The 58,412-nt window shown below is 42.7% G+C and overlaps 2 protein-coding genes across 2 annotated transcripts; one reads left to right on the top strand and one right to left on the bottom strand.

Annotated features, from left to right (window-relative positions):
- Positions 1–9,391: 9,391 nt before the first annotated feature.
- Positions 9,392–14,802, top strand: LOC309978853 (testis-specific Y-encoded protein 1-like; the record flags this gene model as incomplete). Its single annotated transcript, XM_082865499.1, has 5 exons — positions 9,392–9,994; positions 11,324–11,435; positions 11,544–11,689; positions 11,805–11,874; positions 14,636–14,802. 5 exons carry the CDS (start codon positions 9,392–9,394, stop codon positions 14,800–14,802), a joined length of 1,098 nt encoding a protein of 365 aa, XP_082721625.1.
- A 1,155-nt stretch (positions 14,803–15,957) lies between these two features.
- LOC309978852 (uncharacterized protein) lies at positions 15,958–28,453 on the bottom strand (the record flags this gene model as incomplete). The annotated part of the gene is made up of 7 exons (XM_082865498.1): positions 15,958–16,017; positions 20,254–20,342; positions 21,509–21,620; positions 22,781–22,902; positions 25,138–25,198; positions 27,530–27,636; positions 28,345–28,453. 7 exons carry the CDS (start codon positions 28,451–28,453, stop codon positions 15,958–15,960), a joined length of 660 nt encoding a protein of 219 aa, XP_082721624.1.
- Between the last annotated feature and the right edge of the window lie 29,959 nt (positions 28,454–58,412).

Below are 58,412 nucleotides of genomic sequence, written 5' to 3'. Positions count from 1 at the left end.
CTTTCATCTCTGTCCACTCCACCATCACTTTTGCTATCCATATAACTGATCCTATTACAACTGTAGCTCTCCATAATAAGCCTCACGTTGTATTACCTAGTTTTAAATTAATTTTTCATAGGAGTAGAGTTGATTTACAATGTTGTGTTAGTTTCTACTGCACAGCAAAGTGAATCACTTATATGTACATACGTCTCCCCTCTTTTTTAGATTCTTTTCCCACATAGGTCATTACAGAGCACTGAGTAGAGTTCCCTGTGCTATACAGTATGTCCTTAGTCTCTGTTTTCTATATAGTAGTGTGTATATGTCAATCCCAATCTCCCAATTTATCCCTCTCCCTCCCTTCCCCCCTTGGTGTATTACCCCTCTTTATCTTCTTCCTTACATGAGCTGTTTCCCCCATAAGAATTACTCTGTCCCTCCAAGGAGCCCCAGATGTGTAGTATTCCTTCACAGGATTCAGAGCTAAACCTCACAGTCCTACTTGTGATTGATTTTATCTACCCACTTTCCTTTGGAAACCTGCAGTTTTCCCCAAATTGCTATACTGTCTCAGGTTTAAGGGCATCCTTTGTGTTGACACTTAGTGGGGGGAACTTTAGATTTTCTCTGTAGACTTCAATACGTTTTAGAAAAAGCAATGCATATTTCCACTGTAACATAACCAACAGCTGTTTCAAAGATCTAGGTATTTTAAATTATACTACTTTGCCACCAATACAAATATTTACACTATTATTACGGGAGGTCAAAGTACATATTCCTTACCTTGTTCTTTTAATACAGTATACTTGAGAAGGTCCTAAATACAATTTAACCTTTACTTGGAACTGTGTCCTGCCATCAAAAACTTGGGAACTTTCCTCTTCCAAAATGGATGGGACAGTACTTTCATCAAAAGGGTCATATGAACTCTGAAGTATAAACCCATCTGACAACCATTTTCATGAACTCTAGGTAACTCCTAATGAGACATATTTATGACTACTTTGCATATTAGTATCTTTCTGCCAGATGAGCTGGTATCTGTTATCTAGCTAATTAGTCCCTATCAAATCTTTAACTAGATTATCTTCTTTTCTCACGTTAACTACATTTTTACCTCTGATTTAAGTTTTCTAGGAACCTGATGAATCTACAAAGACATGTGACAACTACAACTTAGGTGCAGAATTCCACCTAACCATGCATGTGACCTTTCTTGGTCACGAGGTTCTCAAGAAGCCTTAAAAAAAGAGTAAGAGATTGAGAGTTCAATTAAAAAATTGACTATTGCAGCAGAAGACAAACAAGCAACCTTTATTCTTGGAGCTTGTGCTGTGTAGGCCATTCAGAAAGGTCACCAAAACTCCTGCATCTTCCATGTTCTCCTTTAGTAAATAACTATGACTGTGGGCAATCTTATCGAAACTACCAACATCATCACCAGAGAACTCCAAAACTCCACTGAGTATTCCTTCATAATTGACTGGCATTGAACATGATTCTGGCTTCCTGCCTGTGGCCATTCTGTTGTAGCTGGAAGTACCTTCTCTGCATGTTTGCTGAAACCTCTCTGTTGTCTATGCCATCACCAAAACATTCAGACATCTCCTGAGCTTAGTCTTCTATGGTATTGTCCCTTGTTCCTTGAACTGAGTCTGCTTACCCTCAGGAATGTGTAGATCTCCTGAGCTGAGTCTGGACCTCTGAGGAGGCTCTGTGTCACCTAGGGTGGACCTAGGTTTCCTTGTGTTGAGTGTGAACACGTTCAGGTATTGTTTGGAGATAACTGAGCTGAGCTGATTGGGTCCCTGTGCTGAGTCTAAATGTCTTATGTGGATTTGTCATCTTCTGTGTTAGTTTTTCGTGCATCTTTATGTGGATGGAAGATCCATAATTTGAGCTGGGAGCCACCTACCATGAAATTTGAGGTCCTCGATCTAAGTGTGGGTATCCTGAGAATATCTGGTTTACCTGCGGTTTTTAATGGGCCCAATAGGTTTTGGTTCCCTGTTGTGGGTATGGGTATACTGTGGTGGGACTGGGTCTTCATAGAAGGGTCTAAGACCCCTGTGATGTGGCCTGGGCATGCCTTAACTGAATTGGGGTCTCAAAAGGTGGGTGTGGGATCTGTTAACATAGATCACTGGCCCCCAAACTGACTCTGGGTCACCTGACTTGCATCTGCAGTAACTACAGGTGCATTTGTGTTCTCTGATTGTGGCTTGGGATCTCTTGAGCTTACCTGGGGTATCTGAAGCTGTCTGTAGTCCCCTGAGGAGGGTATGTGATCCCTGAACTGAGTATGCACCCCCTGGTGTGGGTCTGGGGATTTTGTGAGTATCTGAGTCTCTGTGGTGTTTTTTTTGAGGATGTCTGATAGACTTCTGGAGACAGTGTATATTCAGACATATGTCTACAAACACAACTTACTCGGCTCTTAAATCTTACAGAGAAAGCCTGAGAGAAAAATCAAAATCTGAATTACCATGCTTTCTCTGGGAACAGGAGAAGATACAGGTATCAACTCTTTCTCCTGAGGTATAAATTATTCTCTCCTCCCTAAAACGCCGAATTCCTTACCTTACTTTGTCCTCTTCTTCAGAAGTCTTCCTCCCGCGTCTCTTCAGACGACCGCTAAAGAAACTAACGGTCAAGAGCAAGTGCTCTACCTATAGAAGGAGGATAAGGAACAGGACGTAGCGCTGGGTGGACGAACGGATGAGCCGCACTGGAGTTAGGGAAGATGAAAGACGTAGAGGTGGGGGAGAGGCGAAGAGAGAAACTCGCGAGAGCAACTGGCGAGAGATTCTCGCGAGAGCAACTGGCGAGAGCAACTCGCGGGAGAAACTGAAGAAAACTGCGACGACGGAATGTGTTCTCTACTTTTTTACTGCATACTTTTCCCAGTTGCTTTAATCAATATAAAGGAGAAGGGCTTTCTTGTTGGCGCAGTGGTTGAGAGTCTGCCTGCTGATGCAGGGCGCATGGGTTCGTGACCGGATCCGGGAAGATCCCACATGCTGCAGAGTGGCTGGGCCCGTGAGCCATGGCCGCTGAGCCTGCGCATCCAGAGCCAGTGCTGCGCAACGGGAGAGGCCACAACGCTGAGAGGCCCGCGTACCGCAAAAAAAAAAAAAGAAAAAAAGGTAAAGGCAATTTGGGGGTATAATGTGAATTTCCATATAATCTAGGGAGAGTTCAGAGATTTTTTGATACATGAGAAATGGGGAGGACCAGATCATGAAGCATTTTGCTTGTTATGCAAATATGCTACTTACTTTATTTTTAGTGGAACTGCTCAAATAATTTTAAACAGAAACATGAATGTCTACAAGATAAAATGCATATGGTACTTCAATATGATACAAAGGAAGGCAGACAAAAAGTAATCTAAGCTTCAAAATTTAGTAGTTATATGAAACTGGGGAAACTACCTAAACTCTTAAATTTACCCAGTCTACAGAAACAAGATGATAAAGAATGATCAGATAGGGTTATTGTGAGGTTAAATGATGTGCTGAGCACATTGAGCACAACGTCTAAAAACATAATTCAGGGTTCAAAGCAAAAGTGTGGAACTATTGTAATTACTTTTATATTAAGTGAGAGCCTGAGCTTAATTTGTAATCCTGCCTATTTTCGAGACTGGTCAAACTCATGATACTGCTTTTTTTTGGGGGTTTTTTGCTGTACGCCGGCCTGTCACCTTTGCGGCCCCTCCCATTGCGGAGCACAGGCTCCGGACGCGCAGGCTCAGCGGCCATGGCTCACGGGCCCAGCCGCTCCGCGGCATGTGGGATCCTCCCAGACCGGGGCACGACCCCGTGTCCCCTGCATCGACAGACGGACTCTCAACAACTGCGCCACCAGGCAAGCCCCGAAACTGTTTGTTTTCAATTATGTTCCTTTGCATATTTTGTATAAAGTAAATAATCATTGTATATTTTCACTAATAATAAGCCTAAAAGAGCATAGGAAGACATGACAGAACACACACACGATTGGAGTGAAGAATAATTATTAACAAAAAGATATGAAAAATAATTAGTAGAAATCTTTGGTGGATAACAAATGATTCAACAGAAGACAGTTTACCAATAATTATTCAAGAAGTTGAAACCCCATACGTAATTTATAGTCAATTCTAGGGGATAGCTGAAATTTTGCTAAAAAAGCTAGTATACTGATGATAAATATAAATAAATGCTATTACTCAGATGACAAAGGTTGTGTGTCAATACTGTTTACAGATATAACCTCTAAAGATAGCATGCACAAAATGTATGACAATACAAATGGTAATGAATTAGAAACAGGGCCACTTCCTTTCTGGGAATAACTACTGCAGACTAACTGGTCAAATAAAAATATCTAATAAATATTTTGGGCTGGCTACTATAGAAAGTGCTTCATTTACTTATGAATTTAACTATCTCATTTGATTATTGCCACAGTCCTATTGACTGCTATTCTTATCCTCATTATACAGATTAAAAACTTTTTTTCTCAGGTATGTGCAAGACTTTTTTGAAGAAGAAAACAGTAAAATTCTTTGAAATACTGGAAGAATGACTTGAGCAATTGGAGATGGATGTTCTAATATGACTTCCATATGACCTTAAATAATATGTAAATAATATAAATAATGTGAATGAAAATTATAAGGTTATCTCATATATATATGTATATATGTATTAAGGTATTTATGTTTATATATGTATATATCTGTGTATGTATATTACATATTTACTTACATATCACATGTATATACATATTACACCTATTGCATTCTCAATTAGATTTTTAGAGTTTATTTAGAAGAATTAACATTCAGAAATCATTTAGAGAATATTCTAACAAAGGGCCTCCTCTCTGGATATTAAAGAGAATTATAAAGCCATGATAAATGGAATGATTTAGTGAACACACAGAAAAGTAATAATCAGAAAGCATGTCCAAAATAATAAAGGAACAACTGGTCATTTTAAAGTGTTCTCGATAAAACAGAAGCCAAAGCATAATCAATACATTTTGCTATTGAGTTTTTAGGAAATATTGTGGGTAGAGGAACATGTTGAATGAGACTGCATGGATAGATTCAGAAGCAAAATTCAAACTATAGGAGACTATATGGGATAATCAATCTGGTTTTACAATAAATTGTAAAAAAAATAAAGAATTGAAGGGGGAAACTGTTTTAGAAAACAATTAAAAACATTTGAACCAATTGCAAAGTTCAAACCTTATTTGCATTTTATTTCAGTGAAACTGAAAACATTTTTAGTTTGCCATTTATGAGAAAAATGGAAATTTGAACATACTTGATATTTAATGATTTTTTAGAAATTATTAATATCCTTGTGGGTCTTTTTCTAGTAATGTGATGGCCTACAATTGTCCATTACATATCTACTGACTTGGCTTGACCAAACTGTAATCAGCCTTCTCTCCTCCTCACAGTGTGCTAAACTTTGACCTGCCCCTCAACTTCGGGGAATCACTAATATACTAAGGTCAGAACATATTCCATAACAGCTTATTCTGAGAATCAGCTGGCAGGGGAAACATTTTCTAATAAAATACCCCTACTTTACCTCCTGCTCACCCCTCTGCTTCTGTCCCACTAGGTTTCTGCTGGCCTTGCTCATCCTTTCCTCTTAAAAAGTACTTTTTCTACTTGATTTTGAAATACTTGAAGATTCTGAAATCAAAGTGTTCTTCTATTCAATCGTCTTTGTGAATAAACTCTTTCCTTACCTAGGTCTTAATTTGGTTTTCAGTTTTCTGGTGCTATGACGCAGATAAAGTGTTGAGAGCCTTTTGATCTTTATCGTCCTGACTAACAGTGCTGCCCAAACCAGAGGGGTTCCAGCCCAGGATTTGTGTCTCAAATGAAAAAGTGTAAATGTTACCCTTGAGTAGAACTCCACCCTAACTGAGGCCTTAAACGGAGGTGTTCTGTCTTTGTTGCCCAGGAGTGGATAGCATCATGAGACAGATAGTTCTTGACAGATAGTTCTTGTTCCCCAAGAACATGGCACCAAGCAGGTGACATCAGGAGTTAGTCAGCTTCTACCCAAGACACTGGAACAAGGTCCCCAGCTTCCAGGAATTCCTTATCTTTCTACCCTCACCGTTTTAACTGTCTTTCTTTGCTGATCTTTCATCTCTGTCCACTCCACCATCACTTTTGCTATGCGTATAACTGATCCTATTACAACTGTAGCTCTCCATAATAAGCCTCACGTTGTATTACCTAGTTTTAAATTAATTTTTCATAGGAGTAGAGTTGATTTACAATGTTGTGTTAGTTTCTACTGCACAGCAAAGTGAATCAGTTATATATACATATGTCTCCCCTCTTTTTTAGATTCTTTTCCCACATAGGTCATTACAGAGCACTGAGTAGAGTTCCCTGTGCTATACAGTATGTCCTTAGTCTCTGTTTTCTATATAGTAGTGTGTATATGTCAATCCCAATCTCCCAATTTATCCCTCTCCCTCCCTTCCCCCCTTGGTGTATTACCCCTCTTTATCTTCTTCCTTACATGAGCTGTTTCCCCCGTAAGAATTACTCTGTCCCTTCAAGGAGCCCCAGATGTATAGTATTCCTTCCCATGATTCAGAGCTAAACCTCACAGTCCTAGTTCTGATTGATTTTATCTACCCACTTTCCTTTGGAAACCTGCAGTTTTCCCCAAATTGCTGTACTGTCTCAGGTTTAAGGGCATCCTTTGTGTTCACACTTAGTGGGGGCTCTGTGCATGTTTAGCAGTAAACATTAGGGCAGACGGGAAGGGCGCCCACTTCCTCTTTTCAGCCTCTCCTTCAGAGACTAATTTCTTCACCCAAGTGCTGCATCCACCTTCAGGACATTGTAGCACACACGTAGCCACGACCTGGTTCCCCGTGGCCTCCCACAGCTGCCTGAGGGGGAAAGAGAAACCAGCTGAGGGCAAACACCTACAGAGCAAAGGGAGCCCTGGAGCACCTCTCTAAGCAGGCGACCCGGGGACACGCGAACCAACCTGACAGCTGAGGGAAGAGGAAAGCGTGTCCCAAGTCGGCTGGGCCCCCAGCACCTTGTCTTCCTGTATGGTGCCACAGACAGGGGCACGGGGAATGGAATCGAGCCTGCGTGCTCCCCACGGTCACCCTGTCGAAGGCAACCGGGAGGAAACAGAACACAGGTGCACGTGACTCAGCTCCCACTGCGCCCACTTTCAACCACACCGTCCCATAGGCAGGCAATCGTTCCAAGAACAACCCGTGGAGCTAAATGTGCACGTGGGCTAGATCCACAGAGGGGAGGCGGGGACAGAAAAAAACTGGGACAGTAAACAAGGGGCGCTGACCAAAATCCTTTCTCGTGGAAACACGTACGTGTAGAGTTCTGCTCAGGTACCTGCCCGTGTGTGGTGTGTGTGGGGGGGGCCTGGGGGGGCACGTATTGCACGTGCGTGCTCAGGAATAGGCACGACTACTGTCATGCATGCGTGGACGTTGGGATGGACGCGGGGACGTGGAAAAGCTTAAAGAGCTCATAGAACGTACGTAAACTGTGGGCCAGTTGAAGCCCCCAGGCCAGGGAATCCAGCCCAGAGATACCACCCGTGGAGCAAAGTGTAAGTGGCATCACACGCCAGCACCCTCGACCAGGGGCTGAGACTAGAGGGAGGAAGAAAGCACCTGTGGAAGGACAGGGAAGATGCAAAGTAAATGAGAATCATAAAGGGCCCGATGCCCAGGCCCAAAGAGGAAAGACCCACCCTCCACCCCTCCAGCCCCACTCCCATCTCAGCTACAGCCACCTTTATCTCCTTCTCCAGTGCACGAGCAACCTTTCCCCCACCCCTGTGTAGGCCCTTGAGAAACACCTGGCCTTTGTTTCATAAGGTTTGGCACACCGACCCACACCGAGGCATAACCGACTGCCTCACACTGATTTTGCTGCTTTAAGACATCACTCTAATGTTCTGACAAGCCTTGTGGCTCAGGAGTATGGCCGTGATGGCTTAGCTGGATTCTACCCCTGCTCCCCTGTCCCACAAGACTGGGGCGAAGGGCTGGGCTGGGATGTGATCTCATTTGGAAGGTGGACGAGAGCAGAACCACTTTCACAGGGCATCCTTAGGGTCGGCAAAATTCACATCCTCGGGTTGGCAGTGGAAGGCATGCATGCGTGCGTGGTGGCCCTTGACTGGGTGCAGTCCTCAGCACCTCAGTGTGTGCGCACGTGTCCAAATAAAGTTTCTGGCGTTCTCCAGTGCCACCAAAGCGTGTCGTCCCTCTCTCGGTCTCTCAAAAGACAGGATGGCCGAGTCAACTTCGTCTCGTGCCATGTGTCAATGTCCGTTCCCGGAGGGACGCTTGTCACCTTATATTGGCTAGCAGAAAGGCAATTACTGCCTGCCACTCAAGCGTTTGAAAGGCACTATGCAAACGTGTGGTCACACAAAGTCCGAGAACCCGTGGGTGCCAATGACAGACGAGGAGAGCTCTTTTGGTGCCAGGCAAGGTAGAATTTCTCGGAGAGTTTAAGTATCCAGAGGGGATCCCAGGAGAGTGGGCCACAGAGGGAGGGAGCAGATACATACAGAAACAAGAACGCGCACGCACACACCACACACACACACACACACACACACACACACACAAAGACAGAGGGGAGACAGACAGACACTCAGAGGGAGCTCTTCACTGCATGGCTTTTCTGCTCTTGAGCAAAGGATTTCAAGTCTAGCAAAGAGCTGGGTTTGCCGGACACTCCCCTCTCATGCCACAGAGCTTCGGGCTCTCTGTCCCCTGGAAGAAAAGTATCCAGCAACTTCGGCCACCATGCATTTCCTTGTACATTTTCTGAGAGTTCCCAGTGGTTAAAGGTCCCGAGGGAAACCAGATTCCGATTTTCTGAGTTTGGAGCAGGAACTCCTGGCTCCAACTGGCATAGGCCACATAGGTATCACAGGGCACCCGGGCACCCCAGACGCAAGGCCGGAGGCCTCCCTGGAGGCCAGCTCCTTGTGGAACCTGGGCTGCTAAGCCGGGCAGAGGGAAGTGGTGTTTGGGGGGACCCGGCAATCCCAGAGGCCGGCCTGTTTCCACAGGGCGAGGGGCGAGGCAGCCGAGGGTGACGCCCACTGTCCTCGCCCTGATTGGTCGTGATGGGGCCGAGCGGCCTGGGCGTGGCTTGGAACTCCTTCCTGCCACCTGGACACGCATGCCTGGTGGCCAATGCTCCTGCGCATGCGTTTCAGCTCTCTTCACCGCAGAGGCTCCAGGGAACGGTTCGGTCCGCAGCGAAGCGTGATTCTAGTCGCTAGGCCTGCGTGCTGTGCGGCCCACGTACTGAGCTTCCAGCTGCCGCACCTTCGCCGCTGCCCCAGCTCAGAGCCAGGTCCGCATGGGCAGTGAGGCGGGACCCGGGGTCATTCGAGGTGTGGGAGGGGGTCCTCAGGAAGCAGGGGCCCGCGGGTCCCCAGGTGTGGTGCTGGCACTAGTTGATGGTGGGGGCGAGGAGGCCGCCATCTTTAGCGGGGAGGTGGTGCAGCAATGCCCGGCCCTGTTGGAGGGAGAGGTGGCGCGGATCGGGGAGGTGTTTTGGCTGCCTGTGGAGGACATGATGGATGAGGTTGAGGTGGTGGCGGAGGAGCAGCAGCAGGAAGAGCAGGAAGAGCGGAAGCAGGTGGTGGCGGAAGAGCCGGAGGAGGAGCCCCAGGAGCAGGGGCAGGACGAGCCAGGGCCTCGACCCACGATCACCGGGTCCCCGCTGGAGGTGCTGCAGGCGCTGCAGGCCCTGCAGTTAGAGCTAAGCACTCTGAATACCCAAGCCAGCAGGACCTACACTCGGCTCAAGCGCAGGATTTGTCAGCGGCGGGAGTCTCACTTGGATGGCAGAAGCGCCATCATTCAGGGCATCCCTGGCTTCTGGACCAGAGCCGTATCCTTACAGAGGCCCCTTGGGGTTGGCTGTGGTGAAGGAGGAGCAGGAGTAGGAGCGGCGGGGGTGAGGGTGGGGTGGGGGAGGGGGAGCGGTGGGTGCAGGTGCAGGCCAAGAGCACTGAGGAATGTGGGTACAGGAGGGCATGAGTGGCTCCAAAGAGGCAGCAGGAACAGAGGGAGGCCACAGCTGTAGGTGTCTGAGTGACAACTTTGGGTGAATGGTCTTGGCCTGCAGCGTGCACAGCAGTACTTCCCCAGGGTGGAGGGAAGAGCCCGTGGCAAGGTCACAATTGGGAATAGCCCCGAGCACCCCTCACACAGAGCAGTTACTGGAAGTGTGCATTATCCCGGGGAACTGGCAGGAGACAAGCGGAAGTCCCAATACCCGTCCTGGTCAGTCAGAGCCCGTGTAGTTGTTCCAGCTGCCTCAGTGCGAAAGCACAAGGTCCTGCCTGCACACGGGGTGAAGTTGTAAGGGGCAGCTGTCCTTGGCCGGACACCAGGACCCCGGACACGCTCTTGGGCCGGCAAGAATCCTTACCTCCACAGGCCTTTTACCAGCACACTCGAGTCTGTGGAAGACACACAGGCGCAGGCACGCCCCTGACCTCCCCGTGGACCCTGTGAGTCCTGCAGAGCTCCAGACACACCCACGCAGGCCCTTCTGAAGACAGGAAACAGGGCAAAGGCCCAAGGCTTCGTCTTTGAACACACACACACGCGCACGTACTCACACACACACACACAGGCACTCACACAAACACCCACAAGCCCATGCACACACGGCGTAAGAGAAGGCATGAGGCAGCGACAGCACATCTAGACTGCTTAAGGAGTGACATGCCGGCACCCAGCACACACAGGTCAGGTAGAGATCAGGTTCGTTCAGGAAACAGGCCCTCCCCGGGTGGGTGCACTGGACCCCAAGGCAGCCACAGGCAAGAGCACGTCTGATGGCAGGGCAGGGGCCGAGGATGTCTTTGAGGGCCGGATGGGCGTTAGCGCTCACGGATCTGGCAGATCTGCTGCTGCAGTCTCTTCCTCTGGCGGGTCTGGGGACTGGCTCTGCGGCTTGTAGCTCTTCCTTCCCTGAGGTGTGGCATGTGAAGCCTCCTTGACCTAAAGCAGATTATGAACCACCCCCAGATTTCGGCCGTGATCAGTGACCAAGATGAAGACCTGCTTAGCTACATGATCAATTTGGAGGTCCGTCTGGAGAGACTGGGGCGTCGTGGGTGGAGGCAGGTGGCCGGTAGGGAGGGGGCGGGGTTGTCCTTAAAGGTTGGGTGTAAGCAGCAGGAGAGGGAAGGGGAAATGGTTCGTGGCTGCCAAGCAGGCAAGCTCAGGACCCCTAGAAGAGCTCCTGCCCTTCTCCTCCTCTTGGGCGTGGCAGGTGAAGGAACTGGGCCATCCGAGGCACCACTGCAAGTTGAAGTTTTTCTTTCGACCCAACCCCTACTTCTGGAATGACGTGATCCTTAAGGAGTATCACCTTAGCATCGCTGGTAGGAGGGGCTCCCGCGGGGCTGCGGGGTGAGGGCAGGCTGGGGAAGGGCGTGGATGCTGGGCCACCGTGACTGTGATCCTTTCCTGTCTCCCCTGTCTTCCTCCAGGGTACAGGGCGTCTCGTTCCACTAGCATCTATTGGTTCTGGGATTATGAACGGGGAGCTCCCAGCCACAGGCAGGACCCCACCGGCCTTCACTTCCTCAACTGGTTGTCTGACCACAACTGCCCAGGGTCTAACAAGATTGCTGAGGTGGGGTGCCTCTGGTCCCCCTCAGCGGTGGTGACGCTGGAGTCCCCCGGCTGCTTGGGGGGAGGGACGTGGGCCTGGCCTGCCCTGTCCCGACCTGGCCCCTTTCCCCTACCAGATCATCGGCGAGGACCTGTGGCCCAATCCTCTGCGCTACTACCCGAGGGAGGAAGGCCCCACGGGGACAGGTAACTGAGACGAGGACAGGTGGTTAAGGAGCCCAGGGGCTGGGCGCTGAAATGAGTGTGGTCCGGGTACACTGGGGCTCTCCCTTTTCCCAAATGGGAAAGCTCAGGCTGAGAGCACACTGTGGGCGGAGCTGGGTTTCAGGTCATCCCGGCCTTGGCGGCGGGTGAGAGGGTGAGAATGGAGCCGGGAGGACTGTAGGGCACACGGGGTAGCAGGACTCTAACCAGCTAAACTTTCAGGGTGAGTGCCCCAGGTGTCTATGAAAGAGGCAAGCACCTCCTTAAGCAGGCACCTGTGTGTGAATCAGCAGTCCCTGGCTTCAGCCTGCCCTCAGCTGGGGATCACCTGGGCCCCTCCCTCTGGCCCCTCCCTCCTGGCAAAGGCCTACAGATGCCGAGGAGCTTCATTCCGAGTCTCCTCCCGCCTCTTTGCTGACTTTCCGAGTCTTCTTTGAATTTTCACGTCCATCCCTGAGCCTCCCAGCACCACCACACAGACAGTCCCGGAAACGGCACAAGGCTAGCTGGGGGCAATATTGAGGACCTGGGGCAGGAAATGGCAAGGGACCACAAAAGGGCCGGGCCTACCGCCCACCAACGCCATGTCTCATATTGCTGGACACAGCCAGTGTCCCCTGCTGAGACGCCTTGTGCCCCGTTTGTGTTCCCGTCCCTGTGCTCCTGTGTGTGTGTACGTGTCTGTGTGTCGGGCGCACTCCAGACCCAGAGATGAAGGCGCCGGGGGAGCCTCAGAGGTTGGCCAAAGAGCACCAGAGTCAGGAGGCGTCTACAGATGTGGGAGACGGGTGGAGGTGTCTACCTACGCGGTTCGGGTGCCCACGGGAGAAACGAGGAAAGGATGGCCAATGAAGGTTCCAGAGAGCGGGGCCCCACGTGCCGGGAATGACGCCCAGAGAGACATAAACACGCTCACAAGTGCTCCTGTCTTGGTGTGTGTGTATAGGTACGGGGGTTCGTGGAGTATTCACGAGTGAATCAAGTGGTGTGGGGCTTCTTAGCCCGTGCCTGCGGACCTCCCTGTCTGTGGGCGAGATGGCGGGCCTGGGGAAGTGGAGGACGTGGGGAGGGCAGGACGATGTGGGATTCCGGAGAGGCCCAGGGCCTTCCTCACAGGGCAGGGACTGGAAGGAGGAGGAGGCAAAGAAAGAGAGCCTGCTGAACTGGAGACTTGCTCCGCAGGCAGGGCAAGGAGACAGGGAAGGGCCCTGGCCTGCAGGGGCCTAATGGCCTGGTGCCGCCTAGGGCCCGTGCCTGAGCCAGCAGCCTCTGTCCAGGACGTCTGGCGCACACTGGCACGACGCGAGGCAGGTGACTCCTTAAGCTCAGGCTGACCGTTGAGCACACAGGGTGGGAGCGTGGGATCCTTGCGGGCACTAGCAGCCCGCCCCGCGGGGCAGCGTTCCAAGGACGCGTGAGGCAGACGCCGGTGTGACATGTCGCTGTGTGCCCCGGTGGCGGCGTGGGTGAGTGTGTGCGTGCGGGCGAGTGAGCGAGCAGACAAGGAAGGCGGCCGGGCTGTTTGCATGCAGGGACCCTGGGACGGTGACAGAGAGCAATGCCTGCGGGCGCAGCAGACGGCTTGCTGGCTTCCCGGCTCTGCTGACTGGGGAAGAGAGGAACTGCCAGAGAGAAGCCCCGTTCCCTCGTGAGCGAAAGGCCGCCCGTGAATCCCTTCCTTTTCCTGGGCTCTCATCCCTGCATGCAACAGGCAGAGGGGCAAAGGTGAGGGCTGAGGGCTGAGGGGAAGCGGCTGAAGGGCACCCACCTGCCTTCCCAAACCACAGGTGTGCCACCTGCCTTGCTTCCCGCCCTGGCGATCCGAGGGGCAGCACGTAACTGTTACTCAGTCTGCTACGCAGAGGCTAAAATCCTCTATCCGAGCCTGCCCTAGGGAGCGGAGGGGGCGGGACGCTTAGCGGAACTAATGCCCAAGAGGAGCACGCTTCTCCTCAAGAAACTGTCCGGTGAGCAGTTCTCGTCCTCTGGGAGCCTCCATCCGCACATCCCTTCGGCAGGCCTGGACCCCGCTACGTGGCAGGCTCCTCTCAGCTTACTGTGCGCCAGGCCTCGTGAAAGAGAAAGCCCTGGAGCAGACAGACCTCGGGCCGGGAGGCCCAGGGATCCGTTTTGGGGTGGGGCATGGGGGGTGGCCCGGGGCAGGTGAGGGGAAGGGATGGCGGGCACCGGGAGTGCTCCTTCCTGAGCGGACAGCTGCTTTCCAGGCACACCTCTGGCCCAATGCACGAGGTCCGGGACCGACTCTGCGGCAGCTGGGCTTGGGAGAGTGGAGCGCGGTCCCCCGCGCTCCCTCCCCGTTGCCTGCACTTTGGTTCCAAGGGGAGCACCTCTGTCCCTGTGGTACCGGCCACGCTGACCTTCCTTTGCTTGTTTGGACTCCTGAGACCACGTGGGTGCCCACTGCCCCCGCAGCTGTTTCAAGACCAAGGAGGGTTGCAGCACCAGGGCAGCTTCAGGAATCCTCGTCCTCGCCTCCCAGCTGCACTGGCTGCGCCCTGCCGTGCATCAGCCTTGGGGATCTGAAGCCCTGAGGGCCGTGGTGTACACTTCTAGGGTGGCACACAGCCGTGGCCTAGAGAGGAAGGCCTGCCCCGCTCCGGCTGCTGTCCCCGCAGGCAGAGAGACAGACACACAGACAGACAGGGACTCTGTCCCTCCTCAGCTCCGTGATCCTTAAGCTGGAAGGGAGCCTCCCTCGTGGCTCCCACACTCCGGTGCCTAGGGTTCCCTACCGTGGAGGCAAAGGGAAACTACGTGCAGTGGCCCTGCGGCTACACGTGGGACACAGGGCAGCGGGGGACCTCCGACCCTCAGCCGGGCCCAAGTCCCTGGAGCCCTCTTGCCCTGGTCAGCGCTGCTGGGAGGGGCCTGGCAAGGATGAAAGGCTAGAGGGAAGGTTGGACAGCGTCCTCCCACAGCTTGACCTGGGCCACCCACGCGTAAGGCGCCATGGCTGGGTTCAGGTGCGGCCCGCCTGCCCAGGCACGATGTGGCAGAAATGGTCAGGCCACCCCCCGGTGGGGAAGGAAGGCTTACACTGCCCGCTGTGGCCCCGGGTGCCCACCGCCGGGGCCTCGTGGTCCAACCCAGTGGATGCGCCTCACTGAGATTCACCCTGGGGAACAAAGCTTCGACTTTGAGGGTGGAAACCTGTCAGCCCCGCTGGGGCACGGCACGCGGGGCTTCCCCTGTAGCTGTTGTTCAAGGTGGAGGGCCCACATCCTCCATGCTGTCCCTCACCGCGTCGTCCCTTGGCATATCGGGTTATCGGGGCCCTGAGACGTATGACTTCTTGTCCAGCGGGGATCTCCCTCATCCACTCAGGAGGGAGCACGCAGGCTCCATCTCTGTGAAGACGGTTTCTGTGTTGAAGTCGGCCAGGGTCTTGGTGTCCTTGTCCCTTGCGAGGCAGCGTCTAAGCTCGGCCCTGCCCGTGTTGGGGGCCCTGCCATTTCCGCGCATGAGCTCGTGTCTCTTTCTCTGACTGCGGCCAGGAGCCCCTCTGTCAGATATCCCGCCTCGCTGCCTGTCTAAAGCGATCACATCCTCCGGTCCCTATGCCCTTCTCTCCTGGCACGTCTCTGCCCGGTGCCGCTGGGGGCACATTCTCTCTGTGTATCACACAGAACCTGAAGGAGGTCTGCCCCAGGTGACACTGGCAGGGCCCCTGGTTCCTAGGTCAGGCTCTTCGGTGTCACCTGGCCAACCCGTTACCAGGGGGTCAGCGGACCTACAGCCGAGCGGTAGGCTCGGCCAACACAGAGCTACCGAGAGGAATGGAAAGGTAGCCTTGTCCTTGACCAAGTCAGTGAGACCCCGAGTGGGCAGAGGGCCTCCCGGCGAATGAAGAGGGTGCTGCTTTCTGCACCAGGGACGGGTTGACGCTGGCCCCCGGGGCAGGCAAGATTCCCAGGGTGGCCATCAGGGTGGGGGCCCTGTGCGTGTTTAGCAGTAAACAGCAGGGCAGACGGGAAGGGAGCCCACCTCCTCTTTTCAGCCTCACCTTCAGAGACTAATTTCTTCACCCAAGTGCTGCATCCACCTTCAGGACATTGTAGCACACACGTAGCCACGACCTGGTTCCCCGTGGCCTCCCACAGCTGCCTGAGGGGGAAAGAGAAACCAGCTGAGGGCAAACACCTACAGAGCAAAGGGAGCCCTGGAGCACCTCTCTAAGCAGGCGACCCGGGGACACGCGAACCAACCTGACAGCTGAGGGAAGAGGAAAGCGTGTCCCAAGTCGGCTGGGCCCCCAGCACCTTGTCTTCCTGTATGGTGCCACAGACAGGGGCACGGGGAATGGAATCGAGCCTGCGTGCGCCCCACGGTCACCCTGTCGAAGGCAACCGGGAGGAAACAGAACACAGGTGCACGTGACTCAGCCTCCCACTGCACTCACTTTGAACCACACTGTCCCACAGGCAGGGCAATCGTTCCAAGAACAACCCGTGGAGCTCAATGTGCACATGGGCTAGATCCACAGAGGGGAGGCGGGGGACAGAAAACAACTGGAACAGTAAACAAGGGGGCGCTGACCAAAATCCTTTCTCGTGGAAACAGGTACGTGTAGAGTTCTGCATAGGTACCTGCCCGTGTGTAGTGTGTGTGTGGGGGGAGTGGGGGGGCACGTGATGCACGTGCGTGCTCAGGAACAGGCACGACTACTGTCATGCATGCGTGGACGTTGGGATGGACGCGGGGATGTGGAAAAGCTTAAAGAGCTTATAGAACGTACGTAAACTGTGGGCCAGTTGAAGCCCCCAAGCCAGGGACTCCAGCCCAGAGGTACCACCCGTGGAGCTAAGTGTAAGTGGCATCACACGCCAGCACCCTCGACCAGGGGCTGAGACTAGAGGGAGGAAGAAAGCACCTGTGGAAGGACAGGGAGGATGTAAAGTACATGAGAATCATAAAGGGCCCGATGCCCAGGCCCAAAGAGGAAAGACCCACCCTCCACCCCTCCAGCCCCACTCCCATCTCAGCTACAGCCACCATTATCTCCTTCTCCAGTGCATGAGCAACCTTTCCCCCACCCCTGTGTAGGCCCTTGAGAAACACCTGGCCTTTGTTTCATAAGGTTTGGCACACCGACCCACACCGAGGCATAACCGACTGCCTCACACTGATTTTGCTGCTTTAAGACATCACTCTAATGTTCTGACAAGCCTTGTGGCTCAGGAGTATGGCCGTGATGGCTTAGCTGGATTCTACCCCTGCTCCCCTGTCCCACAAGACTGGGGCGAAGGGCTGGGCTGGGATGTGATCTCATTTGGAAGGTGGACGAGAGCAGAACCACTTTCACAGGGCATCCTTAGGGTCGGCAAAATTCACATCCTCGGGTTGGCAGTGGTGAAGGCATGCATGCGTGCGTGGTGGCCCTTGACTGGGTGCAGTCCTCAGCACCTCAGTGTGTGCGCACGTGTCCAAATAAAGTTTCTGGCGTTCCCCAGTGCCACCAAAGAGTGTCTCCCTCTCTCGGTCTCTCAAAAGACAGGATGGCCAAGTCAACTTCGTCTTGTGCCATGTGTCAATGTCCGTTCCCGGAGGGACGCTTGTCACCTTGTGTTGGCTAGCAGAAAGGCAATTTCTGCCTGCCACTCAAGCGTTTGAAAGGCACTATGCAAACGTGTGGTCACACAAAGTCCGAGAACCCGTGGGTGCCAATCACAGACGAGGAGAGGTCTTTTGGTGCCAGGCAAGGTAGAATTTCTCGGAGAGTTTAAGTATCCAGAGGGGATCCCAGGAGAGTGGGCCACAGAGGGAGGGAGCAGATACGTACAGAAACAAGAACGCACGCACACACCACACACACACACACACACACACACACACACACACACAAAGACAGAAGGGAGACAGACAGACACTCAGACGGAGCTCTTCACTGCATGGCTTTTCTGCTCTTGAGCAAAGGAATTCCAAGTCGAGCAAAGAGCTGGGTTTGCTGGACACTCCCTTCTCATGCCACAGAGCTTCGGGCTCTCTGTCCCCTGGAAGAAAAGTATCCAGCAACTTCGGCCACCATGCATTTCCTTGTACATTTTCTGAGAGCTCCCAGTGGTTAAAGGTCCCGAGGCAAACCGGATTCTGATTTTCTGATTTTGGAGCAGGAACTCCTGGCTCCAATGGCACAGGCACGCCAAAATAAAGTTAAAAACAGTAGTACTTAAAACGTTTCCCAATGTTTTACAGTCCAGGGGTACTAACTTTCACTAAGATATATACTCAGAAAAGTTAACTGGTTCCATTTACATTTAGTGGAAAATTGGTTTTATTATCATTATTCCCACGTTGGTCATCTGCCACTTGAATATGGATCAGAAAATAGATACTTAACCTCAAGATTTCTTAAACTCATTACATTCACATGTGTAAATTTTCCTTTCATTTATACTATTGCTTTTTTTTTTTAAAGGAGATGTTGGGGGTAGGAGTTTATTAATTAATTAATTTATTTTTGCTGTGCTGGGTCTTCGTTTCTGTGCGAGGGCTTTCTCTAGCTGTGACAAGCAGGGGCTACTCTTCATCGCGGTGTGCGGGGCTCTCACTATCGCGGCCTCTTTTGGTTGCGGAGCACAGGCTCCAGACGCGCAGGCTCCGTAGTTGTGGCTCACGGGCCCAGCTGCCCCGCGGCACGTGGGATCCTCCCAGACCAGGGCTCGAACCCGTGTTCCCTGCTTTAGCAGGCAGAATCTCAACCACTGCGCCACCAGGGAAGCCCTATACTATTGCTTTAAAAGGATAAAGGCACATAGAATGTCAGTAATAATGCAAACATTGTTTTTCAGCCTTTTTGGAGACTTCTCAAACCTTTTGTATGTTTAAGCTTTCAAAAAGGAACATGTAATTTGCTTAGCCTAACTGGAAAACAGTCACAGCTTGTGATGGAGAAATAACACATTGCTTAATTTTGAATACATTCATGTTCAAAGACACAAAGGAAAAGTTTAGGCAAACAGCACAATTCATCCTCCAAACAAAAGTTTTATGCTTGTTTAACTCAGCAGTATAATTAACAAGAAATATTTCATGAAATTGTTTTACTCTGAAAATTCTGAGCATTACATTTTAAACACAACTTCTACTTTTCAACTAACATTAACAACTATGAAAGTACTTTGAATAATTCCATGTTGTCATTTTCTCTGAAAAGTCATAAAGGGAAAGTTAATATATGCCTGTTCCCCCCAAACCAACATTTTTCTTTTAGTAGTATTCAAGCATCAATTAAAGAAACCAACTTAAACTTTTCCTTTGTAAAGAACATTTGGTACATAACTGAGTGTTATTTTTAATATCTGCTTTGGCCCTCTCATTCATATTGGCTTCCCGCATAACCTCCCCTGGAAGCCCCACAACCTGAGCTACTGTATGAGTCACGAGGAGCAAGGTAGCCCCCATTCACAGAGGGTGGAAACCCTGGTTGTTCTTGTCTTCCACGCTCACGACCACTTGAATAAGTATTACTTTGGCTGCTTGAGTAACCTTCCGGACCTCCTCCATATCCATCTGTTGTATTGCTATCATAGCGACTGCTTCCACCGTAAGTCACAGGGGCCCTTTGTGCTGCTGGTGCACCACGGGAGTCACCTGTGAAGTTAATGATTCATAAACTAAATTTAAACATTACAAATTTTTCTGGTATCATATAACATGACTTAAAGTGCTAAATATTTGAAAAGATAAGCTTTATCTGTCTCTGCTATGAAAATATAAACTATGTAGCAACAGTGAAGGGCTTTCACATTTATTTAAAAGAGCGAGCAATATTTTTCAGCCTAAGTAGTTTATTTTAAAGTAAATGTTATTTTCTGAAAATGGACTGAAATTCTCACCTTCATAATGTTCCTATGCTTCATACTTTTAATAGCACTCTACTGATTATTTGAAAATGTTAAAATAGGGGCTTCCCTGGTGGTGCAGTGGTTGAGAGTCCGCCTGCCGATGCAGGGGACGCGGGTTCGTGCCCCGGCCTGGGAGGATCCCACATGCCGCGGAGCGGCTGGGACCGTGGGCCACGGCCACTGGGCCTGCACGTCCGGAGCCTGTGCTCCGCAGCGGGAGAGGCCACAACGGTGAGAGAGAGGCCCGTGTACCGCAAAAAAAAAAAGAAAAATGTTAAAATAGTTTTTCTGTAATGAGAAATAAAGATGAGACTGTCAATTTACCCTTCATTGCATTTTAAGTGAGCTATTAAGAAAATAATTCAAAGGTCTTTAATTTATCAAAAAGGCCATGCTAAACATAGTTTTACCTTTGAGGAACTGAAGTAAAATTAGAGTAAACAACGATCTGGTTAAGTCTAATTCTATGATTTACAGGTTGTAACTGGACTCTTACCGTAACTCCCACATGAATCCCTGTAAGACCTTCCACTTCGATATTCAGAATAATCTCTATCACGACTTCCACCACAGCCATCACGATCACTAAATTTAAAAGAATGTCATAGATTTAAATTACGTGTCACGATCACATAATTTAAAAGAATGTTTTTATTTGATAAAAACACAAAACTTTATATTACCTATGTTCCCCAGAGGGATGATCATTCCAAGAACTTGAATGTCCATAATAACGGTATGCATTGACTCTACGTGGTGGAGTATAATCCTTGCTGTCTCGGGAGCTTGGATAAGCTCTGCTTGAATAAGTTAAATAAAGCAGATAAAATTTTAAATGCAACTTATAATATCCAGAATATATAAAGAATTCAGACAACAGAAAGACAAAAAATTTTAAACGGGCAAAGGACTTGAATATACTTTTGTTCAAGGAAGATACACAATAACCAACAAGGACATGAAAAGCTGCTCAACGTATTTATTATGGAAATGCAATTCAAAACCAAAATGAAATATCTACTTTGCACCTATCAGACTGGCTATAATTTAAAAAAAACAAACAGAATATATCAAGTGCTGGTGCAGATGCAGAGAAACAAATCATGTATGTGCGTGGCAGAAATGTAAAATAGTACAGGCTCTGTGGAAAAGATTAGCAGTTCCTTAAAAAATTAAAGAATTACTATATGTCCCAGGAATTCCACTCCTAAGTATATATACACTCAAAAAGAATTGAATACAGGTACCCAAATGCTTGTACAGGAGTATTCATGACAGCACTATGATGGGAATAACCCACACAGATGGATAAACAAACCATGTTAACCACACATAAAATGGAATATTTAGTCAGCCAAAAAAAAAAAAAGATCAGAAGTAGTGATTCATGCTACAGCATGAATGATCCTTGAAAACATTTATGCTAAGGGAAAGCTGGGTAATAAAGGTCACATAGTGTTTGATTCCATTAGTATGATATATTCAGGATTAGATAAATTCATAGATAAGGACACAGATGGGCACCTACCAGGGACAAGGCGGGAGAAAATGGGAGTGACTGCTTATTAATTTTATTTTGGGGTAATGAAATGTTTTGGAACTGAACAGAGCTGGTGGTTGCATAACACTGTTAAGTGTACTAAATGTTACTGAATTGTTCACTTTTAAATGTTCAATTTTGTGTTAGGTAAATTTCAGCAAGAACAACAAAATTAACCATGGCTTAATTCATATACTGTGTTTTTTCTTACCTATCTTTAGTAGCATAACCACCATCTCTTCGTGACATATAGCCAACTCTCCGAAAAGAGACTGGCTCTCTGTGAGGAGAAGCTCCATAATGTCTTCCACGTGATACTGAGCCTTTAATTTAAAAATGCTTGTGTTTAAGTATCTCAAAATTGACAGTAATGTTTCCAGGAAAAATTCAAAAGTCTGATATCCTTCCTCTCTCCAAAATCATTTTAAAAAACTACTCCTTCTAAAATTCCATTTATGCACATTTTTGTTTCCCTTTAAATGATACCACTGAACATTTTATTTTCGGTACACCTCCCGTTCCCTATACATTTCACATACCCTTTAAATTACCAGCAGTAGGGAAAACTTCTCAAAATTTGAGCAAATAATTAATTTTTGGTAACTACTGTCACATATTCAATCACCAAGTGGTTGGCTCTCTCCTTTATGTGTACAACCTTAATTATTGACCTTTTATGATGATAGCAATAGTGACTTCTATTGTTTATTAGCAATAAAGGGCTCATTTGAAAAACACTGTACCACTTCCAAAATATGAAACTATCTCCCATAAATAATGTTCTCTTCATGTGTTAATTCTTATTCCTAATTCCTAGAGGTCACTAGGACGTTGTTTGTTCTCTTCTCTTGTTTGTTCACTAGGCTAACCATCTAATAATGGAAAGGGTAGGCTTCTTAGCTTCTGTTGTATTTTGAAGTCAATACCGTGCTACATTTGGCTTCATTAATATTCTACACATAAAATGGCAATTTGAAAATGACTGTTTCAAGTCCGTACCATATTAAGGATCAGAAAACAGTGCTAAAAAAGTTAAGAGCACAAACTACAGTTCATATGGCAAGTTTCAGTTATTGTTTATAATAATTAAATTAAAAACCAGGTGGCCAATATACATAGCTAAACTACTCTACAGACCAGAACATTCTCTCACAGGACATAGTTTTCATGAAAATTCTGATATTGAAACTATGTGATAAAGAAGCCTACTAACCAAAAAGTGTTAGCAACAACTTAAATTAAGAGGAATTCTATAGCAAACATGGACATACAAGCAATGTTTTCCCCACTGCACTGCTAATCACCTACTACATGTATAATTAGAAACTAAAAGATTATTTCCCAACCACAAATCAATCAATAAATTAGTGATTGGTAAACATGTTCATATACTTCTCACTTTCCATTTTGCTTAAACATTCTGTTTAAAATAGCTCACTTTCATTAATAAGAATCAACTGCCTCTGCATTACATAGCATTTACCTTGTCTTCCCATCCCACTACTGCTTGGTCTTTGAGCAGATCTTTTAGGAGGAGGACCTCCACTTCTCGAAGATGGTCCTCTTTTAACTGGAAAGGGTCCCCTGGAAGAACTCGCATTGAGACTAGGAGTATATCCACCACAACCTGTGTTTAAATGAAATCTTTTTAGTTAACTAGAATCAACATTTTTTCATTGGTCAAGTTTCACTTATTGTTATAAATTTTCACTAAACAATTACCCCAGTCTTCAGCTTTCATATTTGTCTAAACCAGTAAGATTGTTTGCTCATATGACACATAAGTTAGTACAGTTCAAAGACTTACTGTAAAAGTCAGTTTGGAAAATCTAGGAAGAAATTCAAGAACCACTGGTATGAAAGCAGTTTGGGGAAAAGAAAGAGAGTACAGAAAAACCTGGATAAATTAAATGTAAACCTGAACTTTGATCAGTTTAGGAGGAAGATGATAAGTTATTAGTTATATAATTCTGGTGTCAAGGAAGCTTTTTTTTTTTTTTTGCGGTACGTGGGCCTCTCACGGTTGTGGCCTTTCCCGTTGCAGAGCACAGGCTTTGGACGCGCAGGCTCAGCGGCCATGGCCCATGGGCCCAGCCGCTCCATCCTAGGTATAGATCAAAACATTAAAAATAAAAAAGATGAATAAAAAATGCATTACCTAACAGTTAAGTATATACATACAAACAACCCCCTTTGCAGGAGAATATCTGCTTATAACTTTACAGTTGGCCCAGTATCCCTAGTTCTGCATCCATGGATTCAACCAACCTTGGATCACGTAGTGATGTAATATGTATTTATTGAAAAAAAAATCTGCTTGTAAGTTGACCCACAGTTCAAGCCTGTGTTATTCACAGATCAACTCTTAATGTTGATTTTTCAGTGAAAAGGGCTATGTTGCGTTCAATTTTAATAGTATTTAAGAAATGCACATTAAATACTGAAAATTTATGTTTTACCTTTCTAACCAGAAAGATGTTTAGATATATTCCAATTCCCCTGTAGTGCCACAGGCAAGAAAAAATGAGTATTCTTACACATGGCAGAATACGAACTAGTAAACTTTTCTCAAGATCAAGTTAGGGGGAAAAGAACAAAACTATGTTATCTTAAAATGGGCACACCCTTTAACTGAACTTTCAAAAAACATTTCCTAAAATTCACACATCTAATTAACACAAAAAGAAACCAAATGTTTTATTTCTGAAGACTGGTTATGGTTAATAGGTGAAGCAAAGGTTGTTAAATATATGGAAGTTTTTGAAATGCAAAGTGCTTTTCCTCCTTTTCTTACTAAGTAGAAAACTTCTCTGAAAAAATTCAAAAAATATATTTTCAACGACTTTCTCCTCTAATACACACAGAAAGAAAACATACATGTTTCTGAAGCAGAGGTTTTTACTCTTTTCCTGAATCAAAGACACCTTTTAGAATCTAAAGCCCTATTTATTTCCCTAAGGTATTTTCCCCCAAATGCAAACAACAGACCCAGGGAGGAAAGCCTCATATCAAAATGACAACGGAGATTTGCTTAGATTTCTGAACACATACACTTAAGACAAATACTGCAAGGTGAAACCTAAAATATGAAGTGTTTATCCCTGAATTGTGGATATTCTGAGTGACTTTTATTTTCCGTGGTGTAGTTTTCAAGATTCTCTAGTATTTTTATGATGCAATAAGTCTACTCTCAGAATAAAATTAATCAATGTATTTCTAATAGATTATTAATGAATCACTGACTTAAACTCATATAAAGTTATTGGCCCTAAAATGAAAAATTCTAATGTATGATCGATAGTAGTACACTCTGTAGAAAACTTCTTGAAGAAAAGAGGCAATTAGTAATAATGGTAAAAGAGACTGAATTTAGTTTAAAATTTATGCTATTTCCCTGTAAGGTGATTAACTTTTTGCATATTATCTAGTTAAGTCATTTTATAACTACAATAAGTCCTTACAACTTAGAAATACTTCTGACTATCAATGTAATTCATCATCTAATAATTCTTACAGACTACTTTGCTCATAAAGGATGGAATAAAAACTGAGATGTTTCTATACAGTTAAACTTATGATTTTTCGGTCCTATGGCTGCAGCCTTGTATTTTAAAACATTACCCAAGTGTCCTCCACGTGAGGGATGCTCTCTTGCTCTTCCATTTCCTCCTCTTCCATTTCCTCCTCTTCCATTTCCTCTTCTTCCATTTCGTCTTCTTCCATTTCGTCTTCTTCCATTTCCTCCTCTTCCATTTCCTCCTCTTCCATTTCCTCCTCTTCCATGTCTCGGATTTCTCAGATGGCCCCTGTTTCTTGCAGGAGGTTGCGGTCTCTGTTTACCACCGCTGTCAAAAGATGGTTTGTTGGCTCGCTCTACTTTAATTGCTTTTCCATCCAAAGACTAAAAAGATTAAGTATAACATTAGTAACATTACATCAAATTTATTTACTACTGCACTAGTTCAAGATCAGTATTTTTTCCACAAAGCAAACATTTTCTTCTGAAATGATTGTGTCCTTCACTGTGCCAAATAAATGAGATTTAATTAGTAACAGTCTTTCAGTAAGTCATCCAACACAAAGTGTATGTATTGGCAGTTACAGCTCCCTGAAATGTCCTCTGGTATTAAAAGAAGATTAATACCTCTCACTTATCATGAGAGAATATACCCTTTTATTTTCTATAATGGATAACTAAACTCACTTCATTTCTGTACTTCTACCATTCAAAGTTTTCAGTGTCCCAAGGGTATATAAAAGTATACGTGTCATTTAAAAAATAAAATTTTTCATTGGAATAACAGAATTATCCATTATTCAAAATGGTTATTCCTACTCTAATTATTTTTAGCATTTATTAAATATTAAGAGAAAGAAAATTTTCCAACATGATTGCTGTTCTGTATTTACTTCTAATAATTTCCCTGGTTTTTTTTTTAAATAGAGCACTTATCTGGTCCTTAACATCTCTTGCCTTATTCAATTGTTTAAACATGTCCCCAAAGAGTAACTTATTATAATACTACTTCATATTCTTATGTTTCAGAAATGCTTACATTTCTTAATCTTCCATCAGCTTCCTAAATTAACCTTCTATAGATGCCAAAGTAATTTTTGAAAACATAATGCAAATCATCATATAATTGCTCTACATAAAACACTCTAGCTGTTTCATGTTATTTTTGGAAAACAATTTTAAATGCTGAATTCCTACTAAGACTTCTGGTGGATATGGATGGGCCCTGGCCCAATACAAACAGCCTCAACAGCCATGTGTTCCCACCTTAGGGCCTCCTTTTCTGTTTCTGGGTCCAAAATATTTCCCATAGACTTATGAATGGCTGCCTCCCTCCCAACATTCAGGATATAACATTGTGAGATCTATATGTATAGAAATAGTGTCCACCACTCCCCTTAAGCTCTAATGAAATTACTTAATTTCCCTTAATATTTTTCCATATGAAATTGCATTTATTTTTACTTGTATGCTTCTCATCTTTCACCCTAGAACACAAGTGTCCAAGAAAATAGGTATTTTGTCTTACCCACAACCATTAATCAATTGCTAAATCAATGCCTGCCAATAAAATATCTGTTGAATAAAGAAGTGAAGACTAATGTCTACACAGACTACGCGTTCTTGTGCTTGAAAACAAAGAAAATGGGGGTGGCGGATCACCATCAACTGTTCTTCATAACGCAACTTTATCTCTGCACCCAAAATAAAATCATGAGTCAAAGTCAACTTTTAGGTACTACCATACCTTAAAATATGAAAGTAAAGTAAAAGGGTCAACATGTGCCAAGTGCCTGCAGCATACCAGAAACCAAGCTATAGAAAAAGGGAATTAATGTATGTGTTCCACACTATGAGAACTGAGAAGCACTGGAGGTAATTTTAACAATTAACAATTCACAGTATGATGAATATAAAAAGATATTACCTGCAATATAAAATGGGAAAAATATTACCTACAATATAAAAAAAATCTTGGAGCAAATATGCAATTAAAAGTACAGTTTTGGGCTTCCCTGGGGGCGCAGTGGTTGACAGTCCGCCTGCCGATGCAGGGTACACGGGTTCGTGCCCTGGTCCAGGAAGATCCCACATGCCACGGAGCGGCTGGGCCAGTGAGCCACGGCCGCTGAGCCTGTACGTCCGGAGCCGGTGCTCCACAACGGGAGAGGCCACAACAGTGAGAGGCGCGCGTACCCGCTCCCCCACCAAAAAAAAACGCCGAGACTTAAAAATAACAGTATGGGGGTTTTCCTTGGTGGCGCAGTGGTTGAGAGTCCGCCTGCCGATGCAGGGAACACGGGTTCGTGCCCCGGTCCGGGAGGATCCCACATGCCGCGGAGCGGCTGGGCCCGTGAGCCACGGATGCTGAGCCTGCACGTCCGGAGCCTGTGCTATGTAACGGGAGAGGCCACAACAGTGAGAGGCCCGCGTACAGCAAAAAAAAAAACAGAAACAGTATGGGATATTGGGGAGAGCTCTACAGGCTAAAACTTATTTACTTTTATGTTTGAATGCTAAAACGGGTTTAAAATATATTGTTAAAGCTAATGTTAATTTCAATCTCTTTCCAACCAGACAATCCAGTACTTATGTGACAAAAAGGAGAGTGAAGGCTTATATGGCATTATGTTAGTTTAAAAAATTAGAAAAAAGAGAAACAATCTAGAAATAGTATTAAATGGAGAACACAAAATATTATTAAAAGACTCTTACCTTTCCATTCATATCTTTGGCAGCATTCTTTGCATCTGCAGAATTCTCAAAAGTAATAAAAGCAAAGCCTCTAGACTTGTTTGTTACCCGATCCTTCATCAAAATAACTGTAATACACATAAATCTTTTTAATTTAAAATTTCACATAAAATTGAACTTTTCATATTTTCAAAATAATCAATCCTTTGACAATTTCTCATAAGGCCTCCTTAACTCAATTTGATGTTATGGACACAGTACAGTAACAACCTCCTGAAAGTTACTTAACACTGAAACAAAAAACAAAAACACATAAACCAAAAAAACCCTTTCCATTTTATATCATTTCCAGTATTTTAAAAATAGAGTCAATAATTTCAACCATTCTACAATTAGCATATCTCTTCCCATTTCATGTCCTATGACCACAGTATATTTAAAAAGCCCTGGGACTTCCCTGGTGGTCCAGTGGATAAGACTCCACTTTCCCAATGCAGGGGACGCGGGTCTGACCCCTCTTCAGGCAACTAAGATCCACATGCCGCATGCTACTCGGTGTGGGCTTGATCCCTGGTCAGGTAACTAAGACCCTGCATGCTGCAAAGCACGGGTCGGGGGAAGAAAATAACGCTGCTTTTTTCCCTTCTCAGTAGTAGGAGCCCCTAAGGTGTACACTTTCCCTCATTGCCCAGTGCTTTCCTAATAAAAAGTAGAAACTTAAATAAAAAGTGCTCATGTGTTAAAAACAGAAAAAGCATTATAACTTAGCTGTCCAGTGGTGTATGTTTAACACACATTTGCTTTGAATAGATATATATATTGGTTCTAAAAATTACCTTCCATAATGTGACCATATTTCCCAAATACCACTTCAAGAGAATTTTCATTGGTGTCAGCATGGAGGCCTCCTATGAACAGTTTCCCAGGCTGATCTGCTTCCACCATTTTTCTGTAAGTAATTAAAAATATATCTTTATACTCATAGCAAAAAATAAATTATAAGCCAAAAGTATCAAACTATTACACCTGTTTAAAACTCAAGTAAAGTACCCAATATCAGTGAAATTATTTGCCATTTCTTACTTAAAAGAGAGGAAACTTGAAACACAAAGCAAAATAAGCACTGGCATAACAAATGCTCCATTTTTTATAGATCTCTTACAAAAACCTGTGTGTAAAAATCAGATTAGAAGGCAACTGTAAATTCTTTTGAGCTGCAGGGTTCAACGCTTCATTTCCAAAAAACAACAAAAAAATAAGCAATAAAAAATGCTCCTGGATTCTACACATCTAACAGTTAATAAGTTTTATGAACTGTGCAGAAAATACCTTAAACATTATTTTCAAAATTTTCCCATCTACTCACATTTTTCTTGATTATGCATCAAATACTGTTTAAACTTCAAAAATGGTAAGTCATAAAAGCAAAGGAGGGAGTTACATCCTTTACTGAGGGAAATTTAAACTGTTTTACTTATACTGAGAGACTTTAAGAAACACTGGTCCAAAGAGAGTAACATACTTTATGTGCAAAATTAAAATCTGACGGTTTTTGTCAAGTGAATCAACATTTTGACATCTGATAACTAAAGTTACAGGTTTTAAATCATTTAAGTTAAAATAGTTAGGTATCTTGCCTCTATTGTTCAGTACCTCTGCTTTCACAAAGAAAACCCGTAAGGAAAAAAAAAGTGCACGCGGAACAAAATGGCGCCCTGGCGTACGCTCCACTACCCGCAAGTGAGAGAAAAAAAAAAACTTAAACAGCAAAGAGGGTACGCGTTAATCAAAGGTAAATTTCTCAGTCCGCCCCCAGGGGTAAACAAGTTAAACAGCAAAGAGGGTATGCCGCTAATCAAAGGTAAATTATCTACTCAGTATTCCCTCCCACAGCATTTCAAACCTATCTCCACCCCTCTCCCCACCCTCTCAATTCACGGACAAAATCCAGGAACTTCACTGGCTTTCCACTGCTGCCTTGGGAACTGATTATCTGGAAGAACAAAACTTAAACGTACTGTTCAAGAACAACTGATAGACTTCTGGAGACAGTGTATATTCAGACATATGTCTACAAACACAACTTACTCGGCTCTTAAATCTTACAGAGAAAGCCTGAGAGAAAAATCAAAATCTGAATTACCATGCTTTCTCTGGGAACAGGAGAAGATACAGGTATCAACTCTTTCTCTTGAGGTATAAATTATTCTCTCCACCCTAAAACGCCGAATTCCTTACCTTACTTTGTCCTCTTCTTCAGAAGTCTTCCTCCCGCGTCTCTTCAGACGACCGCTAAAGAAACTAACGGTCAAGAGCAAGCGCTCTACTTATAGAAAGATGATAAGGAACCGGATGTAGCGCTGGGTGGAAGAAGGGATGAGCTGCACTAGAGTTAGGGAAGATGAAAGATGTAGAGGTGGGGGAGGGGTGAAGAGAGACACTCGCGAGAGCAACTGGCGAGAGCAACTCGCGGGAGAAACTCTGAAGAAAACTGCAACGACACAATGTGTTCTCTACTTTTTTACTGCATACATTTCCCAGTTGCTTTAATTTAATCAATATAAAGGAGAAGGGCTTTCCTGGTGGCGCAGTGTTTGAGAGTCCGCCTGCTGAGACAGGGCACATGGGTACGTGCTCCGGTCCGGGAAGTTCCCACATGCTGCAGAGCGGCTGGGCCCGTGAGCCATGGCCGCTGAACCTGCGCGTCCGGAGCCTGTGCTCCGCAACAGGGGAGGCCACAAGGGTGAGAGGACTGCGTATCGCAAAAAAAAAAAAAAAAAAAAGTAAAAGGCAATTTGGGGGAATAATGTGAATTTCCATATAATCAGTAGGGAGAGTTAGGGATTTTTTGATAGATGAGAAATGGGGAGGACTAGATCATGAAGCATTTTGCTTGCTATGCAAATATGCTACCTACTTTATTTTTTAGTGGAACTGTTCAAATAATTTTAAACAGAAACGTGAATGTCTACAAGATAAAATGCATATGGTACTTTAATATGATACAAAGGAAGGCAGACAAAAAGTAATCTAAGCTTCAAAATTTAGTAGTTATATGAAACTGGGAAAACTACCTAAACTCTTAAATTTACCCAGTCTACAGAAACAAGATGATAAAGAATGATCAGATAGGGTTATTGTGAGGTTAAATGATGTACTGAGCACAACGTCTAAAAACATAATTCAGGGTTCAAAACAAAAGTGTGGAAATACTGTAATTGTTTTATATTAAGTGGGAGCCTGAGATTAACTTGTAATCCTGCCTTTCTTAGAGACTGGTCAAAATCATGATACAGTTTTTGGTTTTTTTTTTTTTTTTTTTTGGCTATACGCCGGCCTCTGACGTTTGCGGTCCCTCCCATTGCAAAGCAGAGGCTCCGGACGCGCAGGCTCAACTGCCATGGCTCACGGGCCCAGCTGCTCCGCGGCATGTGGGATCCTCCCGGACTGGGACACGACCCCTTGTCCCCTGCATCGACAGACGGACTCTCAACCACTGCGCCACCAGGCAAGCCCCGAAACTGTTTGTTTTCAATTACGTTCCTTTGCATATTTTGTATAAAGTAAATAATCATTGTATACTTGCACTAATAATAAGCCTAAAAGAGCATAGGAAGACATGACAGAACACACACACGATTGGAGTGAAGAATAATTATTAACAAAAAGATATGAAAAATAATTAGTAGAAATCTTTGGTGGATAACAAATGATTTAACAGAAGACAGTTTACCAATAATTATTCAAGAAGAAGTAGAACCCCCAGACGTAATTTATAGTCAATTCTAGGAGATAGCTGAAATTTTGCTTAAAAAGCTAGTATACTGATGATAAATATAAATAAATGCTATTACTCAGATGACAAAGGTTGTGTGTCAATACTGTTTACAGATATAACCTCTAAAGATAGCATGCACAAAATGTATGACAATACAAATGGTAATGAATTAGAAACAGGGCCACTTCCTTTCTGGGAATAACTACTGCAGACTAACTGGTCAAATAAAAATATCTAATAAATATTTTGGGCTGGCTACTATAGGAAGTGCTTCATTTACTTATGAATTTAACTATCTCATTTGATTACTGCCACAGTCCTATTGACTGCTCATTATGCAGATTAAAAACGTTTTTTCTCAGGTATGTGCAACACTTTTTGAAGAAGAAAACAGTAAAATTCTTTGAAATACTTGAATGACTTGAAATGACTTGAGCAACTGGAGATGGATGTTCTAATATGACTTCCATATGACCTTAAATAATATGTAAATAATATAAATAATGTGAATGAAAATTATAAGGTTATCATATATATATATGTATATATGTATTAAGGTATTTATATTTATATATGTATATATCTGTGTATATTACATATTTACTTATATATAATCTGTATATACATATTACACATATTGCATTCTCAATTAGATTTTTAGAGTTTATTTACAAGAATTACCATTCAGAAATTTAGAGCATATTCTAACAGAGGGCCTCCTTTCTGGATATTAAAGAGGATTATAAAGCCATGGTAAATGGAATGATTTAGTGAACACACAAAAAAGTAATAATCAGAAAGCATGTCCATAATAATAAAGGAACAACTGGTAATTTTAAAGTGTTCTTGATAAAACAGAAGGCAAAGCGTAATCAATACATTTTGCTATCGAATTTTTAGATAATATTGTGGGTAGAGGAACATGTTGGATATGTTGCCTCTGCATGGATAGATTCAAGAAGCAAAATTCAGACTATAGGAGACTATATGGGATAATCAATATGGATTTATAATAAATTGAAAAAAAATAAAGAATTGAAGGGGAAAACTGTTTTAGAAAACAATTAAAAACATTTGAACCAATTGCAAAGTTCAACTCTTATTTGCATTTTATTTCAGTGAAACTGAAAACATTTTTAGTTTGCCATTTATGAGAAAAATGGAAATTTGAACATACTTCATATTTTATGATTTTTAAGAAATTATTAATATCCTTGTGGGTTTTTTCTAGTAATGTGATGGCCTACAATTGTCCATTACATATCTACTGACTTGGCTTGACCAAACTGTAATCAGCTTTCGCTCCTCCTCACAGTGTGCTAAACTTTGACCTGCCCCTCAACTTCGGGGAATCACTAATATACTAAGGTCAGAACATATTCTGTAACAGCTTATTCTGAGAATCAGCTGGCAGGGGAAACATTTTCTAATAAAATACCCCTATTTTACCTCCTGCTCACCCCTCTGCTTCTGTCCCACTAGGTTTCTGCTGGCCTTGCTCATCCTTTCCTCTTAAAAAATACTTTTTCTACTTGATTTTGAAATACTTGAAGATTCTGAAATCAAAGTGTTCTTCTATTCAATCGTCTTTGTGAATAAACTCTTTCCTTACCTAGGTCTTAGTTTGGTTTTCAGTTTTCTGGTGCTATGACGCAGATAAAGTGTTGAGAGCCTTTTGATCTTTATCCTCCTGACCAACAGTGCTGCCCAAACCGGAGGGGTTCCAGCCCAGGATTTGTGTCTCAAATGAAAAAGTGTAAATGTTACCCTTGAGTAGAACTCCACCCTAACTGAGGCCTTAAACGGAGGTGTTCTCTCTCTATTGCCCAGGAGTGGATAGCACCATGAGACAGATAGTTCTTGACAGATAGTTCTTGTTCCCCAAGAACATGGCACCAAGCAGGTGACATCAGGAGTTAGTCAGCTTCTACCCAAGACACTGGAACAAGGTCCCCAGCTTCCAGGAATTCCTTATCTTTCTACCCTCACCGTTTTAACTGTCTTTCTTTGCTGATCTTTCATCTCTGTCCACTCCACCATCACTTTTGCTATGCGTATAACTGATCCTATTACAACTGTAGCTCTCCATAATAAGCCTCACGTTGTATTACCTAGTTTTAAATTAATTTTTCATAGGAGTAGAGTTGATTTACAATGTTGTGTTAGTTTCTACTGCACAGCAAAGTGAATCACTTATATGTACATACGTCTCCCCTCTTTTTTAGATTCTTTTCCCACATAGGTCATTACAGAGCACTGAGTAGAGTTCCCTGTGCTATACAGTATGTCCTTAGTCTCTGTTTTCTATATAGTAGTGTGTATATGTCAATCCCAATCTCCCAATTTATCCCTCTCCCTCCCTTCCCCCCTTGGTGTATTACCCCTCTTTATCTTCTTCCTTACATGAGCTGTTTCCCCCATAAGAATTACTCTGTCCCTCCAAGGAGCCCCAGATGTGTAGTATTCCTTCACAGGATTCAGAGCTAAACCTCACAGTCCTACTTGTGATTGATTTTATCTACCCACTTTCCTTTGGAAACCTGCAGTTTTCCCCAAATTGCTATACTGTCTCAGGTTTAAGGGCATCCTTTGTGTTGACACTTAGTGGGGGGAACTTTAGATTTTCTCTGTAGACTTCAATACGTTTTAGAAAAAGCAATGCATATTTCCACTGTAACATAACCAACAGCTGTTTCAAAGATCTAGGTATTTTAAATTATACTACTTTGCCACCAATACAAATATTTACACTATTATTACGGGAGGTCAAAGTACATATTCCTTACCTTGTTCTTTTAATACAGTATACTTGAGAAGGTCCTAAATACAATTTAACCTTTACTTGGAACTGTGTCCTGCCATCAAAAACTTGGGAACTTTCCTCTTCCAAAATGGATGGGACAGTACTTTCATCAAAAGGGTCATATGAACTCTGAAGTATAAACCCATCTGACAACCATTTTCATGAACTCTAGGTAACTCCTAATGAGACATATTTATGACTACTTTGCATATTAGTATCTTTCTGCCAGATGAGCTGGTATCTGTTATCTAGCTAATTAGTCCCTATCAAATCTTTAACTAGATTATCTTCTTTTCTCACGTTAACTACATTTTTACCTCTGATTTAAGTTTTCTAGGAACCTGATGAATCTACAAAGACATGTGACAACTACAACTTAGGTGCAGAATTCCACCTAACCATGCATGTGACCTTTCTTGGTCACGAGGTTCTCAAGAAGCCTTAAAAAAAGAGTAAGAGATTGAGAGTTCAATTAAAAAATTGACTATTGCAGCAGAAGACAAACAAGCAACCTTTATTCTTGGAGCTTGTGCTGTGTAGGCCATTCAGAAAGGTCACCAAAACTCCTGCATCTTCCATGTTCTCCTTTAGTAAATAACTATGACTGTGGGCAATCTTATCGAAACTACCAACATCATCACCAGAGAACTCCAAAACTCCACTGAGTATTCCTTCATAATTGACTGGCATTGAACATGATTCTGGCTTCCTGCCTGTGGCCATTCTGTTGTAGCTGGAAGTACCTTCTCTGCATGTTTGCTGAAACCTCTCTGTTGTCTATGCCATCACCAAAACATTCAGACATCTCCTGAGCTTAGTCTTCTATGGTATTGTCCCTTGTTCCTTGAACTGAGTCTGCTTACCCTCAGGAATGTGTAGATCTCCTGAGCTGAGTCTGGACCTCTGAGGAGGCTCTGTGTCACCTAGGGTGGACCTAGGTTTCCTTGTGTTGAGTGTGAACACGTTCAGGTATTGTTTGGAGATAACTGAGCTGAGCTGATTGGGTCCCTGTGCTGAGTCTAAATGTCTTATGTGGATTTGTCATCTTCTGTGTTAGTTTTTCGTGCATCTTTATGTGGATGGAAGATCCATAATTTGAGCTGGGAGCCACCTACCATGAAATTTGAGGTCCTCGATCTAAGTGTGGGTATCCTGAGAATATCTGGTTTACCTGCGGTTTTTAATGGGCCCAATAGGTTTTGGTTCCCTGTTGTGGGTATGGGTATACTGTGGTGGGACTGGGTCTTCATATAAGGGTCTAAGACCCCTGTGATGTGGCCTGGGCATGCCTTAACTGAATTGGGGTCTCAAAAGGTGGGTGTGGGATCTGTTAACATAGATCACTGGCCCCCAAACTGACTCTGGGTCACCTGACTTGCATCTGCAGTAACTACAGGTGCATTTGTGTTCTCTGATTGTGGCTTGGGATCTCTTGAGCTTACCTGGGGTATCTGAAGCTGTCTGTAGTCCCCTGAGGAGGGTATGTGATCCCTGAACTGAGTATGCACCCCCTGGTGTGGGTCTGGGGATTTTGTGAGTATCTGAGTCTCTGTGGTGTTTTTTTTGAGGATGTCTGATAGACTTCTGGAGACAGTGTATATTCAGACATATGTCTACAAACACAACTTACTCGGCTCTTAAATCTTACAGAGAAAGCCTGAGAGAAAAATCAAAATCTGAATTACCATGCTTTCTCTGGGAACAGGAGAAGATACAGGTATCAACTCTTTCTCCTGAGGTATAAATTATTCTCTCCTCCCTAAAATGCCGAATTCCTTACCTTACTTTGTCCTCTTCTTCAGAAGTCTTCCTCCCGCGTCTCTTCAGACGACCGCTAAAGAAACTAACGGTCAAGAGCAAGTGCTCTACCTATAGAAGGAGGATAAGGAACAGGACGTAGCGCTGGGTGGACGAACGGATGAGCCGCACTGGAGTTAGGGAAGATGAAAGACGTAGAGGTGGGGGAGAGGCGAAGAGAGAAACTCGCGAGAGCAACTGGCGAGAGATTCTCGCGAGAGCAACTGGCGAGAGCAACTCGCGGGAGAAACTCTGAAGAAAACTGCGACGACGGAATGTGTTCTCTACTTTTTTACTGCATACTTTTCCCAGTTGCTTTAATCAATATAAAGGAGAAGGGCTTTCTTGTTGGCGCAGTGGTTGAGAGTCTGCCTGCTGATGCAGGGCGCATGGGTTCGTGACCGGATCCGGGAAGATCCCACATGCTGCAGAGTGGCTGGGCCCGTGAGCCATGGCCGCTGAGCCTGCGCATCCGGAGCCAGTGCTGCGCAACGGGAGAGGCCACAACGCTGAGAGGCCCGCGTACCGCAAAAAAAAAAAAGAAAAAAAAGTAAAGGCAATTTGGGGTATAATGTGAATTTCCATATAATCTAGGGAGAGTTCAGAGATTTTTTGATACATGAGAAATGGGGAGGACCAGATCATGAAGCATTTTGCTTGTTATGCAAATATGCTACTTACTTTATTTTTAGTGGAACTGTTCAAATAATTTTAAACAGAAACATGAATGTCTACAAGATAAAATGCATATGGTACTTTAATATGATACAAAGGAAGGCAGACAAAAAGTAATCTAAGCTTCAAAATTTAGTAGTTATATGAAACTGGGAAAACTACCTAAACTCTTAAATTTACCCAGTCTACAGAAACAAGATGATAAAGAATGATCAGATAGGGTTATTGTGAGGTTAAATGATGTACTGAGCACATTGAGCACAACGTCTAAAAACATAATTCAGGGTTCAAAGCAAAAGTGTGGAACTATTGTAATTACTTTTATATTAAGTGAGAGCCTGAGCTTAATTTGTAATCCTGCCTATTTTCGAGACTGGTCAAACTCATGATACTGCTTATTTTGGGGTTTTTTTGCTGTACGCCGGCCTGTCACCTTTGCGGCCCCTCCTATTGCGGAGCACAGGCTCCGGACGCGCAGGCTCAGCGGCCATGGTTCACGGGCCCAGCCGCTCCGCGGCATGTGGGATCCTCCCAGACCGGGGCACGACCCCGTGTCCCCTGTGTCGACAGACGGACTCTCAACCACTGCGCCACCAGGCAAGCCCCGAAACTGTTTGTTTTCAGTTATGTTCCTTTGCATATTTTGTATAAAGTAAATAATCATTGTATACTTGCACTAATAATAAGCTTAGAAGAGCATAGGAAGACATGACAGAACACACACACGAGTGGAGTGAAGAATAATTATTAACAAAAAGGTATGAAAAATAATTAGTAGAAATCTTTGGTGGATAACAAATGATTCAACAGAAGACAGTTTACCAATAATTATTCAAGAAGTAGAAACCCCAGACGTAATTTATAGTCAATTCTAGGAGATAGCTGAAATTTTGCTTAAAAAGCTAGTATACTGATGATAAATATAAATAAATGCTATTACTCAGATGACAAAGGTTGTGTGTCAATACTGTTTACAGATATAACCTCTAAAGATAGCATGCACAAAATGTATGACAATACAAATGGTAATGAATTAGAAACAGGGCCACTTCCTTTCTGGGAATAACTACTGCAGACTAACTGGTCAAATAAAAATATCTAATAAATATTTTGGGCTGGCTACTATAGGAAGTGCTTCATTTACTTATGAATTTAACTATCTCATTTGATTACTGCCACAGTCCTATTGACTGCTCATTATGCAGATTAAAAACGTTTTTTCTCAGGTATGTGCAACACTTTTTGAAGAAGAAAACAGTAAAATTCTTTGAAATACTTGAATGACTTGAAATGACTTGAGCAACTGGAGATGGATGTTCTAATATGACTTCCATATGACCTTAAATAATATGTAAATAATATAAATAATGTGAATGAAAATTATAAGGTTATCATATATATATGTATATATGTATTAAGGTATTTATATTTATATATGTATATATCTGTGTATATTACATATTTACTTATATATAATCTGTATATACATATTACACATATTGCATTCTCAATTAGATTTTTAGAGTTTATTTACAAGAATTACCATTCAGAAATTTAGAGCATATTCTAACAGAGGGCCTCCTTTCTGGATATTAAAGAGGATTATAAAGCCATGGTAAATGGAATGATTTAGTGAACACACAAAAAAGTAATAATCAGAAAGCATGTCCATAATAATAAAGGAACAACTGGTAATTTTAAAGTGTTCTTGATAAAACAGAAGGCAAAGCGTAATCAATACATTTTGCTATCGAATTTTTAGATAATATTGTGGGTAGAGGAACATGTTGGATATGTTGCCTCTGCATGGATAGATTCAAGAAGCAAAATTCAGACTATAGGAGACTATATGGGATAATCAATATGGATTTATAATAAATTGAAAAAAAATAAAGAATTGAAGGGGAAAACTGTTTTAGAAAACAATTAAAAACATTTGAACCAATTGCAAAGTTCAACTCTTATTTGCATTTTATTTCAGTGAAACTGAAAACATTTTTAGTTTGCCATTTATGAGAAAAATGGAAATTTGAACATACTTCATATTTTATGATTTTTAAGAAATTATTAATATCCTTGTGGGTTTTTTCTAGTAATGTGATGGCCTACAATTGTCCATTACATATCTACTGACTTGGCTTGACCAAACTGTAATCAGCTTTCGCTCCTCCTCACAGTGTGCTAAACTTTGACCTGCCCCTCAACTTCGGGGAATCACTAATATACTAAGGTCAGAACATATTCTGTAACAGCTTATTCTGAGAATCAGCTGGCAGGGGAAACATTTTCTAATAAAATACCCCTATTTTACCTCCTGCTCACCCCTCTGCTTCTGTCCCACTAGGTTTCTGCTGGCCTTGCTCATCCTTTCCTCTTAAAAAATACTTTTTCTACTTGATTTTGAAATACTTGAAGATTCTGAAATCAAAGTGTTCTTCTATTCAATCGTCTTTGTGAATAAACTCTTTCCTTACCTAGGTCTTAGTTTGGTTTTCAGTTTTCTGGTGCTATGACGCAGATAAAGTGTTGAGAGCCTTTTGATCTTTATCCTCCTGACCAACAGTGCTGCCCAAACCGGAGGGGTTCCAGCCCAGGATTTGTGTCTCAAATGAAAAAGTGTAAATGTTACCCTTGAGTAGAACTCCACCCTAACTGAGGCCTTAAACGGAGGTGTTCTCTCTCTATTGCCCAGGAGTGGATAGCACCATGAGACAGATAGTTCTTGACAGATAGTTCTTGTTCCCCAAGAACATGGCACCAAGCAGGTGACATCAGGAGTTAGTCAGCTTCTACCCAAGACACTGGAACAAGGTCCCCAGCTTCCAGGAATTCCTTATCTTTCTACCCTCACCGTTTTAACTGTCTTTCTTTGCTGATCTTTCATCTCTGTCCACTCCACCATCACTTTTGCTATGCGTATAACTGATCCTATTACAACTGTAGCTCTCCATAATAAGCCTCACGTTGTATTACCTAGTTTTAAATTAATTTTTCATAGGAGTAGAGTTGATTTACAATGTTGTGTTAGTTTCTACTGCACAGCAAAGTGAATCACTTATATGTACATACGTCTCCCCTCTTTTTTAGATTCTTTTCCCACATAGGTCATTACAGAGCACTGAGTAGAGTTCCCTGTGCTATACAGTATGTCCTTAGTCTCTGTTTTCTATATAGTAGTGTGTATATGTCAATCCCAATCTCCCAATTTATCCCTCTCCCTCCCTTCCCCCCTTGGTGTATTACCCCTCTTTATCTTCTTCCTTACATGAGCTGTTTCCCCCATAAGAATTACTCTGTCCCTCCAAGGAGCCCCAGATGTGTAGTATTCCTTCACAGGATTCAGAGCTAAACCTCACAGTCCTACTTGTGATTGATTTTATCTACCCACTTTCCTTTGGAAACCTGCAGTTTTCCCCAAATTGCTATACTGTCTCAGGTTTAAGGGCATCCTTTGTGTTGACACTTAGTGGGGGGAACTTTAGATTTTCTCTGTAGACTTCAATACGTTTTAGAAAAAGCAATGCATATTTCCACTGTAACATAACCAACAGCTGTTTCAAAGATCTAGGTATTTTAAATTATACTACTTTGCCACCAATACAAATATTTACACTATTATTACGGGAGGTCAAAGTACATATTCCTTACCTTGTTCTTTTAATACAGTATACTTGAGAAGGTCCTAAATACAATTTAACCTTTACTTGGAACTGTGTCCTGCCATCAAAAACTTGGGAACTTTCCTCTTCCAAAATGGATGGGACAGTACTTTCATCAAAAGGGTCATATGAACTCTGAAGTATAAACCCATCTGACAACCATTTTCATGAACTCTAGGTAACTCCTAATGAGACATATTTATGACTACTTTGCATATTAGTATCTTTCTGCCAGATGAGCTGGTATCTGTTATCTAGCTAATTAGTCCCTATCAAATCTTTAACTAGATTATCTTCTTTTCTCACGTTAACTACATTTTTACCTCTGATTTAAGTTTTCTAGGAACCTGATGAATCTACAAAGACATGTGACAACTACAACTTAGGTGCAGAATTCCACCTAACCATGCATGTGACCTTTCTTGGTCACGAGGTTCTCAAGAAGCCTTAAAAAAAGAGTAAGAGATTGAGAGTTCAATTAAAAAATTGACTATTGCAGCAGAAGACAAACAAGCAACCTTTATTCTTGGAGCTTGTGCTGTGTAGGCCATTCAGAAAGGTCACCAAAACTCCTGCATCTTCCATGTTCTCCTTTAGTAAATAACTATGACTGTGGGCAATCTTATCGAAACTACCAACATCATCACCAGAGAACTCCAAAACTCCACTGAGTATTCCTTCATAATTGACTGGCATTGAACATGATTCTGGCTTCCTGCCTGTGGCCATTCTGTTGTAGCTGGAAGTACCTTCTCTGCATGTTTGCTGAAACCTCTCTGTTGTCTATGCCATCACCAAAACATTCAGACATCTCCTGAGCTTAGTCTTCTATGGTATTGTCCCTTGTTCCTTGAACTGAGTCTGCTTACCCTCAGGAATGTGTAGATCTCCTGAGCTGAGTCTGGACCTCTGAGGAGGCTCTGTGTCACCTAGGGTGGACCTAGGTTTCCTTGTGTTGAGTGTGAACACGTTCAGGTATTGTTTGGAGATAACTGAGCTGAGCTGATTGGGTCCCTGTGCTGAGTCTAAATGTCTTATGTGGATTTGTCATCTTCTGTGTTAGTTTTTCGTGCATCTTTATGTGGATGGAAGATCCATAATTTGAGCTGGGAGCCACCTACCATGAAATTTGAGGTCCTCGATCTAAGTGTGGGTATCCTGAGAATATCTGGTTTACCTGCGGTTTTTAATGGGCCCAATAGGTTTTGGTTCCCTGTTGTGGGTATGGGTATACTGTGGTGGGACTGGGTCTTCATATAAGGGTCTAAGACCCCTGTGATGTGGCCTGGGCATGCCTTAACTGAATTGGGGTCTCAAAAGGTGGGTGTGGGATCTGTTAACATAGATCACTGGCCCCCAAACTGACTCTGGGTCACCTGACTTGCATCTGCAGTAACTACAGGTGCATTTGTGTTCTCTGATTGTGGCTTGGGATCTCTTGAGCTTACCTGGGGTATCTGAAGCTGTCTGTAGTCCCCTGAGGAGGGTATGTGATCCCTGAACTGAGTATGCACCCCCTGGTGTGGGTCTGGGGATTTTGTGAGTATCTGAGTCTCTGTGGTGTTTTTTTTGAGGATGTCTGATAGACTTCTGGAGACAGTGTATATTCAGACATATGTCTACAAACACAACTTACTCGGCTCTTAAATCTTACAGAGAAAGCCTGAGAGAAAAATCAAAATCTGAATTACCATGCTTTCTCTGGGAACAGGAGAAGATACAGGTATCAACTCTTTCTCCTGAGGTATAAATTATTCTCTCCTCCCTAAAATGCCGAATTCCTTACCTTACTTTGTCCTCTTCTTCAGAAGTCTTCCTCCCGCGTCTCTTCAGACGACCGCTAAAGAAACTAACGGTCAAGAGCAAGTGCTCTACCTATAGAAGGAGGATAAGGAACAGGACGTAGCGCTGGGTGGACGAACGGATGAGCCGCACTGGAGTTAGGGAAGATGAAAGACGTAGAGGTGGGGGAGAGGCGAAGAGAGAAACTCGCGAGAGCAACTGGCGAGAGATTCTCGCGAGAGCAACTGGCGAGAGCAACTCGCGGGAGAAACTCTGAAGAAAACTGCGACGACGGAATGTGTTCTCTACTTTTTTACTGCATACTTTTCCCAGTTGCTTTAATCAATATAAAGGAGAAGGGCTTTCTTGTTGGCGCAGTGGTTGAGAGTCTGCCTGCTGATGCAGGGCGCATGGGTTCGTGACCGGATCCGGGAAGATCCCACATGCTGCAGAGTGGCTGGGCCCGTGAGCCATGGCCGCTGAGCCTGCGCATCCGGAGCCAGTGCTGCGCAACGGGAGAGGCCACAACGCTGAGAGGCCCGCGTACCGCAAAAAAAAAAAAGAAAAAAAAGTAAAGGCAATTTGGGGTATAATGTGAATTTCCATATAATCTAGGGAGAGTTCAGAGATTTTTTGATACATGAGAAATGGGGAGGACCAGATCATGAAGCATTTTGCTTGTTATGCAAATATGCTACTTACTTTATTTTTAGTGGAACTGTTCAAATAATTTTAAACAGAAACATGAATGTCTACAAGATAAAATGCATATGGTACTTTAATATGATACAAAGGAAGGCAGACAAAAAGTAATCTAAGCTTCAAAATTTAGTAGTTATATGAAACTGGGAAAACTACCTAAACTCTTAAATTTACCCAGTCTACAGAAACAAGATGATAAAGAATGATCAGATAGGGTTATTGTGAGGTTAAATGATGTACTGAGCACATTGAGCACAACGTCTAAAAACATAATTCAGGGTTCAAAGCAAAAGTGTGGAACTATTGTAATTACTTTTATATTAAGTGAGAGCCTGAGCTTAATTTGTAATCCTGCCTATTTTCGAGACTGGTCAAACTCATGATACTGCTTATTTTGGGGTTTTTTTGCTGTACGCCGGCCTGTCACCTTTGCGGCCCCTCCTATTGCGGAGCACAGGCTCCGGACGCGCAGGCTCAGCGGCCATGGTTCACGGGCCCAGCCGCTCCGCGGCATGTGGGATCCTCCCAGACCGGGGCACGACCCCGTGTCCCCTGTGTCGACAGACGGACTCTCAACCACTGCGCCACCAGGCAAGCCCCGAAACTGTTTGTTTTCAGTTATGTTCCTTTGCATATTTTGTATAAAGTAAATAATCATTGTATACTTGCACTAATAATAAGCTTAGAAGAGCATAGGAAGACATGACAGAACACACACACGAGTGGAGTGAAGAATAATTATTAACAAAAAGGTATGAAAAATAATTAGTAGAAATCTTTGGTGGATAACAAATGATTCAACAGAAGACAGTTTACCAATAATTATTCAAGAAGTAGAAACCCCAGACGTAATTTATAGTCAATTCTAGGAGATAGCTGAAATTTTGCTTAAAAAGCTAGTATACTGATGATAAATATAAATAAATGCTATTACTCAGATGACAAAGGTTGTGTGTCAATACTGTTTACAGATATAACCTCTAAAGATAGCATGCACAAAATGTATGACAATACAAATGGTAATGAATTAGAAACAGGGCCACTTCCTTTCTGGGAATAACTACTGCAGACTAACTGGTCAAATAAAAATATCTAATAAATATTTTGGGCTGGCTACTATAGGAAGTGCTTCATTTACTTATGAATTTAACTATCTCATTTGATTACTGCCACAGTCCTATTGACTGCTCATTATGCAGATTAAAAACGTTTTTTCTCAGGTATGTGCAACACTTTTTGAAGAAGAAAACAGTAAAATTCTTTGAAATACTTGAATGACTTGAAATGACTTGAGCAACTGGAGATGGATGTTCTAATATGACTTCCATATGACCTTAAATAATATGTAAATAATATAAATAATGTGAATGAAAATTATAAGGTTATCATATATATATGTATATATGTATTAAGGTATTTATATTTATATATGTATATATCTGTGTATATTACATATTTACTTATATATAATCTGTATATACATATTACACATATTGCATTCTCAATTAGATTTTTAGAGTTTATTTACAAGAATTACCATTCAGAAATTTAGAGCATATTCTAACAGAGGGCCTCCTTTCTGGATATTAAAGAGGATTATAAAGCCATGGTAAATGGAATGATTTAGTGAACACACAAAAAAGTAATAATCAGAAAGCATGTCCATAATAATAAAGGAACAACTGGTAATTTTAAAGTGTTCTTGATAAAACAGAAGGCAAAGCGTAATCAATACATTTTGCTATCGAATTTTTAGATAATATTGTGGGTAGAGGAACATGTTGGATATGTTGCCTCTGCATGGATAGATTCAAGAAGCAAAATTCAGACTATAGGAGACTATATGGGATAATCAATATGGATTTATAATAAATTGAAAAAAAATAAAGAATTGAAGGGGAAAACTGTTTTAGAAAACAATTAAAAACATTTGAACCAATTGCAAAGTTCAACTCTTATTTGCATTTTATTTCAGTGAAACTGAAAACATTTTTAGTTTGCCATTTATGAGAAAAATGGAAATTTGAACATACTTCATATTTTATGATTTTTAAGAAATTATTAATATCCTTGTGGGTTTTTTCTAGTAATGTGATGGCCTACAATTGTCCATTACATATCTACTGACTTGGCTTGACCAAACTGTAATCAGCTTTCGCTCCTCCTCACAGTGTGCTAAACTTTGACCTGCCCCTCAACTTCGGGGAATCACTAATATACTAAGGTCAGAACATATTCTGTAACAGCTTATTCTGAGAATCAGCTGGCAGGGGAAACATTTTCTAATAAAATACCCCTATTTTACCTCCTGCTCACCCCTCTGCTTCTGTCCCACTAGGTTTCTGCTGGCCTTGCTCATCCTTTCCTCTTAAAAAATACTTTTTCTACTTGATTTTGAAATACTTGAAGATTCTGAAATCAAAGTGTTCTTCTATTCAATCGTCTTTGTGAATAAACTCTTTCCTTACCTAGGTCTTAGTTTGGTTTTCAGTTTTCTGGTGCTATGACGCAGATAAAGTGTTGAGAGCCTTTTGATCTTTATCCTCCTGACCAACAGTGCTGCCCAAACCGGAGGGGTTCCAGCCCAGGATTTGTGTCTCAAATGAAAAAGTGTAAATGTTACCCTTGAGTAGAACTCCACCCTAACTGAGGCCTTAAACGGAGGTGTTCTCTCTCTATTGCCCAGGAGTGGATAGCACCATGAGACAGATAGTTCTTGACAGATAGTTCTTGTTCCCCAAGAACATGGCACCAAGCAGGTGACATCAGGAGTTAGTCAGCTTCTACCCAAGACACTGGAACAAGGTCCCCAGCTTCCAGGAATTCCTTATCTTTCTACCCTCACCGTTTTAACTGTCTTTCTTTGCTGATCTTTCATCTCTGTCCACTCCACCATCACTTTTGCTATGCGTATAACTGATCCTATTACAACTGTAGCTCTCCATAATAAGCCTCACGTTGTATTACCTAGTTTTAAATTAATTTTTCATAGGAGTAGAGTTGATTTACAATGTTGTGTTAGTTTCTACTGCACAGCAAAGTGAATCACTTATATGTACATACGTCTCCCCTCTTTTTTAGATTCTTTTCCCACATAGGTCATTACAGAGCACTGAGTAGAGTTCCCTGTGCTATACAGTATGTCCTTAGTCTCTGTTTTCTATATAGTAGTGTGTATATGTCAATCCCAATCTCCCAATTTATCCCTCTCCCTCCCTTCCCCCCTTGGTGTATTACCCCTCTTTATCTTCTTCCTTACATGAGCTGTTTCCCCCATAAGAATTACTCTGTCCCTCCAAGGAGCCCCAGATGTGTAGTATTCCTTCACAGGATTCAGAGCTAAACCTCACAGTCCTACTTGTGATTGATTTTATCTACCCACTTTCCTTTGGAAACCTGCAGTTTTCCCCAAATTGCTATACTGTCTCAGGTTTAAGGGCATCCTTTGTGTTGACACTTAGTGGGGGGAACTTTAGATTTTCTCTGTAGACTTCAATACGTTTTAGAAAAAGCAATGCATATTTCCACTGTAACATAACCAACAGCTGTTTCAAAGATCTAGGTATTTTAAATTATACTACTTTGCCACCAATACAAATATTTACACTATTATTACGGGAGGTCAAAGTACATATTCCTTACCTTGTTCTTTTAATACAGTATACTTGAGAAGGTCCTAAATACAATTTAACCTTTACTTGGAACTGTGTCCTGCCATCAAAAACTTGGGAACTTTCCTCTTCCAAAATGGATGGGACAGTACTTTCATCAAAAGGGTCATATGAACTCTGAAGTATAAACCCATCTGACAACCATTTTCATGAACTCTAGGTAACTCCTAATGAGACATATTTATGACTACTTTGCATATTAGTATCTTTCTGCCAGATGAGCTGGTATCTGTTATCTAGCTAATTAGTCCCTATCAAATCTTTAACTAGATTATCTTCTTTTCTCACGTTAACTACATTTTTACCTCTGATTTAAGTTTTCTAGGAACCTGATGAATCTACAAAGACATGTGACAACTACAACTTAGGTGCAGAATTCCACCTAACCATGCATGTGACCTTTCTTGGTCACGAGGTTCTCAAGAAGCCTTAAAAAAAGAGTAAGAGATTGAGAGTTCAATTAAAAAATTGACTATTGCAGCAGAAGACAAACAAGCAACCTTTATTCTTGGAGCTTGTGCTGTGTAGGCCATTCAGAAAGGTCACCAAAACTCCTGCATCTTCCATGTTCTCCTTTAGTAAATAACTATGACTGTGGGCAATCTTATCGAAACTACCAACATCATCACCAGAGAACTCCAAAACTCCACTGAGTATTCCTTCATAATTGACTGGCATTGAACATGATTCTGGCTTCCTGCCTGTGGCCATTCTGTTGTAGCTGGAAGTACCTTCTCTGCATGTTTGCTGAAACCTCTCTGTTGTCTATGCCATCACCAAAACATTCAGACATCTCCTGAGCTTAGTCTTCTATGGTATTGTCCCTTGTTCCTTGAACTGAGTCTGCTTACCCTCAGGAATGTGTAGATCTCCTGAGCTGAGTCTGGACCTCTGAGGAGGCTCTGTGTCACCTAGGGTGGACCTAGGTTTCCTTGTGTTGAGTGTGAACACGTTCAGGTATTGTTTGGAGATAACTGAGCTGAGCTGATTGGGTCCCTGTGCTGAGTCTAAATGTCTTATGTGGATTTGTCATCTTCTGTGTTAGTTTTTCGTGCATCTTTATGTGGATGGAAGATCCATAATTTGAGCTGGGAGCCACCTACCATGAAATTTGAGGTCCTCGATCTAAGTGTGGGTATCCTGAGAATATCTGGTTTACCTGCGGTTTTTAATGGGCCCAATAGGTTTTGGTTCCCTGTTGTGGGTATGGGTATACTGTGGTGGGACTGGGTCTTCATATAAGGGTCTAAGACCCCTGTGATGTGGCCTGGGCATGCCTTAACTGAATTGGGGTCTCAAAAGGTGGGTGTGGGATCTGTTAACATAGATCACTGGCCCCCAAACTGACTCTGGGTCACCTGACTTGCATCTGCAGTAACTACAGGTGCATTTGTGTTCTCTGATTGTGGCTTGGGATCTCTTGAGCTTACCTGGGGTATCTGAAGCTGTCTGTAGTCCCCTGAGGAGGGTATGTGATCCCTGAACTGAGTATGCACCCCCTGGTGTGGGTCTGGGGATTTTGTGAGTATCTGAGTCTCTGTGGTGTTTTTTTTGAGGATGTCTGATAGACTTCTGGAGACAGTGTATATTCAGACATATGTCTACAAACACAACTTACTCGGCTCTTAAATCTTACAGAGAAAGCCTGAGAGAAAAATCAAAATCTGAATTACCATGCTTTCTCTGGGAACAGGAGAAGATACAGGTATCAACTCTTTCTCCTGAGGTATAAATTATTCTCTCCTCCCTAAAATGCCGAATTCCTTACCTTACTTTGTCCTCTTCTTCAGAAGTCTTCCTCCCGCGTCTCTTCAGACGACCGCTAAAGAAACTAACGGTCAAGAGCAAGTGCTCTACCTATAGAAGGAGGATAAGGAACAGGACGTAGCGCTGGGTGGACGAACGGATGAGCCGCACTGGAGTTAGGGAAGATGAAAGACGTAGAGGTGGGGGAGAGGCGAAGAGAGAAACTCGCGAGAGCAACTGGCGAGAGATTCTCGCGAGAGCAACTGGCGAGAGCAACTCGCGGGAGAAACTGAAGAAAACTGCGACGACGGAATGTGTTCTCTACTTTTTTACTGCATACTTTTCCCAGTTGCTTTAATCAATATAAAGGAGAAGGGCTTTCTTGTTGGCGCAGTGGTTGAGAGTCTGCCTGCTGATGCAGGGCGCATGGGTTCGTGACCGGATCCGGGAAGATCCCACATGCTGCAGAGTGGCTGGGCCCGTGAGCCATGGCCGCTGAGCCTGCGCATCCGGAGCCAGTGCTGCGCAACGGGAGAGGCCACAACGCTGAGAGGCCCGCGTACCGCAAAAAAAAAAAAGAAAAAAAAGTAAAGGCAATTTGGGGTATAATGTGAATTTCCATATAATCTAGGGAGAGTTCAGAGATTTTTTGATACATGAGAAATGGGGAGGACCAGATCATGAAGCATTTTGCTTGTTATGCAAATATGCTACTTACTTTATTTTTAGTGGAACTGTTCAAATAATTTTAAACAGAAACATGAATGTCTACAAGATAAAATGCATATGGTACTTTAATATGATACAAAGGAAGGCAGACAAAAAGTAATCTAAGCTTCAAAATTTAGTAGTTATATGAAACTGGGAAAACTACCTAAACTCTTAAATTTACCCAGTCTACAGAAACAAGATGATAAAGAATGATCAGATAGGGTTATTGTGAGGTTAAATGATGTACTGAGCACATTGAGCACAACGTCTAAAAACATAATTCAGGGTTCAAAGCAAAAGTGTGGAACTATTGTAATTACTTTTATATTAAGTGAGAGCCTGAGCTTAATTTGTAATCCTGCCTATTTTCGAGACTGGTCAAACTCATGATACTGCTTATTTTGGGGTTTTTTTGCTGTACGCCGGCCTGTCACCTTTGCGGCCCCTCCTATTGCGGAGCACAGGCTCCGGACGCGCAGGCTCAGCGGCCATGGTTCACGGGCCCAGCCGCTCCGCGGCATGTGGGATCCTCCCAGACCGGGGCACGACCCCGTGTCCCCTGTGTCGACAGACGGACTCTCAACCACTGCGCCACCAGGCAAGCCCCGAAACTGTTTGTTTTCAGTTATGTTCCTTTGCATATTTTGTATAAAGTAAATAATCATTGTATACTTGCACTAATAATAAGCTTAGAAGAGCATAGGAAGACATGACAGAACACACACACGAGTGGAGTGAAGAATAATTATTAACAAAAAGGTATGAAAAATAATTAGTAGAAATCTTTGGTGGATAACAAATGATTCAACAGAAGACAGTTTACCAATAATTATTCAAGAAGTAGAAACCCCAGACGTAATTTATAGTCAATTCTAGGAGATAGCTGAAATTTTGCTTAAAAAGCTAGTATACTGATGATAAATATAAATAAATGCTATTACTCAGATGACAAAGGTTGTGTGTCAATACTGTTTACAGATATAACCTCTAAAGATAGCATGCACAAAATGTATGACAATACAAATGGTAATGAATTAGAAACAGGGCCACTTCCTTTCTGGGAATAACTACTGCAGACTAACTGGTCAAATAAAAATATCTAATAAATATTTTGGGCTGGCTACTATAGGAAGTGCTTCATTTACTTATGAATTTAACTATCTCATTTGATTACTGCCACAGTCCTATTGACTGCTCATTATGCAGATTAAAAACTTTTTTTCTCAGGTATGTGCAACACTTTTTGAAGAAGAAAACAGTAAAATTCTTTGAAATACTTGAATGACTTGAAATGACTTGAGCAACTGGAGATGGATGTTCTAATATGACTTCCATATGACCTTAAATAATATGTAAATAATATAAATAATGTGAATGAAAATTATAAGGTTATCATATATATATATGTATATATGTATTAAGGTATTTATATTTATATATGTATATATCTGTGTATATTACATATTTACTTATATATAATCTGTATATACATATTACACATATTGCATTCTCAATTAGATTTTTAGAGTTTATTTACAAGAATTACCATTCAGAAATTTAGAGCATATTCTAACAGAGGGCCTCCTTTCTGGATATTAAAGAGGATTATAAAGCCATGGTAAATGGAATGATTTAGTGAACACACAAAAAAGTAATAATCAGAAAGCATGTCCATAATAATAAAGGAACAACTGGTAATTTTAAAGTGTTCTTGATAAAACAGAAAGCAAAGCGTAATCAATACATTTTGCTATCGAATTTTTAGATAATATTGTGGGTAGAGGAACATGTTGGATATGTTGCATCTGCATGGATAGATTCAAGAAGCAAAATTCAGACTATAGGAGACTATATGGGATAATCAATATGGATTTATAATAAATTGAAAAAAAATAAAGAATTGAAGGGGAAAACTGTTTTAGAAAACAATTAAAAACATTTGAACCAATTGCAAAGTTCAACTCTTATTTGCATTTTATTTCAGTGAAACTGAAAACATTTTTAGTTTGCCATTTATGAGAAAAATGGAAATTTGAACATACTTCATATTTTATGATTTTTAAGAAATTATTAATATCCTTGTGGGTTTTTTCTAGTAATGTGATGGCCTACAATTGTCCATTACATATCTACTGACTTGGCTTGACCAAACTGTAATCAGCTTTCGCTCCTCCTCACAGTGTGCTAAACTTTGACCTGCCCCTCAACTTCGGGGAATCACTAATATACTAAGGTCAGAACATATTCTGTAACAGCTTATTCTGAGAATCAGCTGGCAGGGGAAACATTTTCTAATAAAATACCCCTATTTTACCTCCTGCTCACCCCTCTGCTTCTGTCCCACTAGGTTTCTGCTGGCCTTGCTCATCCTTTCCTCTTAAAAAATACTTTTTCTACTTGATTTTGAAATACTTGAAGATTCTGAAATCAAAGTGTTCTTCTATTCAATCGTCTTTGTGAATAAACTCTTTCCTTACCTAGGTCTTAGTTTGGTTTTCAGTTTTCTGGTGCTATGACGCAGATAAAGTGTTGAGAGCCTTTTGATCTTTATCCTCCTGACCAACAGTGCTGCCCAAACCGGAGGGGTTCCAGCCCAGGATTTGTGTCTCAAATGAAAAAGTGTAAATGTTACCCTTGAGTAGAACTCCACCCTAACTGAGGCCTTAAACGGAGGTGTTCTCTCTCTATTGCCCAGGAGTGGATAGCACCATGAGACAGATAGTTCTTGACAGATAGTTCTTGTTCCCCAAGAACATGGCACCAAGCAGGTGACATCAGGAGTTAGTCAGCTTCTACCCAAGACACTGGAACAAGGTCCCCAGCTTCCAGGAACTCCTTATCTTTCTACCCTCACCGTTTTAACTGTCTTTCTTTGCTGATCTTTCATCTCTGTCCACTCCACCATCACTTTTGCTATCCATATAACTGATCCTATTACAACTGTAGCTCTCCATAATAAGCCTCACGTTGTATTACCTAGTTTTAAATTAATTTTTCATAGGAGTAGAGTTGATTTACAATGTTGTGTTAGTTTCTACTGCACAGCAAAGTGAATCAGTTATATATACGTATGTCTCCCCTCTTTTTTAGATTCTTTTCCCACATAGGTCATTACAGAGCACTGAGTAGAGTTCCCTGTGCTATACAGTATGTCCTTAGTCTCTGTTTTCTATATAGTAGTGTGTATATGTCAATCCCAATCTCCCAATTTATCCCTCTCCCTCCCTTCCCCCCTTGGTGTATTACCCCTCTTTATCTTCTTCCTTACATAAGCTGTTTCCCCCATAAGAATTACTCTGTCCCTCCAAGGAGCCCCAGATGTGTAGTATTCCTTCACAGGATTCAGAGCTAAACCTCACAGTCCTACTTGTGATTGATTTTATCTACCCACTTTCCTTTGGAAACCTGCAGTTTTCCCCAAATTGCTATACTGTCTCAGGTTTAAGGGCATCCTTTGTGTTGACACTTAGTGGGGGGAACTTTAGATTTTCTCTGTAGACTTCAATACTTTTTAGAAAAAGCAATGCATATTTCCACTGTAACATAACCAACAGCTGTTTCAAAGATCTAGGTATTTTAAATTATACTACTTTGCCACCAATACAAATATTTACACTATTATTACAGGAGGTCAAAGTACATATTCCTTACCTTGTTCTTTTAATACAGTATACTTGAGAAGGTCCTAAATACAATTTAACCTTTACTTGGAACTGTGTCCTGCCATCAAAAACTTGGGAACTTTCCTCTTCCAAAATGGATGGGACAGTACTTTCATCAAAAGGGTCATATGAACTCTGAAGTATAAACCCATCTGACAACCATTTTCATGAACTCTAGGTAACTCCTAATGAGACATATTTATGACTACTTTGCATATTAGTATCTTTCTGCCAGATGAGCTGGTATCTGTTATCTAGCTAATTGGTCCCTATCAAATCTTTAACTAGATTATCTTCTTTTCTCACGTTAACTACATTTTTACCTCTGATTTAAGTTTTCTAGGAACCTGATGAATCTACAAAGACATGTGACAACTACAACTTAGGTGCAGAATTCCACCTAACCATGCATGTGACCTTTCTTGGTCACGAGGTTCTCAAGAAGCCTTAAAAAAAGAGTAAGAGATTGAGAGTTCAATTAAAAAATTGACTATTGCAGCAGAAGACAAACAAGCAACCTTTATTCTTGGAGCTTGTGCTGTGTAGGCCATTCAGAAAGGTCACCAAAACTCCTGCATCTTCCATGTTCTCCTTTAGTAAATAACTATGACTGTGGGCAATCTTATCGAAACTACCAACATCATCACCAGAGAACTCCAAAACTCCACTGAGTATTCCTTCATAATTGACTGGCATTGAACATGATTCTGGCTTCCTGCCTGTGGCCATTCTGTTGTAGCTGGAAGTACCTTCTCTGCATGTTTGCTGAAACCTCTCTGTTGTCTATGCCATCACCAAAACATTCAGACATCTCCTGAGCTTAGTCTTCTATGGTATTGTCCCTTGTTCCTTGAACTGAGTCTGCTTACCCTCAGGAATGTGTAGATCTCCTGAGCTGAGTCTGGACCTCTGAGGAGGCTCTGTGTCACCTAGGGTGGACCTAGGTTTCCTTGTGTTGAGTGTGAACACGTTCAGGTATTGTTTGGAGATAACTGAGCTGAGCTGATTGGGTCCCTGTGCTGAGTCTAAATGTCTTATGTGGATTTGTCATCTTCTGTGTTAGTTTTTCGTGCATCTTTATGTGGATGGAAGATCCATAATTTGAGCTGGGAGCCACCTACCATGAAATTTGAGGTCCTCGATCTAAGTGTGGGTATCCTGAGAATATCTGGTTTACCTGCGGTTTTTAATGGGCCCAATAGGTTTTGGTTCCCTGTTGTGGGTATGGGTATACTGTGGTGGGACTGGGTCTTCATAGAAGGGTCTAAGACCCCTGTGATGTGGCCTGGGCATGCCTTAACTGAATTGGGGTCTCAAAAGGTGGGTGTGGGATCTGTTAACATAGATCACTGGCCCCCAAACTGACTCTGGGTCACCTGACTTGCATCTGCAGTAACTACAGGTGCATTTGTGTTCTCTGATTGTGGCTTGGGATCTCTTGAGCTTACCTGGGGTATCTGAAGCTGTCTGTAGTCCCCTGAGGAGGGTATGTGATCCCTGAACTGAGTATGCACCCCCTGGTGTGGGTCTGGGGATTTTGTGAGTATCTGAGTCTCTGTGGTGTTTTTTTTGAGGATGTCTGATAGACTTCTGGAGACAGTGTATATTCAGACATATGTCTACAAACACAACTTACTCGGCTCTTAAATCTTACAGAGAAAGCCTGAGAGAAAAATCAAAATCTGAATTACCATGCTTTCTCTGGGAACAGGAGAAGATACAGGTATCAACTCTTTCTCCTGAGGTATAAATTATTCTCTCCTCCCTAAAATGCCGAATTCCTTACCTTACTTTGTCCTCTTCTTCAGAAGTCTTCCTCCCGCGTCTCTTCAGACGACCGCTAAAGAAACTAACGGTCAAGAGCAAGTGCTCTACCTATAGAAGGAGGATAAGGAACAGGACGTAGCGCTGGGTGGACGAACGGATGAGCCGCACTGGAGTTAGGGAAGATGAAAGACGTAGAGGTGGGGGAGAGGCGAAGAGAGAAACTCGCGAGAGCAACTGGCGAGAGATTCTCGCGAGAGCAACTGGCGAGAGCAACTCGCGGGAGAAACTCTGAAGAAAACTGCGACGACGGAATGTGTTCTCTACTTTTTTACTGCATACTTTTCCCAGTTGCTTTAATCAATATAAAGGAGAAGGGCTTTCTTGTTGGCGCAGTGGTTGAGAGTCTGCCTGCTGATGCAGGGCGCATGGGTTCGTGACCGGATCCGGGAAGATCCCACATGCTGCAGAGTGGCTGGGCCCGTGAGCCATGGCCGCTGAGCCTGCGCATCCGGAGCCAGTGCTGCGCAACGGGAGAGGCCACAACGCTGAGAGGCCCGCGTACCGCAAAAAAAAAAAAGAAAAAAAAGTAAAGGCAATTTGGGGTATAATGTGAATTTCCATATAATCTAGGGAGAGTTCAGAGATTTTTTGATACATGAGAAATGGGGAGGACCAGATCATGAAGCATTTTGCTTGTTATGCAAATATGCTACTTACTTTATTTTTAGTGGAACTGTTCAAATAATTTTAAACAGAAACATGAATGTCTACAAGATAAAATGCATATGGTACTTTAATATGATACAAAGGAAGGCAGACAAAAAGTAATCTAAGCTTCAAAATTTAGTAGTTATATGAAACTGGGAAAACTACCTAAACTCTTAAATTTACCCAGTCTACAGAAACAAGATGATAAAGAATGATCAGATAGGGTTATTGTGAGGTTAAATGATGTGCTGAGCACATTGAGCACAACGTCTAAAAACATAATTCAGGGTTCAAAGCAAAAGTGTGGAACTATTGTAATTACTTTTATATTAAGTGAGAGCCTGAGCTTAATTTGTAATCCTGCCTATTTTCGAGACTGGTCAAACTCATGATACTGCTTATTTTGGGGTTTTTTTGCTGTACGCCGGCCTGTCACCTTTGCGGCCCCTCCTATTGCGGAGCACAGGCTCCGGACGCGCAGGCTCAGCGGCCATGGCTCACGGGCCCAGCCGCTCCGCGGCATGTGTGATCCTCCCAGACCGGGGCACGACCCCGTGTCCCCTGTGTCGACAGACGGACTCTCAACCACTGCGCCACCAGGCAAGCCCCGAAACTGTTTGTTTTCAGTTATGTTCCTTTGCATATTTTGTATAAAGTAAATAATCATTGTATACTTGCACTAATAATAAGCTTAGAAGAGCATAGGAAGACATGACAGAACACACACACGAGTGGAGTGAAGAATAATTATTAACAAAAAGGTATGAAAAATAATTAGTAGAAATCTTTGGTGGATAACAAATGATTCAACAGAAGACAGTTTACCAATAATTATTCAAGAAGTAGAAACCCCAGACGTAATTTATAGTCAATTCTAGGAGATAGCTGAAATTTTGCTTAAAAAGCTAGTATACTGATGATAAATATAAATAAATGCTATTACTCAGATGACAAAGGTTGTGTGTCAATACTGTTTACAGACATAACCTCTAAAGATAGCATGCACAAAATGTATGACAATACCAATGGTAATGAATTAGAAACAGGGCCACTTCCTTTCTGGGAATAACTACTGCAGACTAACTGGTCAAATAAAAATATCTAATAAATATTTTGGGCTGGCTACCATAGAAAGTGCTTCATTTACTTATGAATTTAACTATCTCATTTGATTATTGCCACAGTCCTATAGACTGCTATTCTTATCCTCATTATACAGATTAAAAACTTTTTTTCTCAGGTATGTGCAAGACTTTTTTGAAGAAGAAAACAGTAAAATTCTTTGAAATACTTGAAGAATGACTTGAGCAATTGGAGATGGATGTTCTAATATGACTTCCATATGACCTTAAATAATATGTAAATAATATAAATAATGTGAATGAAAATTATAAGGTTATCATATATATATGTATATATGTATTAAGGTATTTATGTTTATATATGTATATATCTGTGTATGTATATTACATATTTATTTACATATCACATGTATATACATATTATACCTATTGCATTCTCAATTAGATTTTTAGAGTTTATATAGAAGAATTAACATTCAGAAATCATTTAGAGAATATTCTAACAGAGGGCCTCCTTTCTGGATATTAAAGAGGATTATAAAGCCATGGTAAATGGAATGATTTAGTGAACACACAGAAAAGTAATAATCAGTAAGCATGTCCAAAATAATAAAGGAACAACTGGTAATTTTAAAGTGTTCTCGATAAAACAGAAGCCAAAGCATAATCAATACATTTTGCTATTGAGTTTTTAGGAAATATTGTGGGTAGAGGAAGATGTTGAATGAGACTGCATGGATAGATTCAGAAGCAAAATTCAGACTATAGGAGACTATGGGAAAATCAATCTGGTTTTATAATAAATTGTAAAAAAAATAAAGAATTGAAGGGGGAAACTGTTTTAGAAAACAATTAAAAACATTTGAACCAATTGCAAAGTTCAAACCTTATTTGCATTTTATTTCAGTGAAACTGAAAACATTTTTAGTTTGCCATTTATGAGAAAAATGGAAATTTGAACATACTTGATATTTAATGATTTTTTAGAAATTATTAATATCCTTGTGGGTCTTTTTCTAGTAATGTGATGGCCTACAATTGTCCATTACATATCTACTGACTTGGCTTGACCAAACTTTAATCAGCCTTCTCTCCTCCTCACAGTGTGCTAAACTTTGACCTGCCCCTCAGCTTCGGGGAATCACTAATATACTAAGGTCAGAACATATTCCGTAACAGCTTATTCTGAGAATCAGCTGGCAGGGGAAACATTTTCTAATAAAATACCCCTACTTTACCTCCTGCTCACCCCTCTGCTTCTGTCCCACTAGGTTTCTGCTGGCCTTGCTCATCCTTTCCTCTTAAAAAATACTTTTTCTACTTGATTTTGAAATACTTGAAGATTCTGAAATCAAAGTGTTCTTCTATTCAATCGTCTTTGTGAATAAACTCTTTCCTTACCTAGGTCTTAATTTGGTTTTCAGTTTTCTGGTGCTATGACGCAGATAAAGTGTTGAGAGCCTTTTGATCTTTATCGTCCTGACTAACAGTGCTGCCCAAACCAGAGGGGTTCCAGCCCAGGATTTGTGTCTCAAATGAAAAAGTGTAAATGTTACCCTTGAGTAGAACTCCACCCTAACTGAGGCCTTAAACGGAGGTGTTCTGTCTTTGTTGCCCAGGAGTGGATAGCATCATGAGACAGATAGTTCTTGACAGATAGTTCTTGTTCCCCAAGAACATGGCACCAAGCAGGTGACATCAGGAGTTAGTCAGCTTCTACCCAAGACACTGGAACAAGGTCCCCAGCTTCCAGGAATTCCTTATCTTTCTACCCTCACCGTGTTAACTTTCTTTGCTGATCTTTCATCTCTGTCCACTCCACCATCACTTTTGCTATCCGTATAACTGATCCTATTACAACTGTAGCTCTCCATAATAAGCCTCATGTTGTATTACCTAGTTTTAAATTAATTTTTCATAGGAGTAGAGTTGATTTACAATGTTGTGTTAGTTTCTACTGCACAGCAAAGTGAATCACTGATATGTACATATGTCTCTCCTCTTTTTTAGATTCTTTTCCCGCATAGGGCATTACAGAGTATTGAGTATAGTTCCCTGTGCTATATAGTATGTCCTTAGTCTCTGTTTTCTATATAGTAGTGTGTATATGTCAATCCCAATCTCCCAATTTATCCCTCTCCCTCCCTTCCCCCCTTGGTGTATTACCCCTCTTTATCTTCTTCCTTACATGAGCTGTTTCCCCCATAAGAATTACTCTGTCCCTTCAAGGAGCCCCAGATGTATAGTATTCCTTCCCATGATTCAGAGCTAAACCTCACAGTTCTACTTGTGATTGATTTTATCTACCCACTTTCCTTTGGAAACCTGCAGTTTTCCCCAAATTGCTATACTGTCTCAGGT

This window comes from Leucopleurus acutus (assembly GCF_964270905.1).
Source record: "Leucopleurus acutus genome assembly, chromosome: Y".
In the NCBI taxonomy this organism is placed as follows: domain Eukaryota; kingdom Metazoa; phylum Chordata; class Mammalia; order Artiodactyla; family Delphinidae; genus Leucopleurus; species Leucopleurus acutus.
Note: the sequence above shows the minus strand (reverse complement) of the source record. Positions and strands in the feature narration are given on the sequence as shown.